Source organism: Cupressus sempervirens, chromosome 9 (assembly GCF_028749045.1).
Source record: "Cupressus sempervirens isolate cs-2001-9-10 chromosome 9, ASM2874904v1, whole genome shotgun sequence".
In the NCBI taxonomy this organism is placed as follows: domain Eukaryota; kingdom Viridiplantae; phylum Streptophyta; class Pinopsida; order Cupressales; family Cupressaceae; genus Cupressus; species Cupressus sempervirens.
This window is the reverse complement of record NC_143126.1, coordinates 52166289-52238377: the sequence shown is the minus strand read 5'-3', so window position 1 is coordinate 52238377 and position 72089 is coordinate 52166289.

Here is a 72089-nt window from a genome sequence, read left to right as displayed (position 1 = left end):
GGTAACGTTGTGATGAAGTCCATAAAAATACTTTACCATTTCCTATCTAGAATGGGTAAGGTTTGTAACAAACCTACAAGATATGTGTGCTCTCCCTTATTCTTCTAACAAACTACACACTTCTTGACATGCTTTTGAACATCATCCTTGAGCCCTTTCCATGTGAACCACTCATGGATCTTCTTGTAGGTCTTAAAGACCCCTAGATGTCTAGTTGTAGCTGCATCATAAAATGACTTTAGTATTACCTCCCTAAACTATTATGAAGGAATCAACTATATCCCACCTTATAACTTGGTTAATCCATCCATCACCATATAATGATCATCTTGTATGGTGCCCGCAAACACTCCAAAAGTGCAAGTGTCCCTCGCATACTCTACTGTAATCTTATTTCTCCAATCTCCTATAATCTCACCTAGAGCATAAATATGAGGCCTATTGGATAAAGCATCTACCACCAGGTTCTTCTTACCTTTGACAAACTCAATGTCAAAGTCATAGGCCCACACGTTGTAATCTACTTATGTTGTCTATCATTCAAATTACACTAGTTCATGAAGTATTTGATGTTGTTGTGATTGGTTTTGATAACAAAATTTCCCCCAACTAGGTAGGATCAAAACTTGGTCAATATATGCATAGTATCCAACATCTCTCGATCATAGATGGAATAGCTCCTCTCCACTCCATGGAGCTTTCTACTCTAAAAAAAAATGGGATGCTTCTCTTTCATTAAGAATACTCCAATCACATCTCTTGATGTATCACAATGAAGCTCAAATTACTTTGTGAAGTCTAATATAGCTAGTAATAGATATGATGATATCATCTTCCTGAAATGATCAAAGCTTCTCTAAGTTGCCCCTCTCCATGTGAAGGGCCCTTTCCTAGTAAGGTCCATCAAAGGTACAATGATCTATGAAAATCCCTTAAAAATCTCCTATAAATGTTGTAGAGACCAAAGAATGCCTTAAGCTATGTAAGGTCCATAGGAGTAGGCCAATCAAAAATAGCTCTAATCATTTTACTTGAGCTCCATCTATATTGATGATATGCCTGAGGTATAGTAACTCATATAACCTAAACTCACACTTAGATTGCTTGGTATATAGTGACTCTTTCTCCAAAATGGACAACACAGTCTAAATATATTGTAAATGCTCCTCCCAAGTCTTATTGAAGACCAAAATTTCATCATAGAAACTTAGGACAAATCCCCTAAGCTACCCCCTGAATATTTGATTCATGCAACTCTAGAATGTAGTAGGGGCATTGGTTAGCCCAAATGGCACAACCAAAAACTTAAAGTGGCCATAGTGACACCAAAAACTTGTCTTCTCAATATTCTACTCCCTCATCCTAATCTAATAATACCCTAACCATAAATTAATCTTCAAAAAAAAACTCATGCACCATGCAACTCATCAATTAGCTTGTCTATCCATGGGATGGGATATCTGTTCTTAATGATCTTCTTATTTAATGCCTTGTAATCAATGCGCATGCACATCATCCCATCCTTCTTTACCAACACTACTACTGAAGCAAAAGGGCTCTTACTAGGCTTGATATACCCCATCTCCAACAACTTCTTAATTACCTTCTCTATCTCATCCTTGTTTTTCTTAGGATTATGATATGGTGTAGTCATAAATAGTTTGGCTCCCTCCTTGAGCTCAATAACATGCACTATCCCCTTGTCAGGAGGAACCCCATGCAAAATCTCACTAAATAACTTAATTTTCCTATCAAGTATCTCCTAGATATCTAGTGGATGAATCTTCACCTATGGCTCTTGTGAAGCTAGAATAGTGAAATATTATGTTTCCCACTCTATGTCATTATGCCAAAAAAGTCTTTGCATTCCCCTTAGGGAGACTACTTGGAAAATCCCATCTGAAAGTCCCCTAAGTACAATAGTTTTGCCCTCATGTTGAAACCTCATCTCCAATTTGGCTAGGTTGAGTGTGAACTCGACTAGAAAAGCCATCCATGTCATGCTAAGGATGGCATCATAGTCTCCCATGTCTACTACATAGAAGTCATCCTCCAACTCATAGCCATCATCAAACTTGATGTGAAGATTAGATATCTTTTGAGTGCATAATAATTTGTCAACATTAGCTACCATGACCTAAACTTGACATGCTTCTTGGTTTGTAAACCTCTCTTGGCTACTAGTTCTACATTTCTAAAATTATGTGTAGCCCTAGTGTCAATGAGTGAGATCACTTTCTACCCCTAGATAGTACCCCTAACCTTAAATGTCATTTCCTTCTGAGCCCCTCTTAATCAATGACTTCTCATCCTCAGGAATGTTACTCTGCTTTGTAGTTCTATCTTCATTTGAATCAGAGTGTTAATCCTCCCTCTTTGATTGTGACTCCTCTACCGAGAAATGATCCATGTGATTTTCCATAGCCTTGAAAAGACACTTATGAGATAAGTCATAGGGCTCTCTACAATAAAAACATAGCTTCATCCTCCTCAACTCATTTAGGGTGTCATTATCCAACTTATTATCCCTTTTGGGCTAAGCATCATTGTGAAAATATTTTTTGTCCTTCTCCTTTTCCTTCTTCATATATGAATCCCTATCCTAAAATATGCTCTTAAAAGAAGAAGGCGCTAAATCATGAGCCTTTTTAGTGGCCTTCTATAATGTAGTTGGGTCATGCCCCTTGACCCAACCCCTCCAGGGTTCTAAGAGTCCATCCATAAACAACAATACTAACCTCCTCTCTAAAATATTTGTGACCAAGACAACTAACCTTGGGAATTCACTAATATACATCTCAACTAATCCCCATTGCTTGAGTTGTGCCAAATCCTTAAACTATAAATTAGGATCTTTGGTTTCAAATCACTCTATGAGTCTCTTAGTGAACTCGTAAGATGTTATCTGATTATGTCCTAGGGTTACCATGCTATGGTACCACCACTTATGTAATTGACCATACAAATGAATAGCCACATACTTGATAGCCTCCTCCTTAGGCATAGGATTCAAATGGAGGTATGTATCTAACTTCAGCACCAAGCTTGTGTAGTCATCTTCCCTAAAGCATCATAATAAGGTAAAAAACATTTTCCAACTTTCTTTCTCAACTCAAAGATTTAATTTCTCCCTCCTAATCTGGGCATGTGTCTCATCCTCAAGTCCATGTAATCTCTAAGGGAAATATCTGCTTGAAACTCCAATCCACTAGCACCCTAATCCCTCCTAAACTAATCATGTAACTCAAGATTCCAAGGTTTATTAATTAGTTAAACTAGAGCTCTAGGTGTGAAGGTGGGTGGAAGAGGTCTTGAGCTCACTATGTGAGTTGAGCCCCTATTGTTATTGTTTCCCCCATTGTTATTGTTTTCATTGTTGGCATCATCTTGATTAATATTGATGCCCATCTATCTAGCCATAAGATACAACATCATATCCATTCACCTATTATGCTCCTATTGCATATGTTGCCCCTCCTCTAATGTACCCAGTAACCATCTAAACATTACCTCTTCCTAATCTAGAGTAGTATTCTTGCCACTACCTAATCCTATATTCCTATCATCTTGGTCACCCATATTGTTGTCTTTTTCAAAGAATATCTCCTCTATGTCTATATGACTAAATTGTATGTCCCTCTACATTGATGAACTAGACTATTCACTCTGCAAGTCTGAACACTTACTTTGTATTACTTTGGTATTGCAAAAATTATGAATCCCTTGTCACATGCTAAAACATAAATGCTTAGCCTTTTTAGTATCTACTTTCAGTATTTTGATACTTTGTCAAACACTTTTCCTTTTATTTGGTTGTTCTAAGTTCCCTGTGAGACTTCCATAGGATGGTAGGACTTATAGCTCTAATACCACTATAATGGGCACCCTGGAAATGCCCAAGAATTGAACCAACTACTAATAAAGATTTAAATATTTTTCCATAGATTTTGAAACCATATAACATGAACAAGAAGGAATTTATGCAAACTAAAGATTGAACTACTACTAAAATAATATTAGTTTTCAAACTAATAAAAATAAATACATAGAAAACTCACTAATTACCCCAATATCATAAAATCAAATACATAACAAACTCTTCAACTCATTAATTACAACCAATTTGCCTATAGTTGGAAATGCACCAAAGTTATATGTTAATGAAAGTGATAGCAATTTTTTTCAAAGGCCAAACCCCAAGGGAATGATGGGGAATGATGTCTATAATGTCACAAGAAGGGATAGACATCCTCTAATACAAAGAATAGATCTATAACTCACACATACATGTTCTTATCATTTTCCACCTTGCCTAACAATAGGCACAAGCTCTCCTTTTATTCCTACTTCATATGGTCAACCACTTTACACAAACGATACAGGATAAATAAAATAAAATAAAAGGCTAATGATCACACAATTAGACAACTACTAAAGTGGGGACATTACACACTAATACTACTATAAAATATGTTGTCTAGTATAGTTTCCTTAATTTAGTCATATCAAGAGTATCATCGTCACCAAGTCAAAGTTATTAGAATACAAATGGATATGATACAATTTGATAATTGAGAACTTCTTTGATTTTGTCTTATTTATTATTTAAATTTTATATGGACATTTTTATTACTTTTGCAGACAATCTTATGGTAAAATAATTCTATTCATATCTCAAATTAGTTTGCTATCATATATAAGATGGATAGATGAATATGATGATCTAAATTAAAAAATATCAAAATATTCTCGACTATGTAATAAAACTTTTCATATAAAATCAATTGAAACAATAATTACAAAGTAATTAAAGATCTAAAATTAAAAGATCTTATACTATATTAATAACCAAAGAAATAAAAATTAGAGCATAAACAACAAACAAATGAAATTAGAAGAAAAACTCTATTTTTATTGAATGTGTTACAATTCTGAAAATATAGAATACATGATAAAGATAAACTAAAACACTTAACCTTGACTTCTGATTAAGGATGATAATATAAAATCCTAAATAATAACATGCCAAGATATTGCATGAAAAATAATAGTTTTCCATACTATGCAAACTAATTAAAAAATATTTTAAAATGATTCCTATGAAGCTAACTACAATGTGCAGTTTTATTATGCATGAAAGAAATAAAATAAACTAAATCAAAATGGATGCACATGCTTTACATTGTCAATGCATGAGTGGTGTGTGCATGAATGCAATACTTGCATTCTTGAGTAGTGAGTGGTGCATGTCACAAGTCAAAGAATGCATGCCTTCAATATCCCCTTGGATGAACAATGAGAATGAGATGGAGTTGATTTCTAAAGGTAGAAAAAATGGATGTAGTGAGAGTTTTGGTGAAGATATGAGTAACTTGCTTAGAAGTTGGGAAAAATTATAGCTCAACTATACCATTCTGAACCAAATCTTGAATGAAGTGATGATAAATTCCAATTTGCTTTGATCTACCATGAAACCCTTAATTCTTGGTCATTGCAATGGCACTATTGTCATCGGAAAAAATAGTTGTAGGATTGTCTTGAACCAAATGAAAATCTTCGAGAATCCTTCAAATTTATATCACTTGACAACTAGTTGTTTCTATTGCAATATACTATGCTTCTACTAAAGAGAAAGCAACATTTGTTTGCTTCTTGCTAATCTATGAAACAACTTCACAACTAAGTGGGAAAACATAACCAAAGGTTGATTTTTGATCTTCCATTGAACTGGCCCAATCAAAATCTATGTAACCAACCAACTCAAACTTATCATTGGGAGAATAATGAATACCAAAATTGTGTGTACCACTCACATACCTTAAGATTCCTTTTGTAACATGCTAATGAAACTCATGCAGAACTTGCATAAATCAAAAGATGAGGCTTACAACATACATAATATCAATTTTGGAAATGATTGAAAAGATCATGAGAAAAGTTGTTGGAATGATATATAGAAATGGTAAAGAATGTTCTCAATCATTGTTTTGTCATTGATATCAAACTTGCTACTTGCAGGAATGACAATTGCTTTAGTGATCCAAATACTATCAATTAGTTGATTGACAAGGATGAGGCAATCAATAAGATGTAACTAGTACACCTAGTGAAAGGTTGAAGTTATGATGTTGTAATGAAGTACAAGGATCAGCTAAGCCATTGATGAAAAAGTGTATTTGATGACATACTATAAGACACAGAGAATGGGCACACTAAAACATATCAAAGATGTAAGGTTTTAGCTAAGACATCTGTAAAGCCTAATTAAAGTTCATTAGATAGAAGGAGCCGAGCAAGCTAGTAAGTGCCGAGCAGATTTCTAGTTGAAGCGAAGTAAACTTCAAGTGCCGAGTGATATCAAGTGCCAAGCAAATACAAGTGCCGAGTGATATCAAGTGCCGAGCAAATACAAGTGCTGAGTGATATCAAGTGCCGAGAAAATACAAGTGCCGAGTGATATCAAGTACCGAGAAAATAAAATGTCGAGCAGATATAAGTGCCAAGTAACACAAAGGTGTTGAGCACCAGTAAAATCAATAATGCCAAGTTGCTGCATTATTTTGAAAATCGAAGATTTTCTAGATCTAAGCCGACAAGGTTTTTATCTAGAAGTTTATGAATTAAATGGAAGATAAGAATGATGAGCTGGTGGCACAGAACGCCATGTAAAACATTTTTAAGGATACAACTGACAAAGTTTCTAGATGATAACAAGAAATGAGGTAGATATATTGTATCCTACCTAATCCATTTTGAAACCCTAAAATTGGAGAAGGAGAATTGAGAGGCCAAAGGAAAATCAGATTTCTATTTAAGGAGTCATAATTTCATGAAGAAAAGAGAGAGAGAGGCGGTCAAGCATGAAAGCATAAAATGTCGAAGGAGGTGCTAAGGAGGAAAGAGAGCATAGTTACTCTATTTCAATAAGAAGACCCCAGATATGGATGCATTGGCATGATGAGTAAGAAGACTCAAGGAGAGCAAGCTTGATAAGAAGACAAGCAATTAGAGCTGAAGTGATTGAAGCCAAGCATAAGGATTGAACTGAAAGTCTGATCTAAAATCTGCAAAGTATGTTGTAAGTTATATCAGATCAAAAGGCCATTATCGTTACTTTCTAGCAATTGTAATAGTTAGTTTAAATCCTTTGGACTTAGGTTGGTTTGATAGCCATGAGATAAATCCTTTAACAGGGTGACATTCCAAGTGAATGTTCTAAAGTCCTTTAACCAAGCCCATTCCTAATAGTTTGGTGAAATCCTCTAACAAGGTCACATTTAACAATGTGTTGTAAGACTTTAATAGGGAATCACTTTAGAAGAGTGAGAATCAAGTAGCATGTTATTGGTGGTTTTTCCCAAATTGGGTTTCCACGTAAATCATTGTGTCATGTGTTGATCCCACATGTGTTATCTTTGCATGTTGATTTATTGTAACTTGCTAATATGGTTGATTTAAGTTTGAATGGATGAAAAGTGTGTGGATTCATTAAAAGTAGTAAAAAATTATTATTAGGGCATTTGGACCTTGGATAACTGAGTCACCCCCCCGCCCCTCTCAGTTATTCTAAAAAATTCTAACAATTGGTATCAAAGCAAGACTGTTGATTCAGTTTAAAGGGATTATAAGCAGAAAAGATCAAAATGCCTAAGAGAGAAGTCCCCAAGCTCAACAAGGACAACTTTGTTGCATGGCAAAGCTTGATGAAGATACATCTTCGATCCATAGGAGATTATGCCCAAAATTCAATTGTCACTGAACATGTAGATCCAACAAGTACTCTTACTGCAGAAGACATGAAAAACAAGTAGGAACATAATCAAACAATGCTATAAATTGCCTCTACACTCAACTATGTTAAATTTGATGATATCAAAGGATGTGATACTACATTCAAAATGTGGAAAGCCCTATCAAACATCTATGGAGGAGATCAGAATGTACAAAGAGAAAAAAGAGAAAGTCTTAGAGGAAAGTTTGATGATATGAAAATGGAGGAAAATGAGAATGTTGCTCAGTATGGCGTAAGAATAAAAGAAGTGGTAAGTGCAATAAGATGCTTAACTGGTCAACTAGATGAAGATACTATTAATAGTAAGTTCTTAAGAACCTTGCTCCCTATCTATGCTATTAGAGTATCAGCAATACAAGAGCTAAGATGTATACCAAAAAAAAATCTAAGTTTTGAAGGTATAACTACATTTGAGTTATCTAATTTTGACAACTATAGACTAGAGAATGCTGAATTTGCCTTTAAGGCCAAGTTATCACTAAAAGATGTTGAATAGGTGAAATCAAAGAAAGGAAGAAAAATGAAGTATGTATCCAGTGACAGTAGCACTGATGAGGAAGATGTGGAACAATTGGAAGCATTGCTTGCTAGAAGATTTCACAGAGGTAAAGGAAAATTCAAAGGTAAGATGCCTATCATTTGTTTCAATTGCAATGAAGTAGGTCATATTGCTGCCAGGTGTACACAGAAAAAGGATTACAAGGAAGGAAACAAAAAAAAATCAGAAGAGATGATGACAAGAGAGATTACAAACAAAAAGGTAAGAAGTGTTATATTGTTGAAGAAAATTCTGATGAAAATGATGATGAAGTTGTTTATGTAGCCATGAAGGATCAATCTGATGAAGAAGAGCCCACAACACTGGTAACATGTATGATCAAGAATGACAGGTGGATCATAGACAGTGGATGTTCACATCACATGACAGGAGACAAAAGTAAGTTTGTTAACTTTACTCAGTATGATGGAAATAGTGTTAGATTTGGTAATGATGCTCCATGTAAAATCAAAGGAAAAGGTTCCATTAAGATCATAGAACAAATTTCATGTGATAATGCATACTATGTTGAAGGATTAAACTACAATTTGTTGAGTGTCTCACAGTTAGGCAATATAGGATACAAAGTAGAATTCAGAAACAAAACTGCAAAAATCTATGATACTAATGGTAAACTGATAGGAAAAGGAGATCAAACAAGGAGTAATTTGTTTTACCTTGATATGGATAGTGTTTGTTGTTTTATTGCAAAATTTGATGATGAATGGTTGTGGCATAGAAGATTATGTCATGTCAACTTTGACAATCTGGTCAACATCAGTAAAATGAAGAAAGCCAGAAGTTTACCAAAATTGAAGGAGCCTAATAATATGATGTGCAAATAATGTTAGCTAGAAAATATGACAAAGTCAAGTTTCAAGAAAAAAAACTATACATCTAAAGAGATACTTGAGTTAGTTCATACTGACTTATGTGGTCCAATGGAAGTACAAAGCTATAAAGGAGATAAATACATAATGTTTTTTGTTGATGACTATTCTAGGATGATGACTGTTATGTTCTTAAAACAAAAATCTGATGCTTTTCAAATGTTTAAGTGGTATGTGGCTAGAGTTGAAAAGGAAATAGGAAAAGGCTTGAAATGCCTAAGATTAGACAGAGGTGGTGAATTCACATCAAATGAATTCGATATTTTCTGTAATGATAAAGGAATCAAAAGACAAATGACAGCTCCTACAACTCTCGCACAGAATGGAATTGCTGAAAGAAGAAATAGATCTGTGATTGATTGTGCCAGAACATTAATGATGGAAAAGACTGTTGTTCTAAAATAAAGGAGAGAAGCTATAAGTGTAGCTGTTCATACACTGAACTGAGTACAAGTCAAGAAAGGTACAAATACAACACCTTTTGAATTATTGTATGGTCACTCGCCCAATATAAAACATTTCAAAGTGTTTGGTTGCAAATGCTTTATCCTTAAAGATGCTAGAAATGGAAAATTTGATGCAAAAAGTGATGAAGGCATATTTTTGGTTACTCCACTAGAAGTAAGGCATATAAGTGTTTGAATACTAACACTAACAAAATTGTGGAAAGTGGAAATGTAAATTTTGATGAGCACACAGAAGTTCAAGCTGAAGAACCAAAGAGAATGAATGAATACAGACGCTTTGTCTATTTTTATGAAGGAATGACTATTGATGTGGATGATGTCAATCAAATTGAAAATCAACAACAAATTTTAGTCTCAGCCGAGTCCCAACCAGTGAATGTCGAGTTGCATTCAGAAGCCAAGTTGCAGAATGAAAAAAATGCACAATCTAATTCTGAAGATAGTACACATGATGAAGAACAACCTGAAAATGAAGTGCATAGTGATCCTGCATTTGAAAGATCAAACATGGAAACAAGGATAGAGCCAATATTATCCAAATATTTAAAAAGACATCACCCTGTTGAATAGATAATTGGTGACAAAGATGCAAGACCAATGACAAGGAACAAACTAAGACATGAATCATGTCTGATCAGCAAATCTGAACCTAAGAAAGTATATGGTGCATTAGAAGATGATGACTGGTACAAAGCTATGGAACAAGAGATTGATCAAATAAAGAAGAACAAAACCTGGAGTTTGGTTCCTAGACCAGTTGACAAGAATGTGATTGGCACCAAGTGGGTATTCAGAAACAATCTAGATGAGAATGGTGAGATTACTAGAAACAAAGCTAGACTAGTATGCAAGGTTTATGCTCAAGAAGAAGGAATAGACTATGGGGAAACATTTTCCCTTGTTCCTAGAATGGAAGGAGTAAGAACTTTACTTGCATATGCTGCCTATAAAGATTTTAAAGTCTATAAGATGGATGTAAAATCTACTTTTTTAAATGGAATACTAGAAGAAGAAGTCTACATTGAACAACTAGAAGGATTTGTTGATAAAAACAACAGGGATATGGTTTATAAGCTACATAAAGCACTCTGTGGTTTGAAACAAGCACCTCGAGCATGGTATGAGAGACTTCACAAGTATCTAATACAAATAGGATTTGAAAGAACTTATGATAACAACAACATGTACATCAAAGCAAAAGAAGGTAAAGACATTATTGTATCTAAAATCTTTGTGGATGACATAGTGTTTGGTGGAAAGGAAGTGCTTTGCAAAGGTTTTGCTGACAAAATGAAACATGAGTTTGAGATGTCTATGTTTGGAGAAATCAAATTCTTTTTTGGATTGCAAGTATATCAACTCAAACATGGTATATTTGTGACACAATCAAAGTACATCAAAGAGATTCTTAAAACATTTGGATTGGAGGAGTTCAAACTGGTCAGCACACCAATGGCAACATGAAATAAGCTGTCCAAAAATGACGAATCAGCTAAATTCAATCAAACAATGTACAGATCCATGATTGGAAAACTATAATATGTTGTACATAGTAGACCAGACATAGCATTAGTAGTTGGAATAGTGGCTAGATTCTCGGCTAATCCTAAAGAAAATCATCTCATAGTAGTAAAATGAATAATGAGATATCTTAAAGGAACTAATAACTTTGGTCTATACTACAAAAAGAATGGAAAATTTGAGCTCAATGCATATACAAATGCAGATTGGGGAGGCAACATTGATGATAGAATAAGCACAAGTGGAGATGCATTATTTATAGGCAAAAGGCTAGTTACCTGGACTAGCAAGAAACAAACATGTACATCCCAGTCCACTACAGAGTTAGAATATGTGGCAGCTGCAGTCAATTGCACAAATATTGTGTGGCTCACACATCTATTGAAAGGAATGAAAGAAGAAGTAACAAAACCTGTGATATTGTATTGTGATAGCACAAGTGCTATAAACATATCCAAAAATATAGTAATGCATGCAAAAACCAAGCACATCGCAATCAAGTATCATTATGTTCGAGAATTGGTAGAAGACAAACAAGTGAAATTGGAATAAATCTACACAAAGGAACAAACTACAGATATCTTCACCAAACCATTGCCCAAGGATGCTTATGAATATCTTAGAGGAAAGTTCGGGGTAATACCCCTAACTCAAGTAGTTTAAAGCAACAAGGAAGCTGCCTTGCATCACTAGCAATGAATCATTAAAATATCAAAAGAATGATGCAGAGGATAACAGCAGGAGCAGAAACTCCAAATCAGTCACAAGCATGGTGACAGAGGGAGAAAACAACAAGAAGCCAAAGCTCATACTTTGCACGATAAAGATGCTACATCTTTGGCATTTATGTCAAAGAGGGAGAAATGTACAGAGAATCTTGATCAATACAAAGCAAGAGGAAGATATATGAGGTCATCTAGTAAAGATGCCACATTAAAGAAAAGTAGCAGATAATGTATACAATATCGGTGGTAACTAAGTTGATTAATTGATCAGTTTGGTTTTCCATCAATGCCAAAGAGGGAGATTGTTGGAAATGATTGAAAAGATCAAGGGGAAAGTTGTTGGAATGATATATGAAAATGGTAAAGAATGTTCTCAATCATTGTTTTGTCATTAATGTCAAACTTGGTACTTGCAGGAATGACAATTGTTTTAATGATCCAAATACTATCAATTAGTTGATTGACAAGAAGGAGGCAATCAATAAGATGTAACTTGTACACCTTGAGAAAGGTTGAAGTTATGATGTTATATTGAAGTACAAGGATTAGCTAAGCCATTGATGAAAAAGTGTATTTGATGAAATACTTTAAGACACAGAGAAATGGTACACTAAAACATATCAAAGATGTAAGGTTTTAGCTAAGACATTTGTAAAGCCTAATTAAAGTTTATTAGAGAGAAGGAGCCGAGCAAGCTAGTAAGTGTCGAGCAGATTTCTAGTTGAAGCCAAGTAAACTTCAAGTGCTGAGTGATATCAAGTGCCGAGAAAATACAAGTGCCAAGTGATATCAAGTGCTGAGCAAATACAAGTGCTGAGTGATATCAAGTGCTGAGAAAATACAAGTGCCAAGTGATATCAAGTGCCGAGAAAATAAAATGCCAAGCAAATATAAGTACCAAGTAACACAGAGGTGCTGAGCACCAGTAAAATCAATAATGTTGAGTTGCTACATTATTTTGAAAATTGAAGATTCACCAGATTTAAGCCGACAAGGTTGTTATCTAGAAGTTTGTGAATTAAATGGAAGATAAGAATGATGAGCTAGTGGCACAGAACACCATATAAAATATTTTTAAGGATACAACTAATGAAGTTTCTAGATGAGAACAAGATATGAGGTAGATACATTGTATCCTACCTAATCCATTTTGAAACCCTAAAATTGGAGAAGGAGAATTGAGCGGCAAAGGTAAAATCAGATTTTTATTTAAGGAGTCATAAGTTCATGAAGAAAAGAGAGAGAGAGGTAGTCAAGCATGAAAGCATAAAATGCTGAAGGAGGTGCTAAGGAGGAAAGAGAGCATAGTTACTCTGTTTCAATAAGAAGACCCCAAATATGGATGCATTGGCATGATGAGTAAGAAGACTCAAGGAGACAAAGCTTGATAAGAAGACAAGCAATCAGAGCTGAAGTGATTGAAGAAAAGCATAAGGATTGAAATGAAAGTGTGATCTGAAATCTACAAAGTATGTTGTAAGTTATATCAGATCAAAAGGCCATTATCATTACTTTCTAGCAATTGTAACAGTTAGTTTAAATCCTATGGACTTAGGTTGGTTTGATAGCCATGAGATAAATCCTTTAACAGGGTGACATTCCAAGTGAATGTTCTAAAGTCCTTTAACCAGGCCCATTCCTAATAGTTTGGTGAAATCCTCTAACAAGGTCACATTAACAGTGTGTTGTAAGCCTTTAACAGGGCAAGCTTTTAATAGGGCATCACTTTAGAAGAGTGAGAATCAAGTAGCATGTTACTGGTGGTTTTTCTCAAATTGGGTTTCCATGTAAATCATTGTGTCATGTGTTGATCTTGCATGTGTTATCTTTGCATGTTGATTTATTGTAACTTGCTAATATGGTTGATTTAAGTTTGAATGGATGAAAAGTGTATGGATTCATTAAAAGTAGTGAAAAAATATTATTAGGGCATTTGGACCTTAGATAACTGATTCCCCCCCCCCCCACACACACACTCTCTCTATTATTCTAAGAGAATTCTAACAATCAAGTCTCATTGGATTAAGATACAGGAGGCTCCCAAACAAACTTCTATATAATGTAGGATCAACATGGGGACATGGATCATCCTTGGTTAATTTTTCACCATGGGCTACAAGGGTAGCAATTAGCACGAATGACATCATTTTGATCGATTCAATAAATCAATAACATACTTGATTTGAGAAATGGATATACCATTAGGTTGTTTATGCACTTCTACCCCAAGAAAATAATGCATAAGTACCAGATATGACATCTCAAATGCTTGTTTCATTTCTTCTTTCAATTTCTTCATGAGAGATGTGCTATTAGTTGTAAAAATGAGATCATCAACATAAAAACAAACAATTAGAATATCATTACCAATATGTTGGATATAAAGGGTTATCTCTGGAGGACTTGAATGAATCCTTTCTTCAAGAAATAACTATCAATTTATTCATACGAAGAATGTGATGATTTCTTCAACCTGTAGAGTGCTTTTTATGCTTGTAAACCAAGTGTTCTTTTCCTAAAATTTCATAGCCAATAGGCCGACGCACATAAGTCTCTTCATCAATATAGTCATTTAGAAAAGCTAATTTTACATCCATCTAATAGAATAGCCTCTTTTTTTAAGAAGCAATAGACAATATGATTTTAACTATATCAAACCTAGCAACTGGAGCAAAAGTCTCTAAATAATCTATTCCAGGTGTTTGTGTGAAACCCTTGGCAACTATTCTAGCTTTGTGTCTTTTCAAAGAATCATTCCCATGATATTTCACCTTGTAAATCCATTTGACAAAAATCAACTATTTGTCTTTTGAAATTGGAACTAATTCTCATGTATTATTTTTCTCAATAACATGCATCTCTTTATTCATAGCATCAATGCACATTGGTTCTGTCATAGCTTCTTCATACATAGAAGGTTCAACTTGAATGGAAATGAATAATGCAAAGTTAGAAAATGGATCCATAGTAGAACTCCTTTGATATATTTTATTTCAACTTTGTACCTTTTGTGAGGAACTTTGACTAGATTGTGACTTTGATCTTTCACCCCAAGAGGAACTTGGTGGATTTACACTTGAGATTGTAGAGAGAGGAGGGACTTGAACATTTTCATTACTCATGATGAATGTTTTAGTTTGTTGAAATTATTTCTTTCATTGCCATACTCCTTTTAGAAACAATAGTCCACCAAGATAACTTTGGGGGGGAGGTGGGGGGGAGGGTGTTGAATCAATTATCCAATGATTGAAATATTTATCCATCTTAAATAAAATTATCTATTCATCCAAAGTAAACAAAAATTATACAAAGATGCACATACACAATTACACTAGATATGTTAACTAGGGAAACCCTTAATCAGAGGAAAAAACTCAATGGAATTATGCCCACAAGATGGTGTACTAATATAAATATTCCTTGTTAGAGGATGGACCCTTTTAGGAGTTTATTACAACATTTAGTGTATATGAGACCCCATTAGGAGACTTTGGATCCTTGTTAGAAGATTCTAGCCCTGTTAGGAGTTGTAAAAGATATAAGGACCCACTCTCCAAACAACTTATGGGGCAAGATCACCAAAATCACTATCCAAATGATCTCTAAACTATTCCTTATAGAATAATTTTATGTACTATAATTTAACTTCTTTCCTCTATCCTATCAACTAGACCAATCACTATCAGGCCTTGTAGACTAGGTCATGGACCTTGGATCCAAGTATCCAACTTTGGATCATAGAATAAAACCTTAGCAATGAAGTTTCCTTGAACTTTTCTTTTCTCTACTTATCTTCACATTCCACTCTATCTGCTACTTACAATCACTTAATCCATTCCATATATGATAAAGGAAAATGTACTTCCTTTATATCAAATCAATTAAACAATTCCTTGAGTCGGCTATTACAACTTCTGAATCAATTATTATAGAACCACATTAAGAACATGTTATAGTTAGTAATAACATTAATCTTTCACCTTGCAACATAAATAAATTTTGTACATGTATGATTATGAAAAACAGGATTAGCTATGTCATCATCAATATGTCTTCTTCACATCTTTAACTTGGGCTTCTCAAAACAACAACTCTGCTAAGAGTTATAACAAGTTTACCATAACATGCCTTTAAAAACTCTATCTTAGAAAATTCTTCACCAAAACTTCCATAACTTCTTCTAGACTTAATATCTTATGCTTCTAGGTTAGCCTTGCTTGGAAAAATATGCTCAATTGTCTATCCATAGAAACTTGATCCTTTTGTTTTTCTTTTGTCAGATATCATAGAAAATTGCTATGTTGACATCAATGACAAACACAATCATGAATATAAAATATTATCATGATAATGATCTTATCATGTTTCTACAATACTCCCCATAGGATATCATTAGAATTCATGCTTCTAACAATCTCCTCCTTTGGCATTGATGGCAACATAGATGAAAATGGTCTAGTTCCAAGAATATGAACTACAAAAGACTATTAACCTTTCTCTTGAAATCCTCTTCATCAATCATTATTTCTTGTTGTACTTTTCAAAGTGTTTTACTATTTCCAAAATATTTTTGCATAAGCTATTTTTTATGAAAAACTTCTCCCCCATTGACATCAATGTCAAACGTTTCAACAACGAACAATCACTGCAACAACTATTTTTAACTAGCTCAAGTGTCCAAAGATATTGTTAAAATAACATCCAACACAAGTTCTAGATGACTCTATCCATCACAAATACTCCCTCATATAGGAAGCATTAACATTTATTCCAAACAAACAATAGTGATCTATTACACTAGATTGATGCACTCTTGCATCATCTACTTTGATGTAGGAAGGGGCATAACCCCTAGCATACCTCACAAATACTCAAAAGTCCCTTTGGAAAGAGGCTTAGTGAAAATATCTACCATCTTCTCTTTAGTGCTTACATACTCCAATCTAATTTCCTTTTCTATAACTATCTCTCTCAACATGTGATACTTAATAGAAATGTGTTTGGTCCTAGAATGCAACACTAGATTCTTAGACATATTTATCATGCTTGTGTTTTCACAATGTATGAAAATAGTTTCACTAAATTATACCCTTATATCCTTCAACATCTGCTTCATCCAAATAGCTTGATTATATTTTTTTGTTGTTGCAACATATTCTATTTCTACTATACTTTGTGATGTACAATCTTGCTTCTTGCATAGCCAAGAAACCAATCTTCCTCAAAGAAAGTAAGCTCAACCACTAGTGCTTTTTCTATAATCCATACTTCCTATCCAATTAGCATCAATATAATCATAGAGAGTGAAATCGTTAGATCTATCATACCACAATCTAAACTTTGATGTTCCTTTTTGTTGGAAATATAAGATGGGCTAGGTTACTAAGAGGGGAGGGGTGAATCAATGACCAATAAAACTTAATATTAATTCATCAATTAATCCTTCATATGTAATCTGATCTAATTACATGCATGAATAATTTGAAAGTATTAAAACATTCATAAGACTTTGACACACAATATGATATCTTAGAAACCTTCCAAGTAGAATGTAAAACTAGGATGGGGATGATACCCATAAGATTTAGTACTATAGTATAAAGTTGGCCTATTAAGGATTATATTGATCACTTCTAATGATCTTCCCTATTAGGAGCGATAAGAACAACTAGGTCCACCTTGTAAAAGGATTTACAAACATATAGTAAAGTATGCACACACTAAAGAGATTTATAAAAGACTGTTAAGTCTACTTTGTGAAAGGATTTAATTGTTCCGCCTATTAGGATGAACCAATGGTTGATCTTTGATCTATCTACAACCTTGATTTTTTGAATGAGATTCGTTTGAAGTGTAATGATCACCTTGCTGTGAACGATAAATATTTTTTTCTCCTTATACTGCTTGTATCCTTTTTACTTTGTACTTCTTCTCTTATACATATCTTTCTATCTTCATACAATCTTATTGGATGTGATACAATACATTACATATATACTAAATTTCTATCTTCATACATTCTTATTGGATGTGATACAATACATTACAAATATACCAATCCAATTTAGAATTTACCATAGTCAGTTATAATACAAGTTTCACAAAAATACACAAAGTTGGTCCAACTACAGGTACTCAAGTTTTGAGGACAAACTTGGTGAGATTGTGATACCTGGAAACCATTTTCAATCACTTGGCATAATCATGCACTCGGTAGACATAGAGGCTCAACTCATACTAATCACTTCCAAGTAGTCTAAACTTGGTCCACACTGGTGACTTGGTGAACACTATGAAACTTGGCAGATAAAATAAATCACTTGGTTGATACTATGCATAGCTCAGTCAACACTATCTTTATATTTAAAGAGGGGTAAACGCTTTGACCTGGAGCTATGAACCAGTGAGGCCACAAATAGGGGACCTCATCCCCATGAGATTTGAACCTTGATGGCAAGGATAACAACGCAACAACTTAACCATCACAACATGCCACTATTGGTAGCTCAGTCAACACTATCACTGTGATCTCAGTAAAAAAAAATTAATCACTTGGTCTACACTATATAGCTTGATCAATACTATCACTTCAAGCTTGATATAAACTAAATCACTTGGTTGAAATTACATAGCTTGGTCAATGCTAGATTCTCATTACTGAAGCTACAAACTTGGTAAACATTGGAGAACTTAGTTTACATAGAGGAACCTAGTAAGCATTATGAAACTTAGTTTACATTGATAATCACCAACTTGGTAGATGTTGCTTGGTGTGAACTAAATATTATTCGTGGAACTTAGCAGTAACTATAGAACTTCGTAGAGCCTAAATTACTACTATGGAGAAGTTATTGTCATTGATGAGAGTTTTGGTATGTGCAATGTGTTTCTATAATGCATCCATGTTTGGAAGAATTGTGCCTTGTATATATCTACAAGTGTGGCCCTTATCCAAGCTTCTTCCCTTAGCAATTTCGCTTGCATATCAGTCAAAAATCTAATCTTTGTGTAATGAGTAGAGCTGTAGCTCAGGTCAATTGTCAACTAGTTTGCACTTTCCTTTATGTCTTTATCTATCTTGAATAGTTTATCTTTGATTTCCTAAGTAAAGATAGATGTATCAGATAGTTTACTAAATAGAGAAGTGACATTGTTGGTAGAGGTTTCCAATAAGTTGAGAATAGCAGACAAGTCTACTTGATATATTGCAATATTTTGTGCTACTAGCTCCAATACTTTGTTTTCAAATTTCTTCTCTGCTCTTTGCAACATATTTTTCTTGTCCATTCAAATCTTCACTAAATTTCTAAGAAATTTCTACTAATTGAGCCAAAATAGGTTGAGAAGTATCAACCTTAATGCTGAGTGCATCTACAAGAATATTCTTTGGATCTTCTAGCACTTGATTTTCTCTATTTATCTCCTCTCTAAGCCTCTGTAGCTTAGCTTTCTTCTACTAAAACTCACCTACTATATACATTTGATCAAGATTTAGAGTAGAGATATTCCAATTCAGGACAACTAAATTCTCGTCATGATCAATGACTTCTTCCTTATCTTTTCCTTTGCTAGAAACCTTAGTACTCAATTGAGGCTTGTCTCAACTATCTTTGTACTAACTATTTGTACATTGGGAATAGTAACAATAGTCAAAATAGAAGGATTAATGAAAAAATTAGATATTATACTAATTATAAAAGTACCTAGTTACTAAGTAATCAAATTTGATGAAGGAGAAAGCACTAACTACTTGGTAGATGAAGTATTGATCAATTTAGTCAATGAAGTACTTAGCTGTACAGGTGCAAAGATTGGTTGAGTGCTTGGATCTACAATTTTTTCTAGAAAATTTCTCTGAGCTTGATGGATTTAAATATTTTATCAGAGAGTAAGGAAATGATTCCATAACTATTGCTACAATCTTCTCAAGGTTGGTTTCCCAAATGCTTTGAATCTCAGGGAGATCCTCCTTGGTGGCTTTCTATTTTTGCTCCTCATCATCTTTATTTTCATCATTTTTTTCTTCTTCATCATCATTGACCTTTTCTCCCTTTTCATCTGCATCATCATCTTTATCACTGACATGAACAAGAAAATCACTCTTCTAATGAAGATTGTTAATATTCTTCCATGTATTAGTGACATTCTTCACCACATGTTGAATGTCATTAGCTAGCATCAAGCAAGTATTAAATTTCAAAGTGAGTTTGTCTTCATTTATTTTTATGGACTCTTTTCCTTCTTTGCCATTAACATTTGACATGAGTTGCTTTAGAGTTTTCTCATTTATATCCTTTGTAGTTTTCTTAGCGTGTTCTCATCTTGGCTTGATTCTTTCCACCGGTTCATTGGGAATTTGTTGTACAAATTGGTCTGGTGAATATTTTCATTTACCTAGTTTAGACATAATCATGTCTTTAACTTGCATCTTCTCCTCTACATTTCTAGTCTCATATCATAATGATTTAAAATTTTCCATGCCAGCTCCATAATCAATCTCTTTCACATTTTCTTGAAATATGGGTGGAGGCTATTTGAAAACAATATGGTCTACTTGTTCACCCAATTTCAATTTCTTTCTAGATGTCCTTCTAGTGAATACTGTAGTAGATGACTTAGTAGGTCTAGTTATGATAACCTTACCTTTTTTTTTGATTAGCTCTCCTTCTTCTGATTTCGTTTCATCTACCTCATCTTCTACTTCATCTTCTATCACATCATCTCCATTACCTTCTATCAATAGAAGAGTAGAATTAGTTTGTCTCAATTTTCCTATCCTCTTATTTTCTTTGCTAACAACCTAAGGAATTTTTATTTCTAGTTCAATTATGGCTTTGGCTTCATCATATATACCAAAATATGTAGGCTTGGAATCTATAGGTTTATTTGACAATGCCTCAATGATGTCTCCAGTTTCATAAATGTTAACCTCATAGCCTAGATGCTTAACGCACACCACTCTAGGTTTGACTACTTGTATGTATACTTTTTCATAGTTTACCATAACATAAACATCATCCTTTTAATCTTCTACAAGTTTCTTAGGAATTCTAAAAAAATTATTTGTCTTTCCTTTGAATAAATCAAAATAATTATCCATGATGTTGACATAGTTTTCACCCATCTCTAATATATACTCATTGATCAATTATAGTATAGGCACATCTTTTCTCCATACAACTATACCTTATGAAGGGAAAAAAAATTTCACAAAGAAGAATAAAAAGGTTAAAAGTTATCCAAACTTACATGAGTTTTCTTTGAAGTTCTGATCTCTCCTTATTCTTGGTGAATTGTTGAACATTAGCTTGGCAAGGTCAAAGGACATATTCTTCTTCACCACCTTGAGAGTGAGATCAAATGTCTGACATGATATTCTATTGAGGTGAATAGAGCTATATATTTTGTGTGATATTGCATGAACTACAAGATTCAACTTATTGTCAACTATACAACTAAACTTCATACCTCTTCCATCCCATTCGGCAAGAGTTTTCTTTTCCAATTCGTCCTGAATTAAGATTTGAGTAGTCTTTTCCTTGGCCAATATTGGTAGTCCTGTGATTCAATGAATATTTTTCTTCATTATAGGAATAGGCTACTCCAAACATAGCTACCTATTATGTAGACAACTAAGGATAAACCTTTTCCATTTTATTTGGAAGTCTCTAGGCATATGTAGAATGTGGGTTAAACCCTTTCTTTCCAAGTGTTGATGCTTAGGTTTCAATACACTATTTACACATAGATTTTCCATAGTTTCATCTATTTCTATCTCTACACATATAGCTCTTTGAAAATTCATGGTGCAAATAATTTTGATTTTATCCTTTTCACAAATTTCACTTTTCAATCGCCATAAATGCTTGGTAGATTTTATTTCTTGATGATAGATTGTCTTCCACTCAGTTCAATCTAATTTCTCAATAGAGTCATCCATGACTTAGTGTCCACACAACAACTTAATTACTCTTGACCTTGCTCAGTAGGGTCTTGCAATCCAACCTAGCTCAATAAGGTCCAAAATTTCCTTAGATAGACGGTGATCCCTTTGCATCCTAAATGATAATATGGATCTTTCCTTCTAACTAACATGAAGTAATGTAGGATGTCTACTTCAAAATCTTACTTCTAGTTATCTTTGTGGGAGATCAATTAGAAAAATTTACCTAATTCTTAAGTAACATGTGCTTCATTTCTTGGACTTGCATTCTCAAAAGATTTTAGAATCCATTGTTATCTCATCTACTTTCTGATGTTGTCGGCCTTGAATTTCTTTTCATCTTCACTTCTTCTAGTATACATACAGTTCTTGGCAAGATGTCCAAGTTTTGTACAAATAAAACATCTTCTAGTGGTGTCCCTTGTCCTAATGTGATGTTTCACATAGTTTATTCCAATCTGTCCAAATTCTCCATAGTATTGACATCCGCACCATGTGTTGTAGTCCCAACCAAATATAGCTTTTACAAATTGTTCTACTAAAGTCGATATCTTGGTTTTTCATTCAAACTATTTGTGCCCATTCTTCTTTCATTTGTGACATTTGCCTTCATATTTAGGTTTCTCTTTACATTCATTGGCTTTATGACCATGCTTATTGCAATTGTTTGATATTTTCCATTGAATTTTTCTTTATCCTTACTCCAACATTTGTTTGATGTATGACCTAACTTACCACAATGATTTCAAGTAGGTCTTTGATTATTTTGAGCTCCTTGTTTGGATGATTCACCTTCTTCCATATATCCAATTCATACTTTGCCTTTCTATTTGTATTGGCTTTGCTCATTCAATTGATTCATGTTTCCTTGAATTTCATCATCCTCTCATTGGTTTTCTTTTTAATGTTTAGATCATTTTGTAATCTTTCATTCTATAATCTTGGATTCATGATTTCTTCATTTACATTAGTAAGCTAATCAATGAAGTCTAATAGTTGAGGGGATAAATGCTGAATTTCATTGTTCTTTCCTTCTATCTCTTCTTTTATCTTATTTTTCTCTTCCATGACCTCACATAATCTTACTAAATAAATTTCTTGTTCTCTTTTCATGTTTCTTACTTCTTCTTGAAGGCTACCATTCTTTCCTAATAGTTCTCTAATTACTTCATTGGCTGCATTTGAATTACTTCCTAAAAGAATATCTTCAATTCTTTCTTCAATATAGAGTTTGTCATTCATCTATACTCCAAGATCTTTTCTTCTTTTTAAGGATCGAGAGAGTTGGTCCTTTCCTTTCTTAAATTTTCCAATGGCCAATTCCAAATCTAGCTTTTCATTGTCAATAGCCTTATCAATATTGATCTTAGATTGGTTTTGACAATCGAGTGTCAACACACTTAAGACATTTACTTAGTTTATGCAAAACTAGTAATGTATGCTAGGCATAATATGAAATACAAGAACATGTTGAGTTGTAGTGAGTGCCAAGTCACTCATGTTAAAATTCCCTCAAGTGCTAAGAAGATAGACCATGCCAAGTGAATAGTAGATACTAAGCAGTTCAAGTGTCAAGTTAGAAGTAGAATTACAGTGTATGCCGAGCATCAATAATAACATATGTTGAGTAACACACATTTGACATATTTGTTTGTTATGACACAACCAACTATGTAAACCATTTTTTAGTTGATATAAGGTTAGTTTTTTATTCTTTAGAGAGAAGGATGAATCTACATGTAGATTCCCTATGCAATCACATGCATCCAATTAGAAAATGGGAAGGTTTAAGCAAAAAAATGGATGAATCTTAGTCATAGATTCATACCTAACCCTAAACTACCTCAGTCTTCTTAAGGATGATGAAGCCCTAAAATTTTAATGAGAGAGAGAAGAGAATTGAGAGGATTGTAGAGGGGTGAATGATTGAATTGAAGGTGTAAACATGATATTTTATAGAGCATTCAAGGTGACTTAGTAGAGGGTGAATTGCAGAATCAATGAAGTGAAGAAAAGAGGATAGAGGATACAAATATTGTTGCATTAGATCATGAAGGATCAATCAAAGACTAAATAGAGGTGACCTATTATCAGGCAAGCAAGTGCCAACTATAAGATCTATGCTAAGGCATTTTGACAAGTTATTTTAGTTAAATCTTTTAAGTGGAGTGGTCTTAATAGGCGTTATTAAATCCTTTAATAAGGTGGCATTCCAAGTGAGTGATTAAAAGTCCTTTAACTAGGCACACTTCTAATAGGGTGTTGAAATCCTCTAATAAGGTGGGACTTAACAGCCTTTGTCATCCTTTAACAAGCAAGGCCTTTTACAAGGCAAATCATGTTTCATGGTAAAACTATTGTAATCTTAATTGGCTATAGTTTATTTTTATAGTAGTGAATATTTGTGGGTATCATCCCCACCCAAGTTTTACCTTCTCATTTGGAGTGCTTCTAGGTAATCATATCTAATGTTAAGTGTGTGTGTTTTATTGGTTACATGTTTTAGATGCATTTGATTTACATATTATTTCAGTATGTTAATGCATGTGATGTATGAATGCTGAAAGTTCTATGGGTCCAAGCTTGAACTCCTGATTCACACCCCCCCCCCACCCCCTCAGAAGTTTACCTTGCCCACTTGTAATTCTAACAATTGGTATCGGAGCCAAGTTCTCAAAAGGAGAAGCTTTGTAGCTTGGAGGAAAGATCTTGATATGGAAATCTACAAATTAGGAAATACCATTAAGAACTGGGAGATCAAGATACCTCTGATACTACATCAATTGAATGAAGCTAGAGATTCCTTGAAGAGTTCCTTGAAGAGAAGGAAAGACATTGCTATAGTAGAAAATGACACACAATACAAAGAGATCGACATTGCAAAGCTATTTGCAGATGGTAACTCTAGTGAATTTGATGCAAAAATTGGAAATCTGATGGAAAAGAATAGAGGACAAACTGAAGAAATAAAAAATCTCAAGTTGGAGCAAGAATCAAAAGCTATACTACTATGTGATGTGACCAAACAAAAAAAGAAAGCCATAGAGGAGAAGGCTATGATTGAAGAAACAAAAGAATTTTGGCAAATAGATTGGAAGAGAAGTCAACAAAGCTATCTAGGATCTCAAACATGCAATTAGATACCTTGAACCAAATGATGAACTCTCATCATGTGTTAAATATCAAGGACATTGAGATAACTGCATTGAAGTTGCAAAATGAACAATTGCAAAATGACCTTAAAAAAGAAGAGAAATTTTGTAAAGTTTCAATAAACCAAATGAAGCCATCAAGTACTTTGAATGATTATTAAAATCCCCTAGATCTAATAGAGGTACATTAGGATTGGGCTACACAAGCACTAAAGAAGAAGAACCATTAAAAGCTACTAAGGAAAGGAATAAAAAAGGTAAGAATTCAAAACCTACTTGTCATAATTATGGAAAGAAAGTACATACTACTAATGTGTGCAGGAGCAAGAATACAAATTAGAATGTCAAACCTAAGAACATGGTACAATGTCATAAGTGCAATAAACAAGATCATCATGCACATGAATGCAAAACTAGAACGATGCATGCCCCACAATTTGAAGGATATTGCTACAACTATTAGAAGTATGGACATAGAGCCTTCGAATGTAGATCCAATTCCACATGATCATCAAGCAAGCCAACAAAGGTAAGAAGCTATGAAAATTCTTATAATTGGGATTACAATACAATATATAGCTATTACTATTTTTAGAAATATGAACATGTACCTGAGAATTTCATTAGGACTCACTTTAATGGTAATTAAAAAAGGTGGTTGAGTCAAACCACATGCTTTAGCTTCTTGAAGATTGGTCATATTAGCAAGAATTGTCTAACTAGGTCCAAGGCACCAAGTTGTGAATTTGATAAAGGGAAAGGAAATGTAGATGTTAAACACATCAAGAATGAGATGAATAAGATGTGGAAGAACAAAGATGGCTGTAGTACATCAAATGAAGAAAGGATCACTTCACCCAATGGGTCAAGTAGTCACACCTCATCAAACTAAACAAGCAAGAGGTATGTAGGACTGATATTTAATTTATTACATCATACATTACTTCCAAATGAAGTTATTACTAGAAGGATTGCATTAGCATGAATGAAGATGTAAGAAGTTGTAGAAAATTCAAAGTTAAACTTTTAAGTTTTCATGTTGGTGCCAAGCATGAAAAGTTTTTAGTGGATGCCAAGTGGAATACTAACTAGTGTTGAGCTGTCAGGTTAGCTAGTTAATGATGAGTGTATAGTAGCTACCTAGTGATGGTAATACCTATAGGTGCTGAGTGAATTTGAAATTGTGTTGATGTCAAGTTTATAGTTGTACAAGCACTAAGCATTAATTGCAAGGTTTTTGAAGGATATATAGTCATTTTTTACTAATTTCTTGTCATTTCAAATTTGAGCAAGAGCTAAAGGTTTAGAAGGAAATTCAAAATCTTTTTGAAGTGACTACAAAGATCTTAGCAACAATTTCACTCCCATTCTTTGAATCTCAAAGCTATTTATTCACAAGTCAAGCTACGCAGTTTACATTGCTAGAAACTCTAGTTTGTCATAATGGCATCAAGCTGAAGAAATGTAGAAGGAAAAGAGGTTTTGAATATGAAATTAGTTAGTAATAAGGTAAAACAACTAGATTTTGAAGTAATTCTAGATATTTCTTATAAACAATATCCATCAGACATGTTATCCATGATTCCCCTAAAAGTTATTATGGTTTAGGATGTGAGAAAATGTTATAAGTAAAAGATAGGTGGAATTGGTTATATGGAGACAAGGGAAGAATATGATAGATTGTGTCAAAATGATGTATTAAAGGAAGAATTCAAAATCATTGAAAGTAAGGGTTTGATGCATGTCCTAGAACTCCCCACTATTTTCAAAAATGACTAGATCAGAATAGTATTGAGTAGAATTCATGATGGATCCCTATGGATGGAAGGAGGGCCAATAAAGATTTGAAAGAGAATAATTCATAGGATGACTAGCTCTTCAACCCTAGATTGGCCAAAGACTCTACAAAGTGATTCAAAGGAGGTAATAGAAAAGAAGATAGGTGCAAAATGAAATAAGCATGGAATGATAGTAGACACCATCATAGATTAGTAAAAAAATTTGTAGTAAGGGTTATTTCTCATAAGTTTTATCAATCAAGCAGATTGAATAGTGTACACTATATTATAGTGGATGTGGGATATAAAATTGTGAAGAAAGATCATACCTATGATCTAACTAAACTTTAATTGCAGCAAATAATGGAGAACCTTGGAGTAGTTAGGAAGACTAAGAGTGATTAGTGAAAATTTGGATCAATTCCAATTTTCATATTTTTCTATGTATAGAACACATTCCCATATTCTGGTAAAATAGGATGGAAGAAAAACATGATAGTTGCTACCCAGATAAATGAGTATATTGGGCAGATGGGTGAGAACTTTGAAACTATCATGACAAGCTATTTTGAAAACTTTAAGAAGACTATGAAGCAAAGGATAAGAATATCCATTTCCTTGGTTGAATAGTATTACAATGAAATATGTTTTCTTGTTGATATTGATTACATATATGTACAGGTTGCCATACCTAGGGTAAGATGGATAAGACCATTATGTTATGAGATTAATGTTGATGAAGCCTCAACTGCCATCACTACACTTCTTGCTAAAGAAGTTGATAAAATAGCCAAAATATTTTGAAATTATGATGTGATAAAGTCAAAAGTGGAGGAGTTGAAGACAACCTCCACAATGAAGAAGAAAGACAAATTGGTGAAGAAATTAAAGGAAAAATTTGGTGAGGGTGCTGAAGAAGAAGAAGAGAAAGGTGATGAAGAGGATGAAGAGGAAGAATAATAACAAACTAAAGAACCTCTTGCATTAACACAAGGCATGGGTGAGGAAAAAGAAGAAGAAGGGGGTGCCAAGGAAGAAGAAGTTGAGGAAGCACTAATACATGTCGAGCCTAAAATGGGAAAGGCCAAGGCACAACCTATGGTCAAAACAAAGAAAGTTGCCAAGCCAAGACCAACAAAGCCAATAGCACCAGCCACTAGAGCTAGCATAAGAGCCACCACTCAAAAGTCCAAGAATAAATAAATATAACAAGGAAGCAAAGAGAAAAAGAAGTAAAGAAGGAAGTACATTACTAAACTAGATTCAGATGAAGAAAAAACTAAATCAAAAGATACTAGCAAATTCAAAGTGGTAAGTCATACACCACGATTTGATCTTGAAAATATCTCTGAGAATGTCAGAAATAATGTAGATCTATCTAGTTTGAAAAATATTGATTTTGAACAACTTGGAAGAGTGGAGAAAACTCTAGTTGAAGAAGTAATATATGCAATGATGTTCAAATTCAAGAACACTCCAGTTGAATTTGACAACACCATATCAAAAGGGTTAGATGACATTGTTGAAAAGAAGTGGCATTATTCCTTAAACCTTGGAAAACAAATTAGAGAATAAACATTAGCCCAAGTTATGCCAAAACTATCAAAAGGGCAGATTACTAAGGCAAATAATAAATATGGAGGAAGGTTCACACCAAAGTATAGAGCCTTCAACATTCTCCAAAATAACATTGATGATGTTGTAAAGAAATCCACCCAAATGTGAAAATTGATATATGGATTAACAAATATTAAACAAGGAGAAGAGGATCCCTCTAAGGGTAAAAGTGATGATAAAGAAGAGGATGACAAAGATTATAGCAAGCAGGAGAGAAATATAGTGGAGGAGACTGAGAATATGGATACTAACATGACAATAATTGAATAGAAACATGAGGAATAGAGTGTGAAAGACACACAAATGCTAAGTGCCAGTCCTCCTCATAACAAAAGTGCACCTATAGAAACTATAATTGTTAAGGATGTCTCTAATTCATTATCTCAAAACATCAATCCATTAATTGTAGAAGATTTGAAACAGATTTTAGACCAATCTATACAGAAACCTCAACTTTGCAAGAATCCAATTTTAATCAGTGTTGAAGAGCTTTAGAAGGCACTAATAGAAGTTACAAGGGATAAGGTGAACACACAAGAGTCACCTTCTACCATTCCTATTGCTACTAGTAATCAACCTTTGATTTAAAAAATAGACACGTCAATCAATGTTGACACAAGTGTCAAAAAAGACATAGTTAAGTAGAGGCAGACTGCCATAGAAGAGGAAAAGGAGACACCAATAGAGAAAATAGGACAGATAGATATATCTGTACCTATAACATAGAAACATGTTACAACTCAAGTCATTGTCATTGATTAGGATAAGTCTAAAGAAGGTAAACAAACACCAAAGGAAAAGGAGCAAGAGGCCATTCAAGAATTGGTAACTTTACCAACATCAGGGTCCTCACCAACAAAACTTCTTTAGAAGCTGATCATAGAAGCAATAACCGTAAAAATCTTAGTGCTAGACACAAGCTCTTCTAAAGTGGAAAAGGTAATTCACTATGGTGATATAAATTTAGATAAAGAGATGGTGATTCCAAAATTTGATTATGACACAATGATTATTCATCAAATAAGCATTCTACAACAAGCATTAGAGAAGAAGAAACAACACAAAATTCTTAGAAAGGAGTATAGAAAAAACCAAGCATTAAAAGAAATAAAAGTGTAAGAATTTTTATTAGGGAAAATTCACACAAGATTGAAGAACTTGAACACAAGCACAACTTTCGATCAAAAAGGAGTATGATCAATATATCAGAGTATTTCCTCATACATTTCTATGTATTACAGTATGTACAAACACACTAGGAGTGCTTGTATATAAAGGCCTCTCAGGAAGAATCTAGAATGTCTCTAGAATGTGCTAAGAGATAAGGTTGACAACTAAGAACATGTCCTGCATTGTGCATGAATATAAATGCAACAATGAGAGGATAAACATGATAAGGTGTCCCACTTCTATCTTGTAGACACCATGTACATAAATGAGGTGCGAACTCCTATGTTTTCAACATGACAACTCACAAGAGTACACATAATCCTAGGTGAGTAATAAATAAATAATAAAAATATGCATTAATGCATTAACCTAAGTAAACTTAAGTAAGTTTAAATAGTGAATAATTATTTACACCAACACCCCCCCTTAAGTGCAACTTAGGGGAATGCACTTAAGCTTATGAAAGCTAGGATGAAATGCATAATAGGTCCTAGTAACTAGGCCATGTTAGGTACCCATATACATAATGAAATGCAATGAAATCTCTCATTAAGAAAAAAAAAAGAGGGAAAACCTCATGGGAAAAACCCTCCCCCAAAAAGAGAGATAAAAACAAGATGCATGGATGGATGGAGTAATCAAGATCCCCCCATTATGATATACATCGAGTATATACAAGAGAGAAATGGGAGAAGGGAAAAACCCCCTAAGAGGAAAAAGTCCCCTACAAAAAGGAGAAGAAGGAGACAAGGTAGTACCCCCCCTAAAGGTAGTGTGCTGATCAATGAGAAATACTCCAATATAGAAGCTGATCCATGATCATTGAATGATGTTCCTCCTCTTTGGAAGAAAAAAATTTAAGGGTACAAAGGAGATGTGTTCCCTATATGGAGAAAGAATATCTATGATGTAAGGTATCTCTAAAACCTATTCAAATGTCCCTATGTCGATACTGATGGTGAATCCCTCCAAAACTACTGAGAAGAAGTGCAAATCTAGCAAGGATTATTGTAGAACTTGTTCCAAAGAACCATTTTTCTCCTTAAATGATAAAGATACCTCCAACAAGTGTTGTACATAAGTATCCACAATCACACTAACCTATAAAGATTGATCTTGTAGAGAATGGATATGAGGGTCAAAGTGGGCCCTCAAAACAACTCTAGAATGATCATCCTCATCAAAGACAAGTAGGATATCATCAAAGAAGTCCTCCAAACCTATTGTGTGTGACTCTACAAACAAACTTGAAATGTTTGTCAAGAAGTCATCACTTGAGGCAGGAACTAGAAGAGAAATTTTACCTTGCTATGCTGAAGTACATGAATCTATCACTACAAAAATGGATGAATAATTTTCCTCAAATAGAAGATCAATATCATCAATAATGTCTCTCACATCTTCAATGTGAGACTCCATGAATAGGCCTACAAGGGTAGGAAGGAATTTTACACATGAAGGTAAAGTAGGAAGACATGAAGTATCCTTCTGCATTGAATGTGAAGCATCTTTGGCTGAAATAGGATCAATAGGAGCATCTAGAGGTGTGATTTCATTTGGAGAGGATGTAGTTGCAATTGGAGGAATGTGAGGATCTCTATATGTCTCCCAAAGATGCATCCAATGAACATATGGATTAGTCAACTTAAGATTAATAAGTGAATCCAAAACCTACATATCTATATGTAGAAAGAGAACACTACTAATAATGGAAAAAGTGTCAATATCATATGTAAGTCCTCTTGCATATGGTAGTGCATTGTGCTGATTGAGATATTTGATAGCGAATTGACTTCATTCTTAATAGTTGTCTCATGTCAAGTAAATAAAATTTTCCTCTTTCATAATGGACTAATCAAATTAAACCCCATAATGCAAGAAAAATGAAAGAGCCCTCCCTAATGAATGATTTGGTGCTTTAGATGTGGTGTAGGTACAATAGGCCACTTGTGAAATTTGACAAGATGGAATTCTAAATTTTCTTGTTACAACTACCTTGTGAGGCCTAAATCTAGAACTAAGCACTGTAGCTTAGATTTAAAACTATTCTAAGAATCAATACAACGCAAAAAAGCCCCTAGTGCTGAAAGTGATATTTTTGTCCACACAACCCTATTATTTGAATGTAGATCTAGAAGATAGATGAAAAATAATGCACTGTCAAAAAAAATAGAACCTAAAAAGGAGTCTAGATGTACCTGTATAGAGTGTTTCAAGTTGCAAAATGTAGGATTGGATAGGTACAATCACCAAAAGATGCAATTTCTAACAAATCCATGCAGTAAAACTAGATAAAAACAACACCAATGAAGAGTTTAGGAAATTCAACCCAAAATAAAAAAAATTGCACCTAAATTAGAGTTCAGATGATTGATTTATGGTGTCTCAAAGTCAGGTTGCCGAATCAAAACTAAATCTAGAGAGGGGTCTAGGTAGAAAACAAGCAGCTTAAATTTGATAGTCAAAGGGATGTCATGGTAATTATAAAATGTCTAAGAATGATGGTCAAATGAATATCAAATTTAATCCAATGTCTAGATGATGCCAACAAAAAAAAGTCCTTTACTAATATGGAAAGGAAGTACCATATGATCATAACATGTTGCAGTACAAATGCCAAGTTGGCAATGCTGATGTGGTAGTAGATGGGACATAGCTACTGAGGTGGCAATGTGCCACATGGAAAAATATGGATGGTTGACATGGAAAGTATAGTGTTGTCTAAAGTGTAGTACATGTGGCAGAGCCATCCAAATGGTAGGTCTACCTCTATGCCACATGTCAAAGTCAAAGCTGTGAGTAGGAAAAAAGTTTTACTAATGGATAGAGGGGTCAATGTCTGTTTGTGCAAGAAATAGTCTTCACATGGTGATGTTATAATTTTGTGTGTGTCTGTATTGCGGGGGTGACATGTATCCTATTGTGTAGCCTATTCTAAACTCAGCCTTGAGAAATCAAGCAACGGTGACAATAGGAACTAAAAAAAAGACTTGTGGGAGAGATAGGTCACTAGAAATATGTTGTCAATGTAGAGAGTAGGTCACCAGGGCAGGAACATTTTTGGGTTAAAAAGTTTTCAAGGGAACTAAAAAATGGGGATTAATCACACATTGTAGGTGGGAACTCCATTGTGAGTGTTTAAAATGAAACTCTTGCACTAATAAATTGAAAAAAGCCACAAGGAGTGGGGCTTGTGCACTGGGTTCTTATGGCTAGGTAGTGAATAAGTTGGCCAAATTTTCTGTAATATGGTCAGAATAAGATGTAGATCTACTTGAAAATGTTGAAGCCACCAATTGATAAGCAATATTTTCATAATTGTGAATATTCCCTATGGGAGCTAGGGTGTCATTTCCCGGTTCCTATCGAAAAAATTCTCTGCATGGGCAACAAAGGGATTTTTTTTTGAGAATTTGCAAGAAAAATACTGAGATTTTAATTAAATTAAATCACAGATGTAAAAGATCATACCGAAACTTGTAAATTAGGGCCTTTGGTGGTGATTTGCAAAAATATTTTGTCTCATGATTGACTTTGGCCTGGGGTAGCCAAATTTATAGCTGATTTGCATTGAATCGACATTCCAAATGCAATGGCAAGGTTAGATCTAGCTCTAGATACTCCTAATGACTACAATGCTTCAGATTTGGGCTTAGGTGCTGAAGCAATAATGGTCTCAAATGGCTATGTTAATAGAAAATCTCCAAGAGCTCTAATACCATGTAACAATTTGTCTTAGGGAAAATTCAACCAAGATTAAAGAACTCAAATACAAGAACCACTGTAAACTAAAAAAGTAGTATGATTAATGGGTGACCGCAAGAAGTTGGGTCACAATTTCATGGAATTTAGATTCGTGGAATTGTACTTCTCAGAAACAGGTACCCAATTTTTAAAAAATCGGGTACCCATTTCTAAAATTAAGCTTTGGGCACCCAAGAAATTTTTTTAAAATTAGGTACCTAATATTGAAAACTGGATCAGGTGCCCAAGCCGCTCAAATATAAAGTGCCCACCTTTTTACAAATCAAATACCCAATTTGTAAAAGTTTATTTAACCTCTTTTTTGGCATTTTTGGGGTCATTTTCATGACCTCAAAAATGGGAGCCTAATTACAGACGCATATGGGAGACCAATTTTCAGCCCTACCAACTACCCCTTTGCTACTAGTTTTCAATACACCAGGTATTTTAATATGTTTTATACTATTTTACTTTATTTTTTTCAATTTTCAATTTAATATGTATGTTAATTTATTGTTTTTTGACTTTTAATATACGTAAAATTGTAAATTTACATTGTTTATGAACTTAGATGTTTAAATTTTTGTATTTGTTAATTAAAATATAGTTTCGTAAATGTTTATTTAAAAAATTGTTATTTTAGATGTTTTGAAATGTATTTAATTTATGTATTTATTACAATGTTGAATGATTATATTAGATGTAAATTCATTTTTTAAACATGTAATTTTACAAATAAATATAACCTCGGCCTAAAACCATATAACCTTGACCTAAATTCATTGTTTAAACTATAATCTTGACCTAACCATATAAATAAAACATTAAGCATATATAACAAAGTACTTAATCACATAACATCCCGCCAAGGGATCCAAACAAAAAACTTATAGTATTTCGAATGAATTTACTTAAACTATATTGTACTTTATTTTATGGATCGAAAATGGATGATGTAAACTATTTTATAAATGTATATTCATTCAGCCTTTCATACCCTGTGACATGTACAGTGGATGATTGTGCATTATGAATTAATTTGCCAAGTGGTATTCAAAACAAATGTATATAAATTATTTAAATGAATTGAACTAAAGTAGTTAATATTCTATCATGTGGATGTGTTATTTATTTTACTTTTAGTACTTATAATTATTTAAAAATGAAATGTAAATGTGCTCATTAAGGAATGCAATCTCTTATGTTTTTAGAAATGTAAATTATTGTATGTATGTTATTGCTTGCTTAGTAAAAATTTTGATTAGTTCTTTGGATCCCTTGGCTGGGTGTCATTTAGGATTAACTATAATGTCAATTTGTATTGAATTTAACTCTAATCATAACCCTTAATATCATCTTAACCTTAATCTTAATTTGCTAAAACCTACACTAGGTAATATATAAATAATTAAATCACTTTCGTATCTTACCTTGAGTACTAATTTTATAAATGTCAAACCCTAAGATTGAAAGGAAACCCTGGCCCTTAACTAATTAATACTATACTTATAAACCGAATTGAATTAAACCATGATCATAAACCTAATTATATATCCCAACTTAACAGTAGAAACCTTGAATTTAACTTTAAAAATCCTTTCCCCAACCATAATTAACCAAATTGAACCATTATCCTAGAAGATTGAACCAAGTTAAATGTTGACCTTAAGACTAAACCAAATCACCCTAAACTAGAACTCAATAATATATTGAACACTTTAAAACAAAATTCAAACCTAACTTTTTTGAATTAATGTTGGTTTTTAATCTAAAAGATCTAACTATAATTCTATATCTAAAACCAAATTTAGCACTTTAAAACTTAATTCAATTTATTAACTCTTGTCCTAATTGAAACCTAAGCATGTAAACCTAATCAAATAGTACAAACCAAATTGAACCCTAATCCTAAAACTAATTAAACATTGATATCAAGGTCTCAAAATGATACATCATAAAAAAATTAGAAGAGACTTGAATGAATCAGGCATCTATTATGTAACCATCCCTGACCATCAAGAGGTGGAGGTGTCCACATCAGTGCGAGTAGGAGCCCGAACTACACCCTTGGATGCCTAAGAATATATCTAAAGAAGTGAATAACTTCTCTTTCCACTGGATGCCTAAACCTTTATATCCTAAGTGAGTATTCATCATGTAATATATAATTAGGAGGGTATTGAAGCACTCTAACACCCCAATCCCTAACTAGATAATTATGTTAGGGTGCACTAATTTCTATTTATCTTGGGTTGGAACAGCCTAAAAGTTTTTTTTGGAGACTAGAGATTCCCCTATTTGTTTCTTATTTTCCTGTATGGGTAGCCTAAATGTTTATTGACTTTGTAGAATGGAAGGCCACATAAAAAAATATTGCCTTATTCTATAAAAAGAAATACCCACCCCCTAGTGATATATATAGTAAGATCTTTTTCCTAATTTTACTATCAATTTTTTTGGTTAGAAGACAATGATAGTTCAAAATGATTTAGCAGATAGCCTGGATAAAATGAGAACCATCATTCCTAGAATGAAGATGCATTATTCCAAGTGATAAACCCATTTCTATCATAAATCAACTCCTCCATCCAAAACATTAGTAATGAGAAATCCCTACATCAAGTAATCAATGGAGGGCTCATAAAATCGATTAAGTGATCAACAGAGGGCTCATAAAATCCCTAGGTCAAGTAATAAATTGATCCCCAAGGGGAGATAAGAATCTCATTAAAAATTAGAGACAGGTCACTCCTAAATACATATCATACAAAAAAATTGTTGCCAAGGTCTTAGCCTCTAGACTAGAAGATATCCTACTCATGGTCATTAACCCTACAAAAAAGTGTTTTGTTAAGGATATTTATGCATATTGGAGAATTTGATAACCTATTGGAAGTATTTGGATTGAGAAACATTTCTAGGATAGAGTGTAGGCATGCTCAAGTAATTGATTATGAAAATGTCTACAAAAGGGTGGAATGGAATTTCACTATGATGATGTTGCAAGCCCTCCATCCAATATTAAATGTCAAATGGTATCCTCTCTTATGATTGGTGTCAGGGTTTTAGTAAAGAAATTAATGGGGTTAGATCATCATTTTTATGACTCTCTAGATCAATTATGAAAGGGTGTCCTCTTGCATCCTCTTTATTTTATATTGTTGAACATTGACTCATTACATTATCTCCTTAGAGATAACCAGTTGTCTCTAAAAGTTAAAGGATCTACTCTCCAAATAATTAATAAGTATCTAATGTACATAGTTTGTTGATAATATATTTGTATTCTTTTTAAGCTAGAAAAGTGCAACATGAGTCATTTAATGATCAAATTGGACCTCTTTTCTTTCTATCGAGTAGTAAGATTTATGTCTCTACATCTATTTTATTGGGGCTAAATATTGAGTACCCTACCTTGTGTAGTAAATATGGTATTGGATGGAGATTTCATAATTAAGTGGTTAGGTACCTAGGGATTCCATTTGTAGTAAACCCTAACATATAAATGAAATGTGTCTTTATATCAACAAGAAAATCTTTAGAAATCTCAACAACTGGAACTCTAATTATCTCACTTTGGTTGGTAGAATTCAAGCATGTTAAAAGATTATCTCCTTGAATATTGGGTGTAAGTTTCTCTTCTTCCTGCTCATTTTATTTAAATCAATTTGGTCTTCTATATAAATCTATTAGGAACATTTTGTGGATAGCCAAGGGATTACTCTAGCAATAAAATGGATAGCCAAAGCTTCATAAGGTAATGAATTATGGATTATGATTAGAATTAGGATTATTATATGGTTAGGGATAGGGTTCACATGTATTAGCTCATCACCTGACTTGATCTACACTTATAGTTTGCATTACAAAGTGGATAATAGCTAGGATTCAAACTACAATCATAAATATTTTTTAATCAAATCATAATTCTATCTCTAAGCTTTCATTAGATAATTGTAACCTTAACTCTCATCTTAACACCATATATTATATATCCTATTTAAACAATAGGACCATAATAAATATCTGAAACCTAAATATAATTCTAACTAAAACCATAATCCTAGGTAAGTTCCCTAACATTAAAGGATCGCAATCATTATAATAATCTTAAGCTTAGCCATCATGAAAATTGTTAACATAACAAAATTGTAAACCATAACCTTGTCATAATCTTAACTTTGTTTCATCCTAAGATGAACATGTATAATCCATAATTAGTTCATACAATCCCCCACTATCACAAAATAAGTGTACATGAAAGAAAAATTAGCTTGGTGGCTCCTATTTTAAGAAAAGAATCCTTGAACTAACCTAGATATTTTTTTTTGGACTATTATTTTATGATTAGACTTAAAAATTTAGTATTTAATGTTTAATTTGACTTAAGTGTTTAACTGTATTTATTTAATTGATATGATTTTAATAAAGATATGCACATTTATATAGATCTAGTTGATAAATTTTAGATTTAAATTTTATTAAATAGTAATTTTTTCATGTTTTATGTTGTGATGTAATTTTGTCATGTTTTATGTTTTATGTTGTTTAAACATATATGCAGATTATATTTGATGGACCCACCATCACCTCCTCCCCCTTCCATACCCACACCTCCACCCCCTCCATCTCCACCTCCACCTCCACCTTCACCTCTACCCACACCTCCACCACCCAACGTAGATGAGCTCCATGAGACCATGAGGCGTAACCTCAACAACCTCATGAGTGATACAGAGGCTATCTGACATGGGAGGCACCCCCCCTCACCTACTACATCTTGCAGATAGCATGCAAGGCGTGGTTGACTCCATCCATCATTTTCATTTAGACATTGATTCATTTAGATCATGGAGGGAAAGCATGCATGCCTTCTACTTTGACAGCTTATCATACAAGGAGGTTTATAACCTGCATATAGGTAAAGGGAATTTTCAATATTATTTTGTAAACCCTAAGATGGGTGAACCAATTAGTGATAAGAAGCCTCACATTTCCATTAGGTGGTGTACAAATCCATGCATAGTGGCAAATTTTTGAGAGCGGTGGTGGATGCTATCTGACCATCCACCACACGCTAACCATGAGGTGCCCATGTACTTCCTCAAGAATTTATGGGCTGAGTTTAAGTTGGGTTTGAAACCCAACTATTTTGATATGAAAGAATTTCAGGGGGTTGGTAGAGGGATGCCTTAGGATAGGCCTGAGGCAAAGCTGAGTGATAGAATGAGAAACTGTAGGTGAGCTGAGCCCCTTGTACCTCTTCATATGCCTGTTGTTCCTACTCTTCACCATCATCATGAAGTTTCATCTGCTTTTACCCATTTGAGTGCCCTTTTGAGAAATTTAGTACAACAGTGGACGCAGACGGTACATGCTCCTCCACTTGGGCATGTTTGTACTAGTTGTGGAGGCATAAGCATAGGCCCCTAGAGCAATCCTAGTGCAATAAACGATGGCCATTATGCTAAGGGTTCAGATTTTGATGATGATGTATACATTTCTTGTGGTGATGGTATTGACGAGATAGATGTGTCATCATTTGTTGACCTCATGCAGCAGGGAGAGCCGGGAGAGAGTCAAGAGCAGCAGGTAAAATTTTTATTTCAATATAAATATAAAGTGTACATAATTATTTACTTTCTACATACATGTGTAATTGTATTAACTATATTAATTTGTACTTTTCAAATAACAAAGGATGGATGATATTGTTCCTCTTAGGAGGCAGTATCGTCTTTTTCTGAGACCTATAAACTTTGGCATCCCTTATACTATATGCACTTTGAATTACACTATAAAAATGTACATTCAAATTCAAATTTAATAACATGTGCTCATATGTTCTTTTTATTTGATTTTGTAGGGATTGTCTGCATCTACACATATTTATGTTAGTACAAGTCCTACTCCAGTTACCACTGAGGCACAGCCTCAAATACATGCAGTATGGACTTTTGACTGAAGACAAATAATTTGTATTATTTTTATGTATGTACATTATTATTAACTTACAATTTGAACAATTTTGACTCACATGTATATATATTTTATGTGTTTTGATTTTACAAATAGGAGCCATATCATACTCATCCATACAGGCCTCGGTATAGTCTATTTTTGACTCAATCTTATGATTATCATGCTAGCATACCTATAGACACATTTGTGACATTGGCTACCACTTAGGTATGATATATACATGTTAAATTTATAGTGTATAAAAAATGTAGTGTAAAAATTATGTACTTTGTAATTATTCATGTATATTTAATTTTGACTAAACGTTTATGTATCCATAATTTTAGGACTACATCACCACGAGTGTTGCTGAGAGTACAGGACTTAGCCAGATGGAGGTACCTACATCATCATTTATGGTCAGTATTGTAATTTATGTACATAATGTATAGTTCATTATGCTCTAAAATCAAATTTTAAAAATGTATGTATTATAAGTTACAGGACCTCACCACTGCTGCGTTTGGTAGTTTTGACAGTGTGCCTCCTCTCGTTACTAAGGGACACCCATCTCATGTGGTATAATTTATTTTATTATGTAGTGAATATTTAATTTATTTGCAAGCTATATTTTGAGACCCATTTCAATTAAGCATGTGCATGATGAGACCTGCCTCATGTTACACAGGGTGATACATCTACCTCACAGGATGTCCGACATGATGAGATTGCTCATATTACACATGATGATCCATCTGAGTTCTCTTCACGTAGAGCAAAGAGGACATTTGATAAGATAGATTAGTTCTTGTTGGCACTTATAGATTGTGTTTTTATGATGTATATTATAAATGATGTATAGACTTTGTGTTAGGATAGTTAAAACTATATGTTAGACCATGTATTTTTTCACTTCATAGTTCATGCTATGATGTATGTTAGACCATGTACTATTTTTTTATGACTTCTTATCATGCTTGTGTATGTAGTACATATATTATTATGTTTCACCATGTTTTAAGTATATTCAAACCATTTTCTTTATTCTGACATATTTTATTCATGAACATATGACACATTTTGTAAGTATATATGCAAGATGAACAATAATTTTAACGATCTATAGAGAATTATTGGATAAATATCACATCAAATTTATGCATTGAGATTCATACAAATAAAATTGACCTACTAGATTAAAAAATGTATTGATAACGTACCTAACAATGTATCATAAGTGATCTTAATGTGTTGTTTGGTAATGTAAGACTCATTATCACCTAATAAGACCTATTATGTGGTAGTAAACATATGAATACCTATCATAACCTATAACAGATATAATGACCTAATAGGACTCCCATGTTCCCTTAAGACACAAATGTATGGATAATGTACCTAACTATGTATCATAAGTGATCTTAATGTGTTGTTTGGTAATGTAAGATATAATCAATACAATGAGTAATGATCTTTAAATTATCATGTGCAAGTGACTTTTTTTTAATATTACAATCAATAGTAATTTGAAAATTCAAACAAACATTAATTTAAACATGCTTGAATATAAAAGTAATGGAACAAAATAGGAGGTCATTACTTAAATTGAAAATTAATTTATAATTTATCAAGTGAACATACCTTTAACTTTCAAATAAAAGTAAACTCTCATTTTAGAATTAGTTTGTATAACATATTTCACAATATATGTAAGACAATGTTAATGATATATTTATAGTTCAGTGAACTCATTTGAAATATAAAATTGGTTGAACATATCTCTTCAAATGAGGTCTTAAAAAATAAAAATGTAAAACAAAAACACACATGTTAATAAACACATAAATTAATATTCAAGGTATCTGAACTATGTAAATATATGTGTAATTTGTATGTACTTACTATGTGAAATTGCACAAGATGTTGATGTTCGATCCACTTTAACATTTCAATTTTCATAAATTGTAATTGATACCTGAATAAGAGTTATATAAGTTCTCTAATTGGTATTGAAAACACAAACATACATGTAATTAAATTATATAAGTATATATATATATATAATACAATAATGAAAAAGCTTACATGTGTTTGATTTAAATGTAGTCATCCCACTGTACCATCTGCATCCTCTCTCTTTTGCAATGCATCTATGATTGTCTCATGCTCGTCCATTGAAATTGTCCATAATACCTTATTGGCAGGTCTCCCTTTGTATCTTTCTAATTTGATATTTGTTGCCACAACCAAATGAGAATAGTGTAAAATCTTCTCTTTGGTTTGGTAGTCTTCAAATGCTAGCAAACCATTTCTTCTTGTTAGGTATCTACATAGCCAAGTGCCAACTACAACAATAGACCCCATTGGATACTCAAAACCATCATCGTCTACTTGATGACATGTCAATTTTTTCTTAGGTTCCACACATTTAGCTAGCCTATACTCAGTCTGTTCATCACTATCACTAGGTGCAATAATAGCATAAACATGTCCTATAAGATAAGATAAAGTATAGAAACACTTTAATCACATGAGTGTACATATGAAAATTATATAAATTCAAGCATGATATCACAAAAAAATGTAATTAAATTGTGCATGCTAGGTTCTATGAGGTCTAAAATATGATCATAGTCTTCTAATGCAAAAATAACATTTTGGCCTTCATTTACTATATCATCTTCAAAATGCATGTCAATAGGTGCTAATGATCTTTGTTGCCAATCTTCAACCCATTCTGTATTCTCACATTCTTCCCATTCACCTGCAAGAGAAAATTGACAAAAAAAAGCAAGCTCCCTAATCCATATAGTCCAAGTGTTAGAATCTGAACTCCTAAATGAATGTCATTTAGCTGACCCACTAATTGTATCACAATCATATCTTGAAGGGATATTATTTTCTTTAACTAGGTAGAAGAAACATTTGATTGTATAGTTTTGACTTGATTCCATGTATAAATATTTGTTACACCATTCAACAATCTCATGCACATTTTTGAATTTATCTTTTTCCTCAAATTTTAATTGCTCTCTACTAAGTGCTCTCTTCAGAGATGCACCAGCACCATCATGTTCTCATTTACCATGTCCAGCCTCAAAAAAACTCCACACATGTTGGATGTTAGTTTTCCTATGTGTCCTACTCAACTAATAGAACATTCTAGCATTCTTGAATTGTCCCATACAATTATCTGACCATATCCAATGTTGTGTCATTTGAATTTGTCTCTCTTTTAAATTATCATAAAAGACCTTGAAACAATATTGGAAAAACTCAGATGAATGGAGTTTATTATCACTTAAATAAAAATGGTACTTTCTCAATATTTTTTGATCCTCCTCTGTACTATCAGGTGCATGCCTATAAACTATATGAACATAAATTGTTACTTGCACTGAATTTTAATATTGTGTTTGTACCTCTTCTTGTGGTGCAAGCATGTAGTTCTCTGCAAAGTCAACAACTGAAAGTATAGTACCAATTGGAAATGTATTCTTACATATGCGAAATTGTCCATCAAGCCATCTAGAATATTGAGAGTGTTTAACATATTTTGGTATGATCACACTCTTAAACTCATCCATAAATGCATGACAACTAACTTTATCTATAACTAGATCACACCTTCTTCCAATCTTCCCATCTTTCAATGGATATTCAATAGTTTTGAATCTTTTTATCTCAACTAATTGTTGTCCAAAAGTAGTCAAAGCATTTTCATGCAAACATTCATGTCACAAAGAAAGATTGCCACACATATCACATGTACTAGAAAGACATGCACTGAAAAGAAAGTATTGATCATTAGGTGGTTTACAAAACAAACCAGATATGAAATCTTTTATAGTTTGATGTGGTATTTTTATACCGTATTCTAGCAATATTTCTTTACTATGCATGGTACCACATATAAATCGAAATACATCATAATGGTAATGAAATTGAATATGAGTTTTACAACAACATGTGATTCTTTCCTTGTTAATCCTTACATACCATGGTTTACACTTTTCAAAAGATCTTTGATTAATGATAATATTTAATACCTTACCATCTACAAAAAATTTTAAACAATTCAGTTTAAGTCATGTACAAAAGGTGTTTAGGATGTGGATCACATATTTTTGACCCAATTCTCAATTTAAGAACATCTCTTGAATTAGGTGATACTCTTATATTATCATGTCAAAAATTTTCATATCATTTCTCAGGAGTCTACCACTAGAAGTCCCTAAAATATTTGTTGGATCACATTCAAAGTTAACCCTTCTCTTTATAGCTCTTTCTAAAGTCTTATGATTCATATTAAGATATCCACTTATGTTGGTAATAAATATTTTGTTAGATATTGATTTGTTAACTAAAGTTGTTGTTGTTGCTCGTCATGCTGCATTCTTATCTTTAGACTGACTTCTCTTTTCAATAACATCAAAGGCACTATAAACAGTGGATACAACTTGTTTTAAAGACTCATTTTTATTTTTGGGTTTTTCATACATTCCCAACCTTCTCATTACTTTTCACATTTTAGACCTTTTAATTAGTTGCAACATTAGCTAACATTGAAACCCAAATTTCTTATTGTAAAAAAAATGTCTATACAATCTATTAGCATGTGTCCTAATTTGTCTCCATGAAACCAATCCCTCAAGATTATCTAACACATCATTAGGAATATGAAAATTATGTTCAGACACTTTACTATCATCCTAACATGTTTTTTCAGTAGTTGGTGTTTCTATGTTTACATTCATGCAATTTTTATTTTCAAACACTCTACTATTTTCACTGTTATTTGGGATTTCAATATCATTTTCAAATTTTCTTGGTATTTCTTTCAAGGAAGGCATTTCAATTGGAGTGTTTTGTGCATGATCATTTGACAATTTCTTCTCATGAAGAAAATCTAAATCATTTAAATCGTAACCTACTTCTAAAAAATCACCAATTTCATCACAAGAGAAAATTTGAGGGTTTGGAGACACACCTGTATTGAACGCATGATTAGAATGTGCACTTGAATTTTCTTATATTGGGTTCTCTTCTTTGACCTCTTCATCCATCGTGGTATCCTCAATGTCTTTCTCTTTTGAAACATTGTTCAAGTCTCTAATTCTATGTCTTCTTTCTCATTGACGTTGTGCTTCATTCTCTTTATTCGCTACAATCTCCTCATCTTTCAAAGCTCTTGCTTTCTTCTTTCTTCATTGTTTTGATCCCATGTTTGCATCAATTTTGAATTTGAATTAGTAGCTTGCAAATTGTATAAGAGGACAATAAAATAGAATAAGCATGATGAAATTCGGTGTTGCAGATCAAAATTATTTTTCAATCATTTCAATCATTGAAATTGGGTCAGTGGGGCAGCTTTTGGGGCCCAACAGGTACATTAGAAACGGTTACTTGATTGCTTAAAAATTGGGCACCCAAATCTTTAAAAATTGAGTACCCAATTTTTAAAAGAATCCGGTACCCAATTTTCAAAAAGTTGGGTGCAATGGTTCAAAGCAATTGGGCACCCGATTTTTGAATTATAAATTGGGTGCCCGATTCTTCAAACATGAGTGGGAATTTGGTATGGCTCTTGACTTTTGCATGGGGCTTTGCCTTGGGGGAAGGGATGGCATAGGCTTGGTCCCACCAAGCCATGCCTTTATGAACCTTTTTTTTCTAAGGCATTTAATCGACAATTTCTAGTATTGTCGTAATTTTTTTATAGTCATTCCCATTGAATTTTTTGACAAGACAAAAACCCATTATAGGTCTTATTGTTCTGATTTAAAAAATGTAAATTTTATACTGTTATTAGTTTATTTTCTATTTTTCTATTATTTATTAAACAAAACTATCTCCTAAATGTTAAAAAGTGACATTCACTAAAAATTTCATAAATTTTTTATTTTATAATTTTTCTTAAATTAATTTATATTTCATCAATCTACATACAATGCTTTTGATGTTAAAAAAAAAATTGAAAAAACTGAGATTTTGATCAAATTACATGGTCTGTACACGAGAGGTTTTAAAATTTACCTTTATAGCCAATTAATAATTAATAATAAAAAAATTATTCATTAAAAAATTAAGGAAAAATATTTTCATCAATCTTAGGTGTATTAAGTAACTCCATTTAAAAGGATTTGCAAAAATTCATTTATTTGTGTCAAATTATGGTGTCTGTACACAAGCATGGTATGGTCCTGAAACAGGCATTTTGAAAAAGTGGTTTTAAAAGATCCATACCAAAAAAATAATCTATCATATGGGTGCACAAATAAATTACATATTCAAAAACTAGATTCCAAACACTAAAAAAATTATTCCTAGAGTTTTTTAACAATCAATCTCTAAATACCTCAAATTTTGACATCAATTGACAAAAAATTTCAAAAATAGGAAACATACTTCCACTTTTTGGCCAAAAGTGAGACCCAACTTCTTGCATTAACCCTAATATATCAGAGTATGTACTCATACGTTGCTCTATATTGTATGTACAAATACACTAGGAGTGCCTATATATAAAGGCCTCTCAAGATGCACCTGGAATATCTCTAGAAGGTGCTAGGAGATAAGCTTGATAACTAAGCACATGCCCTCCACAATGATAGGATAAGCATGACAAGTTGTCCCATGTGCATAAATGAGGTACAAACTCCTATGTTTTCAAAATGGCAACTCACAAGAGTACACATACTCCTAGGTGACTAATAAATAAATAATAAAAATATGTATTAACCTAAGTAAACTTAAGTGTAAATAGTGAATAATTATTTACACCAACATAATTTTTCATGCATTTAGCATGCCTACTCTAGAAGAAACCAAGCCACTAGTGGAATAGTTGTTAGAAATTGTAGAGAAGGTTAATAATGAAGAACTAGATAAAAATGCCAAACTTTTGGAATGGTCTAAAAGAAAGTTCCAAGGAAAAGTGAATGAGAAGATATTTGGTGATATAGCATTGAATCAAGTTGCTTTGTTGAATAAGGTTGAGGATGTAAAGAAGGTACTTGAGAATATTTTCTCATTGTACACCAAGCTATGTAATCCCACACTCTTCACCCAAGACACTAGACATAGAATATTGAGCCTGGAGAGGAATCTAAGCATATCAAGCACATAGCTAACTAAGAACCCAACTCAAAGTGAGAAGCATTTCTATACATTACTTCAATCACAAAGTCAGTTAGATTTGTTAACAATAGAAGAGGCTAATATAATAGCCAAATTGACACAAATTTAAGCCTCTCTTATGCCACACATGGAAATACTCCACAAAGAATTAGGCTATGCAGAAGCTTTCTTGAAGAAAGATCCCAATCTTTCTACATCAGATGGCCTAGCATAACTTGTAGTCAAACTCATCATTCAAGTGAAGTCATTAGATGTTGCATGTGACAATTTGGATTCAGATCTAACAATAATCATGGAAGTCCATAAGTCTTTTTTGGAAAAATACACTATAAGTGTATAGACCCTTTGAAATACATGTCAAAAAGGGGCAGATCAAAGAAAAAGAGGGATATAAACAAGCAAGCAGGAGATAGATCAAAAGGAGGCATAAATATGCAAGAAAAAAGGGGAAGAATAATGGAAGGGGGAGAGATGAATAAAGAAACGAGGAAGCATGAACAAAGGGGGAGTAATCAATACCCCAAAGGTCTACATTTTTGAGAAATAGAAAAGGTAGAGTAGATATTAGCTAAGGAAAAGCATAAAGAGCATAAGTGCATTGAAGACAAATAGTATGAGTCATCAAGAGACAAATCTACTAAGAATGGAGAGAAGATTTTGGATACAAAATAAATACATTAACTCAGGAGGAGTTATAAGTTTTGAGGTACATAGGTAATTGCAAAATTTTGAAGTTTTGTATATAAGTGGAGTCATGGATATGTTATACTTGAGAAGATTTTATTGTTTGTATATATTCAAGTGTTTTTGACACTCATGTCAAAGGAGGATATTGTTGATCTTATATTGGTTTTGACAAATGACTGCCACTACACTTAATACATTTACTTAGTTTATGCAGAAAAAGTAATGCATGCCATGAATAATATGTAAATATAAGACCATGTCAAATTGAAATGAGTGTCAAGTCACTTGTGTGCTGAGTAGTTAGACCATGTTGAGTGATTCAAGCTCCAAGTGAACAATAGATGCTGAGCATTATAGTGTATGTTGAGAATCAGTAACTACATATGTCGAGTAATATAGATTGGACATATTTGTTTGTTATGGCACAAAAAACTATGTAAACAATTTTTTAGATGACATATGGTTAGATTTTGATTCTATAGAGATAAGGACTAATCTACATGTAGATTCCCTATGCAATTACATGTAGCCAATCATAAAATCATAAGGTTTAAGTGGAAAAATGGATGAATCTCAGCAGTAGATTCATACCTAACCCTAAGCCACGTCAATATTCTTAAGGAGCATGAAACCCTAAACACTTTATGAGAGAGAGAAGAGAATTGAGAGCATTGTGAAGGGGTGAATGATTGAATTAAAGGTGCGAACAATATAGTTTGCAAAGAATTCAAGGTGACTTAGTAGTGAGAGTGAATTGCAAAATCAGCCAAGTGAGGAACACAAGATAAAGGATACACGATTTATTACATCAGATCATATAGGATCAATTAGAGACTGAATAGAGGTGATCTATTATTAGGGAAACAAGTTCCAACCGCAAGATCTATGCGAAGACATTTTGACAAGTGATTTCAGTTAAATCTCCTAAGTAGAGTGGTCCTAATAGGCCTTATCAAATCCTTTAACAGGTGACATTCCAAGTGAGTGATCAAATGTCCTTTAACTAGGAACACTTCTAATAGGGTGTTGAAATCCTCTAACAAGGTGGGCCTTAATAGAGTTTGTAAGAATTTAACAGGGTGAGACTTTCATAGGGCAGATCAAGTTTCATGGTTAAACCATTGCAACCTTAATTGGCTACACTTTATTGCTACTATAGTGAAGATTTGTAAGTGTCATCCCCACCCTAATTTTACCTTCTCAATTGGAGGGTTTCTAGGTAATCATATCTAGTGTCAAGTGTGTGTGTGTGTATTTAATTGCTTACATATTTTAGATGCATTTTCTTTACATGTTATTTCTGTATGTTAATGTATGTGATGTATGAATGGTGAAAATTTTGTGGGACCAAGTTTAAACTCTTGATTCACCTCCCTTCACAAAATTTTTCCTTTCCCACTTTTAATTCCAACAATCAAGTTTAAATACCTCCATTGTGTTTGATCTTTTCTCAAGCTATTAAATTTCATCTTTGAGAATCATAAAGCTCTGATACCAATTGTTAGAAATATAAGATAGGCTAGGTTACTAAAAGGGAAGGGATGAATCAGGAACCATTAAAACTTAATCTTAATTCACCAATTAATCCTTCATATGTTACCTAATATAATTGCATGCATGAAAAATCTAAAAGTATTAAAACATTAATAACACTTTGACACAATATGGTAAAATAGAAACCTTCTAAATAGAAAGTAAAACTAGGGTGGGGATGATACCCACAAGCTTTAGTAGTGCAATATAAAGTTGGCCTATTAAGTCTTACAATGATCACTTCTAATGATCTATCCTATTAGGAGTAATAAGGATTGCTAGGTCCACCTTGCAAAAGGATTTACAAACATCTATTGAAGTATGCACTCTGTAAAGAAATTTACAAAATACTGTTAAGTCTACCTTGTGAAAGAATTTAATTGTTCCACCTATTAGGGTAAACCAAAGGTTGATCTCTAATCTGCAACCTTGATTTTATAAATGAGATTCCTTTGAAATGTAATGATCACCTTACTGTGATAGATAATTTTTTCCTATTCCTTATACTACTTGTAGCCTTTTTACTTCACACTTTTGCTCTTATACATAACTTTTTGTCTTCATACATTCTTATTGGATGTGATAAAATATATTACATATATACCAATCCAATTTTCAATTCATCAAAATCAACTAGAATACAAGTTTCACTAAATTATAGAAAGTCAGCCCAATTGCATGTATTCAGCTTCTGAGGACAAACTCGGTGAGATTCTGATACTCGACAACCATTTTCAATCACTTGGCATCATCATGCACTTGGTAGATGTGGAGGCTTGACCCATACTAATCACTTCCAAGTAGTCTAAACTTGATTTGCACTGTTGATTTAGTGAACATTGCAAAACTTGACATATAAACCAAATCACTTAGTTGACATTGCATAGCTCGGTCAACACTAGTTTCTTATTACTAAATCTTTGGACTCTATAAACACTTGAGAACTCAGTTTGCACTAAGGAACTTGGTAAATTCTATGAAGCTTGGTTTATATCGATAGTAACTAAATTTCTAGATGTTTCTTAGTGCAAACTAAATATTGTTCCTAGAGCTTGGTAACAACTATAGAACTCAACAGAGCCTAAATTACTTGGTTAACACTAGAAGCTACAAGATAAGCTTGGTAGCTGCTAATCATCTGATTAAGTGTGTGTGTCATTAATAAACAAACTTAATTGTAATTTCAATGCCTTTTAGATATCTAAATATCCTTTTGACTACTACACAATGTGCTTTTCTGGGGTTAGCTTGAAATCTTGCAACAATTCCAACTACATTAGCTATATTTGGCCTTGTGCGAGTCAAATATTGCAATCCTCCAATCATAGATATGTACTTCTTCTTCTCAATAGTAGGTGTCTCATTCCTTGTAGATAACTTGTGTCTAGTTACCATAGGTGTTCCAATAAGTTTACATATTTCCAAACCAAACCTTTTCAATAAATCTTTGAAATACTTATTTTGAGAAATAAAGATTCCTTAATTGTCCTCTATAATCGGTAATCCTAGGAAATATTTCATTTCTCCAATAATGCTAATTTCAAATTCCTTCTTCATTTCTTCTACAAACTGGTTAGTTTTATCATCATTTCCTTCAAATATTATATCATCAAAAAATATTACCAAAATCATCAATCCATCATCAATTTCTTTCCAATATAGATTACTTATATCCAAGCTTTGTCAAATACTTGTCCAACCTTGCATACTAGGTTTTGGGTGCTTGCTTCAAGCCATACAATGCTTTCTTTAGTCTGCATACTATGTATTTGTCATCTATCAAAGTACAACCTTCAAGCTATTCAATGTGTACCTCTTCTTCAAGTTCTCCATCTATAAATACTAACTTAACATCAATCTGATATACTTTGAGTTTCTTATATGCTACATATGCTAAGAATAACCTTACGACTCCTATTCTTTCCATAAGAGCATAGTTCTCATCATAGTGTATTCCTTCTTGTTGTGAGTAACCTTTACATACCAATATTGCTATGTTCCTTACAAGTTCACCTTGTTCATTCATCTTGTTCCTGAATACCCATTTTGTTATTATCACATTCTTTTCTACTGATCTGTGGACCAATTCCCATCTTTCATTCTTTACTATCTAATCCAATTCCTCTTTCATATCTTTTTTCAAATAGTAATCTTTACAAGCTTCATCTACTTTCCTAGGTTAAACTTGGGACATCAAACATAGTTCTTCATTGGTTCTTCTTTTTGTTATCACACCTTTATCTTTGCTTCAAATCTACTTAGGTGGGTGATTCTTATCCATACTCTTACCCAAAGTGGGAGTTGTTATCTCAACTCTTAGCTCTATTGAGAGTCCTAAGCTTTGTTCCTACTTTTTCTTTCCTTCATTCTAAAAATCATTGTTAGTCTCAAAGAATATTTCATCATTCATTGGTTTAGTAACAACATTCTCATCATCTAAATTGTAATCAACAATACTTTCTTGTATCTTGAATTTGTCATCAAATCTCACATTTTCACTTTCCATAATAGTCTTAGTTCTCATATTATAACATCTATAAGCCTTTATTCTCAATGAATAACTAAGAAACATACCATTATCACTTTTAGCATCAAACTTACCAATATCATCATCTATTTTGATATAACTATTACTACAAAAAATTCTAAAATACTTAACTATAGGTGAGTGACCAAACCATAGTTCATAAGGGGTCTTGTTTGTTTCTTTACTAAATTACACTCTATGCCAAGTGTAGATTGTTGTATTCAAATATTCTCTCCAAAATACCTTGGATACATCATTCTCATCTAACATAGCTCTTGCATCTTCCATTATAGACCTGCTTCTTTTCTCTGCAATGTCATTCTATTTAGGGTTTCTTAGAGTTGATAACTATCTTTCGATTCTATTAGCTTCACAAAAGATGTTAAAATCATTTGAAGTAAATTTTGCTCCTCTATCTGATCTTAAACATTTAATCTTCATACCTAATTCATTCTTAACTCTATTCTTGAATATCTTGAACTTATCAAATGTCTCATATTTTTCTTTAAGAAATGTAACCCACATCATTCTAGAAAATTCGTCCATTAAAATCATGAAATACCTTTCACCATATAATCCTTTAAAGTCTCTATAGGACTCCTGAGATCTCTATGTACAGTCTCTAATTTCATTGTAGTAGTACACATCTTGTTGAGAAAAGAAGTTTTTTTATGCTTTGCCAAAATACACTCCTTGCAAATTGTGTTAGTAGCTTTACAGTCTTATGGAAATCTCTAACTGTAAACATAGTACTAGTGTTCACAATACTATCAAAGTTTATATGACAATATCTCATATGACATAACCAACTATCATCTACCTTTGCAACCAAACATGTCATTTTATTAGGATTCAACTAAAATACATTACCTCTAGATCTAGTTCCTATTCTAATTAACTTCTTTGTATCTGATCATGCATGTCTTCTTTTTGATCTACAACTAATAACTTTTATCCACTAGTTGTCCAACACTCAAAAGATTGTCCTTCAAACCATCAACAAAATATACATCCTCAGTGTTGTACCTTCAAGAGTTATAGATCTAATACCTTTAACTTGGCATCTTGTAATGTTTTCAACTTTGATAATGCCTTTATCATGACTTTTAAAGTCAAAAAGCTTGTTCATATCACTATTCATATGATTTGAACAATCACTATCAATTATCCAATCAAATTTCTTTTCAACTTGTGATACCAAAGCCATTTTCTCTAGAATTTCTTCTTTAATAGCTAGATTCTATATCTCTTCTAGGTTTGAAATTCCCACTGTACTTTTTCTCTCTTTTAGGATACTTAGATGCATAATTACCAAATTCATTACTAGTTCAACATTTGAAGATTTTCTTACCATCCTTTTCTCTTCTTTCAAGAAGGGCTACTCCTTTAATCTTTCTATCCTCATTAGATCTGCTACTGGTAGCAATGTCTCCTCTAGAACTTATGCTCCTTGATAAGCTAGATTAAATATTCAAGGCACTGAAAGCTATTACTATTTTGGTCAATTCTTCAAATTGTCTAAGCTCATTTTCAATTTCTTCAAGCCTTCCAAGCAATGTCTCCTTTGTGAAATATTTGGTACAAGATATCAACAACTATATCATTTGAGCTGCTGACTTAAATGGTGGTGTTAAGCTCTTCAATATCTTCCATATCACCTCATCATCTTTTTTGGTTCCTCCTTGAGATCTAATACCTATAGTAATCTCTGATATCCTACCTACATATGTCCTTATAGATTTATTGTTCATCATTTTAGTATCTTAAAATGCATAAATAGAACTTTGTAAGCTCAATTTCTTAGAATTTTCATCACCTTCAAAACTACTTTCCAAAGCTTTCCAAATCATATGAGAAGTAACAAATGACTTTACCTAGTTGTACTCAATTTTAGAAAGTGTAGACAATTGTGCTTCTCTATCTCTCATGTCATATGTGAAAAGATCTATTTCTTCCTTAGAACAAGTTTCCAAATCCTTTTTAGCGATGACTATCTTTTCTATTTTTGTCAAAAGTCAATATCTTAGACACATAGACAATAGATATTTCTTCATTTTTTCCTTTCAATTGTCATAATTTGTTCCATTTAACTTCAAACTATCTTTCCTAAACATGTTTTTCGTGGATCTCCCAAAGTTGTTAAACTTTATCTTCTAGGACCTGATGCTCTGATACCAATTAGTAGAAACAATATTCCACAAAGATAACTGAGTGAGGAAGGTGTGGGGGTGGTGAATTAGTTATCCAATGATTAAAAAATTTATCCACCTTAAATAAACTTAACCATTCAACCAAAGTAAACAACCACACAAAGATGCACATACATAATTACACTAGATATGTTAACTAGGAAAACCCTTGATCGGAGAGAAAACCCAGATGGGAATGATGCCCATGAGATGATGTACTAATATAAATATTCCTTGTTAGAGGATGGACCCTATTATGAGTGGAGAAGATAGAAAACTTTAAATAGTTGTTAGAAGATTCCAACCCTATTAGGAATTGTAGAAGATAGAAGAACCCACTATCCAAATAGCTTCTGGAGAGAGATCAATGAACTCACTGTCCAACTAATCTCTCAACTATTCCTTGTAGAATAATTGTATTTATTGTACTTTAACTTCTTTCCTCTATCCTATCAACTAGACCAGTCACTATTAGACCTTCTAAAATAGGTCACAAACTTCAGATCCAAGTATCCAGCTTTGGATCACACAATAAAATCTTAGCAATGAAGTTTCCTTCACTTTCACTCTACTCTACTTATCTTCACATTCTTCTCTTTGTGTTTCTTACAATAACTTAATCCATTCTATATATGATAAAGGAAAATGTCCTTCATCTATATTGAATCCATAAAACAACTCTATAATTCAGCTATTACACCTTCTAAATTAATTATTATAGGACCACATTAAGAACACATTACTCTTAGTGATAACATTAATCTTTTTCCTTGCAACTTAAATAACTTTCTATACATGTATCATTATTATGATAAATCTTAGTTAAATCATCTTCAACATTTTTTCTTCACATCTTTAACTATGGCTTATTAGAGTAACAATTATACTAATAGATATAACAAGTTTACTAGAACATGCCTCTATAAACTCTATCTCAAAATAGTCTTTACCAAAACTTGCATAACTTCTTCCAAACTTAATATATTATTCTTCTTAGGTTAGCTACATACACTAGATACTTAGTAGTATCTCCCTTTAACCTCACTTTGTAAAAAAATCTCAACTATCTATCCATATGAACTTGATCTTTCTGTTGTTCTTATGTTAGCTACTAAAGAAAACTTCTTTGTTGACATCAATGACAAACATAGTCATGAATGTAATGTATCATCATGATAATGATCTTATCATGTGTCTACAATACTCCCCCATAGGAATATCAACAAAATTCATTCTTCCAACAATCGCCCCTTCACTAAAAACCACATCTCGACTAATAATCTATTTCTTTCTATCATGTTAATAAAATTTATTTCCTTTGGTGGAATTTTAATATCCCAAAAAGATACAAAGTTGGGATTTTGTATTCAATATTTTTCCACTTTTTAACAGGAAAATGAACATATGTAGGGAAACCAAATATATGAAAGTGAGCTACTGAGGGATTGTGTCCACTCTAGACTTCCTTTGGAGTGATATTCTAAAGCACTTTTATTGGGATTTGATTCAAAATATAAATTGTAGTTGTCACTACAACTCCCAAGAAATAATTTGGAAGGCTCTTAGACTTTAATATAATTTGTGACATATCCATGATGGTATATTTCTTCCTTTCTGCAATACCATTCTGTTGGTGGGTAAAGGTTTTCGTAAGTTTTCTTTGAATGCCATTCATGTCAGAAAAATCAGCATACTCTTTGGAGATAAATTCTCTAGCTCTATCTATTCTAAGTATTTAATGGAATACCCACCTTTCTTTTCTACCTTAGCTATAAAATGCTTGAAGCATCCATGTGCTTCAAATTTTTGCTTAAGAAAATAAACACATGTGTGGCATGATAAATTATCAATAAAAGGTTAAAAAGAGATATTCTTAGCCAAGGATTCCTCTTGCATAGCACCACAAATGTCAAAGTGCACAAGCTCTAAAGGATATTTTTCCTTCCATGAATTGTTCATGGGAAACTCTATCAATTTTACTAAGAGCACACCCTAATCAAACTTCTTCTTTTCCTAAATGATAGGAAGTCCTCTCACCATGTCCTTTTTATGAAGCAAACTTAAGCCTTGAAAAATTAAATGACCATAGATTTGATGCCATAACCACTAATCATCTATGGTTGGCTTAAGAGCATGCATATTAGTGAAAACCAAAGTGAGAGGAAATAGTCTATTCTTTTTCATACAAGGCGTTGCTACAAGATGGTGGTTAGTTGATTTATCAAAAACTTTGCAATATTTAACCTCAATAAAAACTTTATAATTTTTTGTTACAAGATACCCAGTACTCAAAAGACTTTGCTATAATTTGGGGACATGCAAGGTGTCATGAATATAAGTAATTTCTCCTTGTTTGGTTTTCATTTCAAGGGTACCTTTTCCCATAACATCAACCTCTTTATCATCACTAAATTTGACTTGACTTCTCATAGATTCATCTAATATGACAAAGAGATTAGATTTTCCTATCATATCATTTGAGCACCCACTATCAAGAAACCATACATCCTTTTGAGGTTATTTTGCCAAATTGTATCTAAAAATCATAGACTAAATTGTATTTTTAAGAGATTCTTCAATATAGTTGGCTCTTGACTTATTCAAATCATATTTTTTCTTTCTACATTCAGATTCATAGTATCCATATTTTTCAGAATATCTATACCAGATACTTCTTCAATCCTCAAAACTCCTTCCTCACCCTCTACCATGTCCTCTTGATGTAGAAGACCCTCCTTGAGTTTTGTTTGATTGAAAAGGTGTTGAAGGTTTCACTTCAATTTTCATTGTAGACAGGAAGACTTGCACTAGATTATCTATTGAATGCTACATGCACTCTTCATGTGAGTGTAAAGAACCTAACAAATCTTCAATTTTAAAAGTAGATGTATCATTACTCTATTTAATGTCTATGACCACTAGATCAAACTTTAGGGGAAGGGATATTAGAATCTTATCTACAAATTTTTTCTATTTGATATTTTCCCCTTGAGTTTTAAGATATATGATAATATTTTGAACCCTCATAATAAACTCATGTGTGTACTCAGCTTCTCTGATCCGTAATTTTTCAAAATATCTTTTGAAGGGTTTGAAGTCTCACCAATCTTACTTTGTCAAATCCTTGGCATGTTGTTTGAAGTACTGCCCATGCATCCTTTGACTTTTTCATATTGGCTATATGGGAGAAAATAGACATATCCAATGTAGTTTAAATTAGGAAAAGATCTCAATTATCCTTCTTATCTTCTTTCAACTGATTTTGTTGAGCTTGTATTAAGGCATTTAAAGAATTTATGTTTACAAGCTTGATGTATCCTCCTCATATTAATTCATAAAGCCTTTGAGATAATAGTAGGGTCTTCATCTTGATAGTCCAAAGTTCATAGTTGTCTCCAGAAAGTAGTGGAAGTTGGATTGAAAAGTTGTCACCAATTACCATTCTGAAAGATCTTAGAGAAAACCACTGCTTTGCCCCCAAGAGAACAATATTCTACAACATGCTCTAATACCAATTGAAGATCTAAAATAAAATCTCTTATTCCATACTGATAATCAAAGAAATAAAATATAGAGCATAAACAATGAACAACCAAAATCATAATATAAACTCTGTTTTATATTGAATTTGTTGCAATTATGAAAATATAGAATACAATATAAAGAAAAAATAAAACACTTAACCTTGACTACTGATCAAGGAAGATAATATAAAATTATAAACAACAACATGAAAAGAGATCACATGAAAAAAATGGCGTTGCATACTATGCAAATTAATTAAATAATAATAATAAATAATGCCTACAAAGCTAATTGCAACATGTAGTTTTATTATGCATTAAATAAATAAAATAAAATAAAATAGATGCACATGTTTCACATTTTGAATGCATGATGTGAGTGATGAGTGCATGCATTCTTGAGCAATGAGTGGTACATGCCACAAATCAAAGAACAAATGCCTTCAGTAATAAAATTAAGCGAGAAATGAAGAAAGAGAACAATAATGAATAGGGATAGAAAATATTAGGTCAGAAGGGAATCCGAGGAAGAGGAAAAGGGATTAGAGTAGTTAGAGTATATGTTATCTAGAGATAGATTTCTACCAGAGTGCATTCATTATTTCCTTGAAAGCCATCAATTACATGCAAATAAACCTCCAAGTTGTGGAAATTTATAGGGTTGAGTGTGCTCATAAGGAAAGGAGGTTACCTGCTACTATCCAAACTAATCTGAACTCCCACGTGAACATATGCCCATGGAAGCGAGTATAGAATCCTTGTCAGTCATCCTAGTTTTTTGTTCAAAAAAATTATAGGAATTTTTGGAACCAAATCTCCATAATTTAACACATGTAGCACTTTGATGTAAATCTCCTCCATATGTTGCACAAATGAGAGGTTCTTCATGTGAGGAGAATTGAAGCAAAACACTACTACAAGAATTGAGGTCAAACCATATTCATTCACAATGGTTTCTTTGATATCATATGTGCTCAGAGTTGCAAGTGTAGCTCCCAAGCTATGTCCAGTAAATGTTATGCTCAATTCTTCTTCTCCTTTCTTTTTATATTCCTTCACCAATCTACTTATCTCACCCATTATGATTCCCGTTGCAATACGCTTGCATCTTACTAAGTTCTTGCTAGTGGAAGTATATCAACTGACAAATATTTTTTCAATCCTCACATCTAGATTTAAAATGGTTTAGATCTTGGAGCATGACATAGCCTTTGAAGTCATCATGGGAACCAATATGCCTAAAAATTTTCATCCATTCAAAGGTAGTCACAGTCCCTCTCCATGCAACAACTATGTCATGTCTTCCTAATTTATTTATCTCATCTAGGTCATTACAAATCACAATATAACCCATATAGGTAATGCCTTCACTTGATTCCTCACCAAAAATGAAGTCTAAAAGACTCATATTAGCATATATGTATTTGGTAACTTCATATCCATGACCACAATTTAGTAGTTCTAGTATCTGGGAGAGAGAGCTTTTTTTGTGCTTACAATTCCCATAAGATGTGGAAGAGGGGGTGTTGTCAAATGCATCATAGAACTGCTATGCAAAATCACCATATCTAAGCATCTTTGCTTTGAGAATTGGGTTAATGGGATCAATCATGCCATTCCAATTCTTTACACCCTGGATATCCCTCCACGTATCACAAAGATTCAGTTTGTTTGCAATTGTTTGGTCATGTAACTCTCCATTACTTTTCCTATTTGTAGATATGATATTAGAATTATAGAAAACAAATGGATATGTTTCCATACTCTCTATTATTACACTCATAACAAATACTTATAGGTTTATAAAAGAATAAATAAAATTCTCTACTGTCTAGTTAACATAGAGATATCTTTTTAGTGTTGTAATACACAAATTTCCTTAGTTATAAAAGTTCAAGTGTAGTAAATATAAATAGAGAATGAAATGGGATGATGAAAGAGTTTGATGGTATTTTTAAGGAATTTCCTTGATATGGCCTCATTTGCTCAGTCCATCACAAATATTGAGAAAAGTAAAACTAAAACAACATTGGCAGGTAATGAAGGAGAACATAAAGTTAGGCCAAAATTAATCGAGACCCATCCCTCAATACCAATCACTTATATTTGTGAAACCAATTTAATTTACCATACATACTTGTCATCTAGTTTGATAATATTTGGGAAAAGAATAATCTAATTCATAATCTAGACAACCCAATCATAGTCGACAGGTGGCCTACAATTCCGGTTTAAACAAATATTAGTAAAATCAGTGAAGCTCCCTATTGAAAGGTATTGGACATTAAATTGGAAAAACTAGGATAAGAAACTTCAGGATGGACGTATCAAGAAAAATTGTAGCTTTGGAAAACAATATTTGACTTTGAATTTGTTGATAATTGTGTCTCAACCTTGCAAGCTATTTTTTTGGAAAACTCTAGAAAATTATAGCTGGAAAACACTATAAATCTTTAGAATATTCTAGAATTTGTTTGTGGTAGTTTTCCATATGAGTTTTAAAAATGTGTATGAGTTATTAAAAATGTATCTAGTCTCTCAAACAATGTAGAAGGGCTATTTTTAGAGTGTAAACAACTCATTATATGACTATTATGAGGGTCTAAACTAGAGGACAAAATTATAGATGAAAATGGTCTTCTTGGAGTTACAAATTATAATTGGGTAACCATGTGGCATTGTTGTTTTGCCCATGGTTTTGGCCCATGGTTTTGTAAGACCAAAGATGGTTTTTAAGTGGCAAATCACTATAAAAGGAGGGCTTGGGGATGTGTTTGAATCATCGATTTTAGTTTCCAACATTGGTGCTAGAAGGACTTTCTCTGAGTTTGAGTCCAAGTTTGAATTGTGATGATGCACTCCTATAAGAACTCACATTGCAAGTGTATTGTAATCTTCTAGATTTGAGAATACATTGTGTGGGTTTTGGAGGGTGGAGTTTTTCTTCTAGAATGGTTTTCCCCATGATAATAATTGTGTCATGTCTTTATTGTTATTTTGATTATGTTGTTATGCACTTTTTGAGATCTTTGCAATAGATAGTTGAATTTGCATAATCTTCCTATAAAAGATTAGTGTAGGAAGCGATTACATGCACCTTTGCTTCCTGACAAGTGCTATCAGAGCCTAGCCAATTTTGGTTCTATTTCTTGGTTACATGTTTTTTTGAGCTAATCAAGTTTTGAGTGGGAGCTTGTGTAGGTGTTTTTATATTTGTTTTGTAGGATTGCAAAGATGAAAAGCACATTAGGGAGGATTGATGTAGAGAATTTTTCTTGTACAAACTTTGAAATATGGAAGTTGAAGATGGAAGATCTAATGATTCATTGGGATCTATGGGATGTAGTCGATGAAAAGAAGCTAATGCCCACAGATCCAAATTTAGTTGTAGAGTATGATGTGAGAGATAGAAAAGCTAAAAGCCTCATCAGATTGTGTTTTTCAAACTCTATATTGATTAATATCCATGACAAACCTACTACAAGGAAGCTAAGTGAGATCTATCAAGCGAAATCACTTGTGAACAAGATTTTCTTGAGGAAGAATTTGTATTCCTTGAGAATGGAAGAAGGTGAACATAGTTTTGAGCATGTTGAACATTTTAATATGTGGTTGACTTAGTTGACCTCAATTGGGGTATGGATAGATGAAGAAGAAAGGTGCCAAATATTGTAACATTCATTTCTAGACTCATGGGATAGACTTATCATGGCCATAAGGAGCACTTTAGTTGTCTTGAAGATGGAGGATGTCGTTGGTTCTCTACTTTCTAAACAGATGAGAAGGAAGGTCTCCCTGAATGCTAAAGAGACTTTGAGTGTTTGAGGAATACTAAAGGAAAGAGGTAAGAATGAAAAGTAGCATGGGTGTTCTATGTCCAAGAATAAGGGGAAATCAAAACCTTGTGTTAAGTCCAAAGCGATTTGTTGGAATTGTGGCAAACTTGGACACTTTTGAAAGGACTATAAAGAGGAAAATAAAAGAAGAAGAAACAATATTCTAATTATAAGTCTAAGAAGGAAGATAGAGATGCTTTCATCATAGCCTTGACCACTCATTCAGTTGACAATACATGGTTGATTGAATTAGTGCATCTTTTCACATGACTCCTAATAGAAATTGGTTTAATAAATATAAAAAGTTTGATGGTGGTAAGGTGTATTTGGGTGATAACTCAATTTTTGATATTGTTGGTCATGGAAGTATTCATGTGAAATTTTCTAATGGTATAATTAGAAGATTTAATGGTGTCTTGCATATGTCAAGACTAGCAAGGAATTTGTTATTTGTTAGAAAACTAATAGATGTGGGTGTGCATGTATAGTTTGCTGAAGCATATGTGAAAATGGTGAGAGGTGCTATGGTAATAGCAAGAGGAAGTAGATAGGGTACATTGTACTAGCTTGATTCATGCATGGTTGAGTGCAATAGTACTTCTGGTAAGACTATGAAGAGGACTACTTTAGAGAGAGGTTATCTTTCAATAGATGGTCATGGTTTCTGGGTACCCAAGGGTGCTTTATCTTCTAAATCAAAGTTGCTTGTAGAGAAGACTATGTTATGGTACTAGAGACTTGGCCACATAGGTGAGAAAGGTCTATAAACTTTAAAGAAAAAAAACCTTGTTGATTTGTTGAATGACTACAATCTTGATTTTTATTTTTGTGAGCATTGCATCTATGGTGAACAAAATCAAGTTTAGTTTTGCTCAAGTTCACATAAGTCCTCATGTGCTTTTGATATAATCCATTCAGATATATTTGGTCTAGTTGATGTTCCCTCTATTGGTAGATTAGTGGGTAAGAGTACAAACATGTGTCACCCTTAAGGTTGACTTATTAGAGTGATTGAATTTGAGTATTTCTATCTAAAAGTCAATTTTCTTCAAAAATATGATTTAGATAAGTTCATTATAGCTAAGTTATATATGGTCTCATACTTTTCCAATTGGAAATGTCTATTAAATTCATGTTTTATACTAAATTGTGTCCAATTAGTAAGGAAATAAAATTATTTCAGAAAACTAACATTTCAATAACTCTTATTATTTTTTATAATATTATTTTACAACATGCAAACACCATTTTATAAAGCTCAAAGTTAAGAATATTCTCATATAAATTTTATGGTGTTTTAATTAGATATAGTGTATTGTAATTAAAAAAAATTAGAAGCATGTATTTTAACACTTGAAAATATGTCAATTATGAGAGAGAAAAAAATATTAAATCATATCAAAAAAATTAAAAAATTATATGATGTTCTAGAGGAGAGAGTTCTCTTCTAGAATGTATAATTTTTCTTCCAGTTAGAATAGATTTATTTTTAAAAATGTGGTGGGAGATGAAAACTATCAATTTCAAGTGTGTTGAAATTTGAATTTTTATAAAATAAAAAATATAGATCTAAAGACAAGTTTTAGTTTTGTTTGTTCTAGCTATATATGTTATCTATAACATAGTCTAATTTCAAATGGAAATAAGTTTATTTTCATTTAGTTTTGTGGTGGGAACTAAACCCCTAATTTTCAACATTTTTCAACAACTAAAAATTATCTATAAAAATTAGGAAAATGTGTCAACTCTTCTTTCAAATAATTATTAATAATTATAATGCTAAACTTAATCCATTTCTACACATTTCATTAGTTAACTTCATTTCTAAATTCTAAATAATAATACCAATTTTATGTCATTGAAAGTGAATAGTTATACTTTTGTTAACATTTTCCTTTACAAAACGGTGACACAGGTTTGTGCTTTTACCCCAGTTTATTATGTTTCTTTCATTGTTGATTTTAGTAGAAGAACATGAGTTTGTTTTGTTAAAAGTAAAGCTAAAGTTTTCAGTCATTTCAAAGAATTTAAAGCAATGGTTGAGTTGTAGAATGGAAAGAAGATAAAGTGTTTGAGAACTAATAATGGGAGTGAATAGTTCTCCAATGATTTTGACACATTTTGTAAAGATTGTGGTATTAAAAGAGAGAAGATAACTTCATATTCTCCATAGCAAAATGGAGTTGCAGAAAGAATGAACGGGACCTTGATGGAGAAGGCTAGAAGTATGATGAGTGGAGCTAGACTAGAACAAAAGTTTTGGGCCAAAGATGTATCCACTACGTGCTACCTAATAAATAGGTCTCCTACATCAGCTCTTGTTGATAAGACACGAATGGAAGCATGTTCAAGACACAAGCCTTCACTTAGACATTTCAGAGTTTTTGGTTGTGAGGCATATGCTCATGTGCCAAAGGAGAAGTGGACAAAATTGGATGACAATTTTGTCAAATGTATATTCATCAGATATAGTTATGGTGTGAAAGGATACAAGCTTTGGGATCCTATTGTGCAAAAGGTATTTTATTGGAGAAGTGTTATTTTTAGAGAAACTGAGTCTTGTTCTATTATAGTGCAACTAGAATAGATAAAAGAAAAGAAAGATGTGATAACTTCTTGCTACACGTAAGAAAGTTGAATTGAGGCCCTTAGAGAGACAAGATGTTGAAGAGAGCACTATGAGTTTTCAATTGTTAGAGGAAGAGGGAGAATCTGATCATGAATCTGAACGTAAGCTAGATCTTGTTTGAAGGTCTGGTAGATAGAGGAAAGCACCAAAAATGTATGGATATTCTCTTGATGATTACAAGTATATATTTTCTTTGAATGCTAATATTGATGAACAAAAATCTATAGAAGAGGCTCTTGTTATGAATGATTCAGAGTCTTGGAAGATAGCCATGGAAAAAGAGATGGCAACTCTTAAGAGGAATGATGCATAAGACCTTGTACCATTCCCTAAATGATAGAAACCTATTAGTTATAAATGGGTGTTCAAAAGGAAGGTGGGTTTAGATAGAAGCATTGAGAAGTATAAAGAATGTTTGGTTGCAAAAAGTTACTACTAGGTTGCAGGAATTGATTATGGTGAAATTTTTTCTTCTGTAGCAAAATGACATTCATTCAATTTTTACTTTCTATTGTAGTAGATTATGATCTAGAAGTTGAGTAGATGGATGTGAAGACAGATATCCTTCATGGTGATTTGGTGGAAGAAATTCACATGACATAGAAAGAGTACTTTTTGGTGAAAGGTAAAAGTCATTTGGTTTTATAATTGAAGAAATCCTTTTATGGTCTAAAACAAAGTCCTAGGATGTGGTACCAAAAGTTTGATACATATGTATTGAGTGTGGGATTTTTGTGATCCAAATCTGATCACTGCATATACTACATGTCTGATGGTGATTATTTCCTAGTTATTGCCTTATATGTTGATGACATGTTGTTTATTGGAAAAGGAAAAGGTTTGGTTGTAGAATTAAAATCCCAACTCTTAGAAAAATTTAAAAAATGAAAAAATTTGGTGTAGCAAGGTACATTTTGGGAATGGAGATTATAAGAGATAGAAAAAATAGAAAGCTTTGCCTAGGAAAAAGTATGTTAGTACTATTATGAGAAGATTCAATATGCAGGATTTCTGACCATTGAGTGTTCCTATTACTATGGGAACATAGCTTTCTAGCTCACATTGTCCTTCATCCCCATTGGAGATGAAACAAATGAGTCAAGTACTTTATCAAAGTGTTGTTGGAAGTTTTATGTATGCTATGGTCTATACAAGACTAGACATTGCCCAACCAGTGGGAGTAATTTCCTGTTGTATTCTAGAAACAACACTTTGGGATGTAGTGAAAAGAGTTTTTAGATACTTGTAGGGTACCTCAAAGTACTCTATATGTTTTTGTGGAATAGGATATGAGCATTCCCTAGATATTTGAGGCTATGTGAATATAGACTGGGCTGATGATAATGATAATGGATTATCCACTAGTGCATATGTGTTTACATTAATTGGTGGTGCAATCATTTGGATGATCAAGTGACAAGCTATGGTCACTTTGTCCACCACAAAGGTAGAGTATATGATAGCCACTCAGGCCTGCAAGGAAGCTATCTAGCTAAAGAGACTTTGTTCAAACATAGAATTCAAACATGGTATAGTGACAATTTATAGTAATAATTCGAGTGCAATTTGCCTAGCAAAGAACCTAACATTTCATGCCAGGACCAAGCACATTGATGTACAATATCATTTTGTGAGATATATTGTTGAGGACAACAAGGTGAAGCTAGAGAAGGTAGAGACTTTGGTGAATGTTTTTGATGTTTTAACTAAGCCCATGAGCACAGAGAAGTTTAGATGGTGTTAGAAGTCTATGGGCCTCTCAGCCTCTAGCAATTAAGTCCATGACACTATGGATCTCCTAACTCTTGCAAGGTGTTCAACAAGTGGGAGAATGTTGAGAATTGTGTCTCAACCTTGCAAGGTCTTTTTTTGAAATACTATAGAAAATTGTAGTAAAAAAACTCTAGAAATCTTTAGAAAATTATAGAAATTGTTTGTGATAGTTTTAAAAGGTGTATGATGTTTTAAAAATGTGTCTAGTCTCTAGAAAATTGTAGAAGGGTTATTTTTAGAGTTTAAACAATTCATTATATGAATTTTATGGGGGTCTAAACTAGAGGAAAAAATTATGGATGAAAATGGTATTCTTGGAGTTACAAATTATAAGTGGATAACATGTGGCATGGTTGTTTTGTCCATGGTTTTGGTTGATTTTTTTGTAAAACCATGAATAGTTTCCAAGTGGAAAATCACTATAAAAGGAGGGCTTGGGGAGGTGTTTGAATCATCAAGTTTAGTTTGCAACACTAGTGCTAGAAGTAGTCTCTCTAAGTCTGAGTCTGAGTTTGAGTTATGGTGATGCACTCCTATAAGAACTTGCATTGCAAGTGTATTGTAATCTTCTAGATTTGAGAACATGTTGTGCAGGTTTTGGAGGGTGGGGTTTTTCTTCCGATAGGGTTTTCTACATGGTAATCATTGTTTTATGAGTTTATTGTTATTTTGATTATGTTATTATGCATTTCTTAAGATCTTTGCAATACTTATTGAAATTTGCATAATCATCCTCTTAAAGATTAGTGTAGGAAGCAATTCTATGCACCTTTACTTCCTTATAGAATTGGAAAAAACAAGATAAGAAACTTTTAGATGGACATATCAAGAAACTTCATAGCTTTGGAAAACAATATTCAACATCACAATGAAAGAGCCTCCCAAGATGAAGATATTAGAATCACTAAGACAAGACAAAATAATAATATCATTTAAACTTAATGGTGAGTGGTCCCTCGAATATCTCTTATATTTGACAAACCAATTTCTTAACTAGCTTATGAGTCATTAAAGTATTATCTAATTTTGGTCTTATTAAAGACTGTTAAAATCATGAAGTTCCATTTCAGTGGTAGCTGTTGAAAAATCTAGAATTACACATGGACTATTATCAACTTTGGGACATTGTGCAAGTAGAAAAAGTATTCAATTTTATATTGGGAAACCAATATATGGAACTTATGATGAGCTACCAGTATATTGGGAAACCATTATATGCAACTTATGATGAGCTTCATGATGGTAACTTACATAAGAAGAAATATAAACAAACTTTTTTAAAAATCCTAACAAGACAATCATAATAGAGTTACTATGAAAGATAACTAAATAATCTCATTTAAGGCCTCTCAGATTTGCTCAATTTCTAAGAGTTTAAAGGTGTAGAGTTCATATGGGTGGTGATTACGTTTCTATTCTTTAAGGATTTAGATGTTTTTTTTAATGAGGGTTCTCTTTTTTTTATTCTAGTGAATTTCATAGGTTTTAAAATTTAAATATAATTTTCTATGCCTATGGTTTGTTGTTTTTTTAAAATTAAAGTTTGAATATTTTCATACTTGCTAATATATACAAATTAAGAATCAAAAAGTGACTTTCAATTCATTAATCTAATTTAAGATATCTAAATATGTATTTTTCTTATATTTTCTTGAATTAGTTTATTTTAAAGATTCTTAAATTTTTCTAGTGTGCATATAATCTAAAACTTTTTAAATTTTTATCTATCAAATTAAGTGTCATAAAATGATTCTTTCTTCTTGTTGTCACTTCATTTTGATATAGTTTGTTCTTTTTTGTTGAAGAAATAAAAAATAAATCTACTACAAGAATTTGTTCTTTCTCAATGATTAACATGTGTCATTGAGGGTTGGAAATCTTACGGAGTTATGATGGTTATGCATTACCTTTTCATCTTAATCATTGAGTATTTTTATTTTATATTTGGTAACTGCCAAACCTACAACAAGGCTATGTCAAAAAACTCTAAACAATTAGTGGTTGATCTAAGTGATGGCATGGGCACTAGTAATTGCATTGAATTGGTGGGTGTGGAGGATTACATCTGTAATAGAAAAGTGGTGATGGTTTACTTGTAGAAGAGTGGTCTCAAGAGAAGTACCATTTATGGAAGGGATGATGAAGCAGGATGAGAATGTCTCTTTGTAGTTCTTCCATTCCTAGAAGGACAAGAAGGTGATTTTCATTGGGATGGGATTTGAAATCTTAGAGGAAAACATTGTGAGGTTTGGAATGTTTACCATGGAAGGAAAGAATTGGAGGAGGCAAGCCAACGTTAATGAGGAAACCAATTCGTACGGAGGATCTCTTCCAAGTGCTCTATTAAAACCACTTCCCCATTCTTAATCACTTTAGAAACTTAAACAAATTTTCCATCCCATTTCTTTTGTTGCATTCATTGGAAGATTTTATTTATATAAGGCTAAGAGTAAACATGTGGAGGGTAAAACCTTCTACTTCATCCATCAAGGGCTTACTAGCAAACTATACACCCAACATCTCACCCAAAAATAATCACTCTTAGTTAACCCTCTAGCCTCTGTCACCCCCAAGCCTCTTTAGACCTTGGCCCTATTAGAATTCTTTTAGAATAATTGAGAGAGGGGGTGAATCAGTTATTTAAGGTCCAATAATGTCCAATAAATTTTTTTTTAATAAAATGGGGGTGAATCAGAAGTACTAGCCTTTTTACTTTCTTGTCAAATCCTTAATGGCATATAATTGAAATTATCATACATGCAATTAAACATTAAACAATCATGAAAAGTAAACATGCATCACAACATAACACAAAGGATTTTGGTGACCTAGAAACTCTCCAGGAATAAGAAGGTAAAACTGGGGTGGTGATGATACCGAAAAAATGATTTCAACCACTTTTGATGGTTTTCCCTATTAAAGGCTTTACACACTATCAAATGTGATCCTGTCAAAGGATTTCTACACCCTATTAGGAGTGTACCCTGTTACAGGAGCTAAAAACATTCAACTTAGAATGCCACCATATTAAAGGATTTACATAGAGTTCTTAGGCCCACCCAAGTCCATGCGATTTACAGTCACCTTCTCAAAAGGATCTTTTATCCCTCTTTAAGGATCTCCTATCCTTCTCCTAAGGATCTCTTATCCTTCTCCTGGGGATCTTCTATCCTTTTCTTGAGGCTTATCCACCTAGCTATTAAGCTAACCTATTAATGTAGGATTTCAATGTCTAATACAATGGTAAGAAAGTATTAGAAAGGTTTTGACCTAATAAAGATTGCAATTCTAACCTTGCAGATTTCAAATCTCTCTTCAGTTATTTTCTTTTCTTGGCTTTTCTTCCTTGTAGTTCTGACAGCTTGTCCACCCTTCAAGATTTGTCTTCTTGAGTTCTTCCACTCATTATGCCAATGCACTCTATCGTCACTTGATCAACTCAGAGTCTTAATCCTTTGTACTTACTCCTCACTGTGTCCACTTTTTGACACTTCACACTAGCCTTCTCTTGGCCTCTTGACATGACCACACTTTGATCTCTGACTTGTACCACCTTATAAAGAAGTTATGTTCTTCATTTCCCACTCAAATCTTCTTGCTCATCAATTTGATTTTATTTGAGAAAGCAATATTTTTTCCCCTCCAAATTGTTTCTTCAAAAAACTTCATGATAAGTCCATCAATATTTGCTCAAAACTAGTTTGCATGGTTTACATGAAATTTTGTGACATCTACTCATCATCCTTATCATCCAACTAATTCAAAAAATTCAATGCAACAAAATTATCGTTACTAATCTAGCAAATCTTTTTGTCTTATCAATAATGTAGCAACTCGGCATCATTGGTTTACTGATGCTCGACACCTTCTATGTTGCTTGGCTCCTACTACATTTACTGATGCTCGGCACCTTCTGTGTTACTCGGCTTCTACTACATTTTTTGATGCTTGGCACTTTCTTTGTTACTCAACTTCTACTAAATTTACTAATGCTTGACACCTTCTATGTTACTCGGCTTCTACTACATTTATTGATGCTCAACACCTTCTATGTTACTTGACACTAGAAGAGTTTTCTCGACACCTGAAGGATTGCTCAACACACACTAATGTTGAACTTGCTCAGTTTTAACTAGCTTGCTCAACACTCACAAATGAACCTAGTCAAGTTCTACAAATGACTTAGTTAAACCTTACATCTTTGATGTGTCTTAGTGTGTCCATTCCCTATGTCATAGAGTATGTCATCAATACATTCTTTCATCAATGGCTTAATTGATCCTTATACTTTATTACAACATCATAACTTCAACCTTTCTCTAGGTGCTCTAGTTATATCTTATTGATTGCCTCCTCCTTGTCAATCAACCAATTGATAGTATTTGTATCACTTAAGCAATTGTCATTCCTGCAAGTAGCAAGTTTGACATCAATGACAAAACAATGATTGAAAATATTTTTTACTAGTTCCATTATTCTTCATTCACGATCTTTTCAATTATTTCCAACAATTTCCCTCTTTCGTATTGATGGCAAACCAAACTGATCATTTGATTGAGCTAATCAACTTAATTACCACCAAAATTATATACCAAAAAAAGAACTTGTTTTCATTACATATCATCCTTTTTGTATCATGTCTCCCTCTTTTGTTGATACAAACTAAATCCTTTTCTCTACTTATCCCTCTTGATTGCTGCATCCTTACTCTGAATTCCTGATCCTTCCTTCATAGCTACTTACTGGTCAGTTTCTTATCTCTTCTGAATCTCCCTCTTTCATCTCTCATTTCATACATTCTCATACATCTCCCTCTTACCTTTTATTGATCATTTTCTCATAAATCTTCCTCTTTGACATAAATGCCAAAGATGTAGCATCTTAAACATGCTAAATATAAGCTTTGCATCTAATGTTTTCTCCCTCTATCACCATGCTTGTGACTGATCTGTAGTTTATGCTCCTATTAATATCCTCTTCATTATTCTTCTGATATTTCAATGATCTTTTCCTTATTTTTGTAGGATAGCTCCTTTGTTATTTTAGACTACTTGAGTTAGGGGCTTTACCCCCAACTTGCCTCTAAGATATTCATAAGTATCCTTGGGCAATGGTTTGGTGAAGATATCTACAATTTGTTCCTTTTTGTGAATGTACCCCATCTTCACTTGTTTGTCTTCCACTAATTCTCTGACATAGTGATACTTGATTGCAATATGCTTGGTTTTTGCATGCATTACTGGATTCTTGGATATGTTTATAGCACTTATATTATCACAATATTGTATCACAGGTTTGGTTACCTCTTCTTTCATTCCTTTCAATAGATGTTTGAGCCACACAATGTTTGTGCAATTGACTGCTACTGCCACATATTCTGCTTCTGTAGTGGATTGAGATGTGCATGTTTGTTTCTTGCTTGTCCAAGTAACTAGCCTTTTACCTAAGAATAATGCTCCTCCACTTGTGCTTTTCCTGTCATCAATGTTGCCTCCCCAATTTGTGTCTGTGTATGTATTGAGCTTAAACTTCTCATTCTTTTTGTAGTATGGGCCAAAATCATCAGTTCCTTTGAGATACCTCATTATCCTTTTTACTACCATGAGATGATTTTCTCTAGGATAAGTAGAGAATCTAGCCACTATTCCAACTACTAATGCTATGTCTGGTCTTCTATGTACAACATATCGTAGTTTTCCAATCATGGATCTATACATTGTTTGATTGACTTCAGCTTATTCATCATTTTGGATAGCTTATGTCCTATTTCCATTGGTGTGCTGACAGGTTTGGAGTCTTCCAATTTGAACGTCTTGAGTATCTCTTTGATGTACTTTGATTGTGTCATGAATATACCATGTTTTAGTTGATGTACTTGCAATCCAACAAAGAGCTTGATTTCTCCAAACGTAGACATCTCAAACTCATGTTTCATTTTTTCAGCAAAACTTTTGAAAAGTGCTTCCTTTCCTCCAAAAAATATGTCATCCACAAAGATTTCAGATACAAGGATATCATTATCTTCTTCTGACTTGATGTACATGTTATTGTTATCATCAGTTCTTTCAAATCCTATTTGCACTAGATACTTGTAAAGTATCTCATACCAAGCTCTAGGGGCTTGCTTTAATCCATATAGAGCCTTATGCAATTTGCATACCTTGTTTTTGTTATTTTCATCAACAAATCCTTCTATTTTCTCTATGTAGACTTCCTCTTCAAGTATACCATTTAGAAATGTAGACTTAACATCCATTTGATAGACTTTAAATCCTTTGAAGGCTACATATGCCAGTAAGGTCCTTACTTCTTCCATTCTAGCAACTGGAGCAAAAGTTTCTCCATAGTCTAGTCCTTCTTCTTGTGCATACCCTTTACAAACTAGTCTTTCCTTGTTCCTTGTGATTTCACCATTCTCGTCTAACTTTTTTCTAAAGACCCACTTGGTTCTAATTACATTTTTTTCAGGTAGTCTTGAGACTAAGGTCCATGTCTTGTTCTTTTCAATTTGTTCTATTTCTTCCTTCATAGCATTGTACCAATCATCATCTTTTATGGCATCACTTACTATTTTTGGTTTTATTTTGCGGAGCAGACATGTCTCACTTCTGAGTCTATTCCTTGTCATTGGTCTTGCCTCTTTGTTTCCAATAATTTGATCTACAAGATGATGTCTTCTTACATACTTTTCCAATACTAGTTCTTTCCTTGTTTGCATGTTGTCTCTTTTAGAATCTGAATTGTCATGTGTATTTTCATAAGATATTTCTTGATTTCCTTCATGTTGACAATTCTCAAAATCTGAATGAATATTCTTTTTATTTTGCAGCTTAGCATTCAATGTCTATGATTCAAAAAATACTGAATTTTGTTGTTGATTGTCATTTAGAGTTTCAACTTCACCATTATTAGGTATACCTTCATAAAAGTATACAAAGGTCTTGTATTCTTTT